At 37.4% G+C, this 72,089-nt stretch overlaps 2 protein-coding genes across 3 annotated transcripts; one reads left to right on the top strand and one right to left on the bottom strand.

The window, feature by feature from the left end:
• Nucleotides 1-19,093: 19,093 nt before the first annotated feature.
• On the bottom strand, nucleotides 19,094-40,864 carry C12H18orf54 (chromosome 12 C18orf54 homolog). Its single transcript, XM_046024640.1, has 8 exons — nucleotides 40,767-40,864; nucleotides 38,855-39,177; nucleotides 36,844-37,635; nucleotides 36,361-36,511; nucleotides 32,947-33,049; nucleotides 27,497-27,628; nucleotides 25,538-25,608; nucleotides 19,094-19,542 (listed from the first exon to the last, which is right to left on the bottom strand). Exons 2-8 carry the CDS (start codon nucleotides 39,132-39,134, stop codon nucleotides 19,470-19,472), a joined length of 1,602 nt encoding a protein of 533 aa, XP_045880596.1. The 5' UTR covers nucleotides 39,135-39,177; nucleotides 40,767-40,864; the 3' UTR covers nucleotides 19,094-19,469.
• Nucleotides 40,865-41,625: 761 nt separating this feature from the next.
• STARD6 (StAR related lipid transfer domain containing 6) lies at nucleotides 41,626-66,504 on the top strand. 2 transcript variants are annotated; one of them, XM_046024641.1, is made up of 9 exons: nucleotides 41,626-41,716; nucleotides 42,518-42,577; nucleotides 43,167-43,250; nucleotides 45,275-45,380; nucleotides 45,555-45,604; nucleotides 51,843-51,969; nucleotides 55,119-55,236; nucleotides 58,114-58,207; nucleotides 62,517-66,504. In XM_046024641.1, exons 4-9 carry the CDS (start codon nucleotides 45,279-45,281, stop codon nucleotides 62,713-62,715), a joined length of 690 nt encoding a protein of 229 aa, XP_045880597.1. In that variant the 5' UTR covers nucleotides 41,626-41,716; nucleotides 42,518-42,577; nucleotides 43,167-43,250; nucleotides 45,275-45,278; the 3' UTR covers nucleotides 62,716-66,504. The 2 variants fall into 2 exon arrangements, with proteins under 2 accessions (XP_045880597.1, XP_045880598.1); XM_046024642.1 differs by lacking the exon at nucleotides 41,626-41,716 and having other exon boundaries at nucleotides 41,723-42,577; nucleotides 45,275-45,368; nucleotides 62,517-66,503.
• Nucleotides 66,505-72,089: the final 5,585 nt, after the last annotated feature.

Below are 72,089 nucleotides of genomic sequence, written 5' to 3'. Positions count from 1 at the left end.
CTGGGATCATGACCTGAGCCAAAGGCAGAGGTTTTAGGACCCTGGGATCATACCTGAGCCAAAGGCAGAGGTTTTTACCCACTGAGCCACCCAGGCGCCCCCAATTGTGTCTTTCTTACTGTTAGGGTAGATGGGTGTTAAAAAACAAAATTCAGGGCACTTGGGTGGCTGAGTGGATTGGGCCTCTGCCTGACTCTCTGCCTACTTGTGATCTCTGTCTGTTAAGTAAATAATAAAATCTTAAAAAAAAAAAAATTCAACAGAGTGTGAATTTTGAAGATCTATTTGGCTTTATTAAATGATTCATGAATAGGCAGTGCCCTATTTGGAAAATAGCTCCACTGTGCTAAACAAAAGAAAGGTTTTCAAAGGCAGAGAGAGGGCATAAAAAAGGAATTTATTAGCATGGAATACATTGTTCAGGCAAGGTTGCCCTCTTAAGGGGAGCTTAAGGGGTCTATCAATAAATTTTCCTTGTATTGTCCAGAAAATTCCATGCTGATAGGGTCAAGGTTAAATTCTTGGGCAGGGGGTGTGGCTGAACCTATAGTTAGGTTAGGTATTAAGTCTTAGTTTACTGACTTGGGGCTTTTACACAAGTGATACTGTTTGGGGGCTGTGGTTTTCTTTTTAACACAGCCCACAAACTTTAATCTTATGATCCTTTTTTTTTTTTTTAACCTTTTAATTCACAAGGCTTTGGTAGAAAAAGTATAAATTATTTCTTTAAAAACAATAAGACTTCAATAGCTACAATTTCATCTCCTGTCTATGTGGGCCCTTAATATCTCTAAATACAGCAAGTACGTTCTGAATGTGGTTCATTGTTCTTTACCATTCGCCACCAAGTGCCATTTCCTAGCTCCCTTCTATCTAATCTAACACCCCAGAACTAGTAAGTCCTCCTATAATACATTACATATGCTTCATTTGAAGTTCTCATTCCAGCTAATGGTGAAATTATTTGTTACATGAATGCCTCCACCACCAGATTATAAACCACATGGAACAGAGACTCATCACCAAAGCCTAGCATAATACCTGGACATTTAGTAGGCATACATGAATAAATGACTCATTCTCACATGCTCTCTTACATTCCATACAATCATGTCTCATCCCCCAAACCATTACCTACTAACGACCAATGCGCCCACCCTTCATCAGCTCCCCATCTTAGCCTTCTAGAATACTGTTAAATAGGAGAACACCTAAGTGGTCAATGAAATCATATACAGAACTGTTTTTATAAAAACAAAACATAACAAAATGGGTATGGTATAGCAATACAATTAGCTAAATAAGAAACATCTGTGTAAATTCATGTTACATTCCGAGCTCTGTCACTACTAAAAACAGTCCAACAACATCTGTAGTTGTTGTACTTTTGCCCTCCATCCATTCTTCCGCGAGAGCCAGGAGGAGGAGAAGGCGGCGACGGCGGGGGCGGCGCCGCTGCTCCCCCCCTCCATCCATTCTTGCGTTCTTCCCAGTGTCCAGACCTTGGTCTCTAATAACAGTCTCTGCTATTAGGAACAAGTCCTGATTCCTTGAAAGGAGGTTATGACTATGTCTCATGGCAGGGAAAAAAAAAAAAAAAAACAAGGATCTGGAACATCCTTTGTTTCCAGAAAGCAATGATGTTTTCAATAATGTCAACACAAAGGAGGCTTTCAAGGGCTTTCACAAGCCAGACTGTGATCATTTGAGCTTCAATTAAGTTCCATTGTGGTTAACGGGAACATATTGTACCTGTAAAATGTTCAATGATACTCTAAGTTCACAATGATACTCAAAGGATAAAAAGCAATATAAAGGGTGGATAGAATAGTTGTAATATAAAAGGATAATTAGAATATTCTGTATTTTAATAAGTAGGAAAAGTACTAATATATAGGGATCCTTTTCTTCTATTAGTAATATATCTGTTTATAAATTATGGATATATGCATATTTCTATGTAGACACCAGGGGAAGGGAACAGTGAGTGAACTTAGTAATCCTAGGAAAAGCAGATGCTATACCCAAACCAGGAAGGACTGAGTGCACACATGTAAAACTAGAAGAGGGGCCCAACACCTAATCAGCACCTATGCTTACGTATAATTATCAAGCAACAGAAGGGTTCACCTGTGTGTTCCAAAAGGATAAATTACCTAAATTTCTAAGCAGAAGGCATAATTTTACAGCTAATTGCCATCTCCCAGGAGAAAAGAACTTCTAGATGGTCCTACTAATTATAACAAAACTCTTTAAGGAATGCGTAGAGGCTGCTTTTAGGCACATGGGCTTGAGCAACGGAGTGCAGAAAAGGCCCACAGTGACCACCTGGCTCTATACAGACAGGGCCATCAGGAGACCCATCTCAGAATATCCATATGCCTTACCTGATCAGTGAGCTACTTACAACCAGGAACAGTTACCAGAAAAGGCAGAATTCCATATGTCTCCATACCCATCTTCCTCCTTTAAAGACAGCCCCATCCACTGCCTGGTAGTCTCTCCGCTGTCCTGCCTGCTGTTCCCTTGCAGCATAGTCAGTAAACTTCCATCTCCTTTGTTCTGCCTCAGGTGAATCCTTTCTGTGCCCACACCACTGGCCTCCACTCAAATCCTCACAGCACATTTGGAGGCCCCCATCTGATCAGACAGACATCACCTTTTAGACACCAGAGAACTCATACATTTTGAAAAATGCCAACACAGCAGGTCAATAAAGTATAACAGAACAATGGCTCAGGCATTCTAGGCCTTAGGCTGCAACTGAGTCCTGACAGAGCTATAGGTATTCAATATACACTTAGAGGATTACTCCTCAATGCTATATTCCAGAAACACTCCTAACTCTTCCTGTAATGGGATAGATACTAAATATTTCAGTCTTCATGGTCCAAGAAGTAAATCAAAGATATTATGTAAGTATATACCAAGAAAGAAAATAAATTTCAAACTTTTTAAAAAAATAAAATTCAAAATATAATAAAGAGTATAATTTTTTAAATAATCAAGTCTATTAATTGTTGGGAGCCATGAGGCCTGGTCAAGGGCATTGCCCCACTAGATTAAGGTATGAACTGATGCAGGCCTAATCCTGCCCAGGGCGGATGGCCCCGCAGGTAAGCATGGTCTGATAGTCTCTTGCCTTTTTCTCTGATCCCCATATCTTTCTCAAATAAAGAGCCCCTTGCTAATCTGCTGCAAACATCTCGCAGGCTTGTGGGCCGGAGCAACTTCAAGGAGATAAATAATCTGTACCTAGGACACTGGAGAACTTTAGATGTGTACCGTGATAGACTTTTTCCTCCCTAGGCTGATGTTTGTCCATTGCTTTCACAGGCTAGCCATTGAAATACACCCTGCCTCCCGCAAAGGTAATATCTTCCCGTTCCTACTTCTCTCCTATAGACTTAGTTCCTCCATATAGCTTCTCGTTTTCCATTAACCTATATCCTGTTTTCCTGCAGACCCCAGAATAAGTTACCAAAAAGCACATATTTGTGCTACCTCCCATGGCTTTCTGAGGGACATGATTACTCAAGAAGCAAGACCCTGTCCCCATCCCTGGTGCCAATCTGTACCTATTATAGCTTAATAGAATAACTTGTGCTGAACAAAGAGAAATTATCTGATGAGTGCTTGAGTCCTTTGATGTCCTTTGCACGAATGTAACCCCCTGCCCCAAGTAAAGTGCCTATCCAAAAAGCTCTAAAATCAGAATAAAGTAGAGATGCCTGACTACTGACCAGAACTCACTGTGTAGCTGGCTCTCTCATTCCCCTCACTGACACTGTCCATCCTTTGGGGACACCTGGACCTGCTGAGGCTGGACCCCAGCAATTAGTGAAGCAAACTGAATTCTTTGGAGGGAGATAACATTTTGCTTAATTGGGATTCAAAGTTAATGCTTCTTATCATCAAAACTAATTACACATGTTCATCTATTAATGCTGACCCATATGAGATTTTATATATCTCATCCTTGAAAACCTCTTTTCACATAGAAAGTGACTGACAGACACTGATACCAGTCCACAAGCATGAAAGGTCCCCCAATAATGGGTCCGTGATTAAAGGAGTGAGACTGATACAAAATGAAGGTCAAGCAAAGCTTTATTTCGCTCCAGGCATCAAGAATCAAACTGGAGGGTATGTGTTATGATGAGTGCTGTGAAGTGTGTAAACCTGGTGATTCACAGACCTGTACCCCTGGGGATAAAAATACATTATATGTTTATAAAAATTTTAAAAATTAAAAAAAAAAAAAGAATCAAACTGAACGTTCGGGGCCGCGCCTCTTACAGAGAGTGCGACCTCTCTCCGTTTCACAGACTAGCTTTTAAGGGCAAAGGCCATGTGGTTGGGCCTGGCCACGCACAGGTGGCCAATGAAATTGTAACACACAGAGAAAGGTACACTGTCATGTTAGGTCACACATAAGTGACCAACTGAATTACAATTTACCCTAGTAGATATTTGAATTAGCCTATCACCTGGGTCAGAATTGTCACCCAAAAGGTGGGGCCCATACTCCTTGGTAGCTAGGGAGACAGTATGAGGCCCCCCCAATTGGATGTCTCCACCTGGCCCTACCCACCCTTGTATTTGGGCTTTGTTACCTGGGACCGGTTTCCAGGACTTGTTTTTAAGTAAGTCCCCTGGGGGGAAGGTGGGCAGGGACAGATTAAATTTTACTGCATAAACAACAAAATGACTGTTTAATCCAAGATGGAATCGTTCTGGTTAAATAGGCCCTTACAAAGCATATTATTTTAGTTGAGCACATTTACCATTTGGGATGCATTTACAGAATTCGATTAGATTCTTCACTGGATATTTGCCCTTTTTCGCTTGTCATTAATCACCTCCAATTGAAAGTAAGGTGAAAGTTCTTCAACTGCACATGAATGGATTTTTTTTAAATATGTAAATCTTCTTTGTATTTGCTGGGAGGTCCAAAATATGTTGCCAAAACTAGTTTGAGATTCACAAATACATCCCCTGAAAATGTGTGTGGGAGTGGAAATCTTGCTGCTTATTTTAATATTTGGAAGTACGGAAGTGTTTGACATTACTTAAGATTCAAACGTGAATTGTTACCAAAATGATTTGACCATGGTATAAGATTTGCATATAATTGATGTTTCATCCTGCAGATTTCGGTTGAATTCATTAAGAAACATTCTGAAGTCTGCCTCAGAACTAACTTCCAAAGTCATTTGGTGTTCCATTACGTTTGAGGTTGGTTCTTCTCATTAAAAAATAGATCAATTTTGGCCCCAAGATCAAAAAAGTCATGAGAAAACTTTACCACTGTGGAGCTATCAAACTCACATGTGGCAAAGCAAGAGAGATTTAGCTTCAATTTCTGACAAAAATTCACAGAACTGATGGGTAAGCCCACAAGAGTAAAGAAGTGCACCATAACATGGCTGGTTCAGTAACACACGGTAGACCTGCATACTCCCTGCGGAGCACCTGCTTATGCATAATAACCAAAAATAAGCTTCAGACATTTTACACTTTCACAAGATGTGTAGATTTGTACTATTAAACTTTTCCTTCCCGCTTCAAGCATCTTTTTAAATTTAAGTTGTAATACATCTTAGCAGATTCCACTTCATGTTTAACTGTCATGATTAATTATTCTCAGTTTCTTTGAAATATTCCTCCTTTATTTACAAAACATGAAGACTATTCGTGGAGACTAGTTCTTTTGTCACTTCAAACTCAGCACTGACTTCTGGAATAAAAAACAACTTAGTATCGATTTCATCTTTTGGATTCCTCAAGAACCAAAAAAAAACCCATTAAAATCATTTGCCCTTATTTTTTGTTTTTTTGAGAGGTGGCAGGGGGGCAAAGAAAGAGAGAAGTGGGGGAAGGGCGAGGGCAAGGGAGACTCTTAACCCACCCCAGAGCTGACATGGGGCTCCATGTCACGACCTTGAAATCATGACCTGAACAGAATTCAAGAGTTGGGTGCTAATGGACCCAGGTGCTCATCATTTACCCTGATTTTTAATTTATTATTGATATTGCTCTTAAAGTTGTCAACTCTTTGGTCAACTATTCCCCACAAAAGGCAACAGTCTTACACAAGTTTATTTTCTCTGGACACGTCCCTTCAGTTGCTGTAATCAATCATAATTTAACTAACCCACTATCAATAAATAAGTTTCCCTTATTTGGCTAACAAGCCACTTAAAACACCATGGCTTCAACCTCGTTTTCATTTTATTTTTATGAAGAAATTTGCTGTAGTTACTACAATTTTTTTTCTAATTTGACAGTTGCTTTTCTGTGAAATAGAGATATTACAATGAGTACTTAGTCTATAATGTTGACATAGATTGCATTCTTTTACTTGTCATAAAATACTCATCTTTTAAATTTTATGCAACCATTTAAAAATGTGAAAAACATTCTTAGCTTGTGGACTGTACAAAGGCCAGCAGCAAGCTAAAATTTGACCTGTGAATCATAGTTTGCTCACCCCTGCTCTAGAACACATTTCTCTCCATCATCTAGAAAGGTATATGAGAATCAGTTAATCACCAGTCTGGGTGGCTCAGTCAGTTAAGTGTCCAATTCTTGATCATGATCTCAGAGCTCAATCATGATCTCAGAGATCCAGCTCTACAATGGGCTCTGTGCTGGCATGGAGCCCGCTTAAGCTTCTCCCTCCCTCTCTCTCTGCCCCTCCCCCAACACTCTCTCTCCCTCTCTAAAAAAAAAAAAAAGAAAAGAAAGAATCTCTTGTAAGGGCCTACTTAGCCAGAGAGATTCCATCTTGGTTAAACAGTGATTTTGTTGTTTATGAAGTAAAACTTAAACTGACCCCGCCCCCGCCCCAGGGGAACTTACTTAAAAGCAAGTCCGGGAAACCAGTAAAATATAGTCAACCAGTCCCTGATAACAGAGCCCAGAATACAAGGATGATTCAGGCCAGGTGGAGACATCCAATCAGTAAAGTGCACATACTATCTCCCTAACTACCAAAGAATGTGGGCCCCGCCTTTTGGGGGCCAATTCTGACCAAGGTGATAGGCTAGTTCAAATATCTACTATAGGGTGAATTGTAATTCAATTGGCCACCTGGGAGTGACCTAGCATGACTATGCAACTTTCTTTGTGTGTTACAATCTCATTGGCCATCTGTGTGTGGCCAGGCTCAACCACATGGCCTTTGCTCTATAAAAGTTAGTCTGTGAGGCTGGGAGGGGTGGCCCGCTCTGTGAGAGCCGGCCCCCACCAGTCGGGTTTGATTCTCGGTGCTGGCGTGAAATAAAGCTTTGCTTGACCTTCGCTTTGTATCAGGCTCGCTCCTTTGATCACGGACCCTAACACTCTCTCTCCCTCTCTAAAAAATCACCATTTATTGGTTTCTCCTCCAGGAGGGGTAGATCCTGTTTCATTAAAAGGATGATTATTTCTACTAGATTGTTTATACTCTAGTTCCTGCAGAAGCAGTGGTTATTCCCTTTTGAGTCAGTAGCTTTCAAGAAACTCCTTAGTCGTTTCTGACTTTATCCGGTATTCAATTGTTGATATTAAAAGCATTCCTACCTTGCCCCTTTTCAGTTCAGGTCAGAATGTATGGTCCTTGGATGAGATACTGTTCCAGTTGCTGAACTAAAGCCCTGGTTTGGGTCATTCTTGACAAGTGAGGCCTTCCAACAGCCCGAGAAGCCCCGGCTATGCAGTTAATGCTAAATTCGGATTTTTTCATTTGAATCTGACACTATGGGTTACAGAGAATGCTATGAAAAACATATGCTATGAAATCTAGACATTTCTAGAACCTAAAACTGGGCTAGAAGGACTCCAGCTCCTAAGAGGATTTTACATTTCAGGACCATACAAAGATGACTCAAAGGGGAAACCCCCTCCCATTCCCACTGGGCATTAGAGAAATCCCTAGCATTCCCATCATCCTGGCAGGTCCTCCAGTCTCCTCCTTGTCCCTTATCTCTACACCTGACTCACCCTTTCATGTTTAGGGGCTCCCTCTTGCTGCCATCGCTAAGTGGAGGCCCCTCACACTGACATCCCACTGTATACAGATGGACCCAAGGAAATAGGGAGGAAACGGTAAGTCCCACACAGGCTAGGATGCATATGTTATATCATCCTCTGCAAAGTTACTTTGTAGACACAGACACCAGGGAGCAATCTAATCCATGAAAAGATTAACCTAAGCAGTATCTGTTAGTTCAAAATAGCGATGTTACCAAACTTTGTATTTCACTTTTTGTTGCCCCTTTCCACCTTCTTGCTCTTTCCACACTTCACCCCTCCTCTTCTCTCCCTGACTTGAAATGAAGAGGTGTTGGGCAAGTTGGTCACCGGTTTAGTCAACTAATTGAATGTTCTATAACCATATGCAGAGGGAAGAGGCTTCAAGGATGATAATAATGAGGGTACCTCCCCTGAACCTCCACTCCCAGTTCACGATGTCAAGCCTATGTCTTGCTGAAGACCCAAAGCCAATTTTCTTTCCCAGGCCACCCCTGTACAATGGCAGAAGTATGTGCCAAGGCTCAAACACTCCTCCATTATGCAATTCCCGGGAGGGTGACAAGGAAGAGACCTGGTATGATGCATGTTCATTAGTGGTAACAGGAATCCTGGGGCTAACCTATACTGAAGAGAAGAGATTCAGGGTCGGAATCATAATTTCTTACGTCTAAAGAATATATCCAGTTTACAGAATGCAGAAAGATGCTTCTCCCTCCTCAAAAAAAAAAAAAAAAAAAAAAAAAAAAGAAAAAAGAAAAAAAGTAAGACAAAAACTATACCTTAAAGTGGGAAGGAAGGGGAAGATAAGATCATTTCTTAATGTACTCCCACACAGTCTGTAAGAGTTTTAACTGGAGAATGAATGCCAGGGGTTGAGCCCAAAGCCAGATTAGGGACAGTAAACCTATCAGGCAGTTTCTTAATCTTGTCTTCAAAGGACACAGTGCCTTCTAGTGGGGAAAAATATTTTTTTTTAAAGATTTTATTTTATTTATTTGACGGAGAGAGAGATCACAAGTAGGCAGAGAGGCAGGCAGAGAGGCAGGCAGAGAGAGAGGAGGAAACAGGCTCTCTGCTCTGCAGGGTAGAGCCGATGCGGATGCGGGGCTCGATCCCAGGACCCTGAGATCATGACCTGAGCCGAAGGCGCCCCTAGTGGGGAAAAATATTAAGCAGCCCTTATTACTAACACTGAGCCTTATCTATTTCTACAAAATATCCACACAGGCAGCTACATGGCAATAATTTGTGATCCGCGGAAATTCTGAAATAATTGTATTTACCAATACTATCTGACACGAGACACTGACTACGTGTGAGTCACTGTGCTAAGCAAGCATTTTACAAGTATTTCCTCATTAAATACTTTGTGAGGCAGGTACCCATTAACTCTGCTTTATAAATTGAACTTAAAACTACAACTTTCCCAAGGCACCGCAGCCAGTAAGGGCAAGGGGGTGGGGGCGAGGAACAAAATGACTTTTAAATTTTAAACTGTCTTAAGAAAACTACATGCTCACAAAGAAAAGCCAAGAACTACAGCAGAAATTTGGAAAATATTTGCTACAACTTGCTCATTTTTAATAGCATATTGCATTTAACTTGCAATAATGGGGTAAGTAAGCCTGTACATGAATAAAATTTTTCATTTTCCCCCTAAGTCTCTCGTAAAGTATCAAAGATTTTAAATGATTTGAAGGGGTGCTAATGTCAGGGACATCATCCTGTTCCTTCTAGTCCTGAGTGAGACAAGTTATGCACAATATTCTGCTCTATCATCAGAGTTTTGGGTCCTCTTCCAAAAGACTGATTTATGCTTATTTCTCTTGTCTTATCTCTTGTCCAAAAACCCAACTAAATTATTCAGTAAATTAAATGGCACCTACTGCCATAGCCTAAGATAAATCAACAGGTCTCTAAACATTATAAAAAATGAAACTTATATTCTGACAACTTTACATTAAATCATAGGAGCCACGGTAAGTCACTCTATACTCTGAACAAAAGCTAAATAAAGCCCACATTCAATTTTACTACCTAAAGAATTGCTAACATAATGCACTTATGCCATGGTATCAGATTTGAAGGACTAATTATTGGAAAAAAGGAAAATAGTTGGTTTTAGTATTTGGGAAAAAGTTCAATTTGATTGCAACCATAAATTAATGTAGGGACTAACACAAAATATTAGCATTCATTTTAGGCTGCATCAAGAATATTGGTTCCCTTCCTTTTGCCTGCAGGATAAAATCCAAAATTCTTAGCAGAGCATTCCAAGGTCTTAAATGGGTCCCCAGGCCTCTTTCTCGGCCTCATTTATCCAGAGAAGCAAATATTTATATATCATTTTAAATTAATGCTGAACATAATTCTAGTTGTTGGGAGGAAAACGGTGAATAAAAAAACAAAGTCTCTGTCCTCAAATTTAAGGAAAATGAAGTAGGAGTAGAGAGGCAAAAAAAATGGCATAAGGGAGTGTGGGGGTTAGGGTAGACCTTTTTTGATAAAATGACATTTGAGCAGACATCTGAAGGAGTCATAGGGTATTTCAGGAAAGACAACCAAATGAAGACTATGGTGCAACAGCCTGGGGACAAAGGATATTTGTCGTTATTTGAGAACAGCAAGACCAGTGTGGCTTAATCAGAGAGCAAATCCAGTGGTAGGAAATGTTCTGGTTTTGGGAGTGAAGGGAGAGGCATTGGTACACTACATAGGACTTTTTAGGTTATTGTAGAAAACTTCACACTTACTGAGAAGCCACTGGAAATTTTGAGAAGAGGTACATCTCTGACATGTTTTTAAAGACTAAGCCTTGCAACAGTATGGAGAATAGAATAGGGAGGCACGAGGGTAGCAGTCTTACATCTTATTCTTAGTGCCTCTTCCCAGCTAGAGGTATCATCACATAAGCAGCTAGTATTTACTGTGTCGTATGTGCTAGGCATAACTTATACCATTTAATCCTTAAAACTACAAAGTAGCTGTTACAAATGGGAGAGAAAACAAAAAAGACCCGGGCAAAGTCAAGTTGCTTGTTCACAATGAAGAGCTACTAAATGGTGGAATCATAAACTTGGTACTATCGTGAAGTTTTCTTCGACTGTTTTTCCACAACATACGCTTCTAAGTGCATGAATTCTGAATCAGACTATTTTACCGCTCAGGTACATTTGCACAATACCCTCTGCCTAGAATACCCTTCCACCCAATTTCTTTGATGACAAACTTGTTCATTTTTCTAGATCAACACAATTTCCCTCCTGAGTGAAATCATTCCTGATCTTTTCCAGGCCACTTAGCTGCTGCATCTTCTGTGCCTTTACAGAAGTTTCTCCATCTTCATTTCTCTGAAACAATACTTAGTGGTTGTAGTATAATTGTGTCCATTTATATCTTCCCACCACTGAGCTCCTCATGATAGACTTCTGCCTTCTTATTCATCACCTCCCCCATCCCATTCCTACCCTCCTCCATCCACCTCCACACACATCTAGTACAGTGCCAGAAGCCAAATAAACGCTCGCTGGAATAATAAACTATTAAAGGATTAAATATAGGGGCACCTGGGTGGCTCAGTGGGTTGAGCCTCTGCCTTCGGCTCGGGTCATGATCTCAGGGTCCTGGGATCAAGCCCCACATTGGGCTCTCGGCTCAGCAGGGATCCTGCTTCCCCCTCTCTCTCTGCCTGCTGCTCTGCCTACTTGTGATCTCTCTCTCTCTCTCTGTCAAATGAATAAATAAAATATTTAAAAAAAAATAAAGGATTAAATATAGAGTGCCCATTCTACTCTTTGCATCTTGCATATTGGTGCCACAATAAAAAAATTTCACCCAAAAGGGGAAAAATAAATAAATATGAGATGGTGAACTCTTCATAATGTGTATGTATATCAAATCATCAAAATGCACATTTTAAGTATCTTACAATTTTGTCAATTATACATCAACAAATTAGCCAGAGGAGGCAAGAAGAAAAAATAAAGTGAAAACAAGAGGGACAGAAACCAAGAAACAGACTCTTAACTGTAGAGAAAAAACTCATTGTTACCAGAGGGGAGGTGGATGGGGGGATGGGTGAAGTAGGTGACGGGATCAAGGGGTACACTTGTCCTGATGAGCACTGAGTGATGGAATTGTTGGATCACTATATTGTACACCAGAAACTAACATAACACTGTATGTTAACTAGACTGGACTTAAAATTCCAAAAAATTGAAAAAAAAAGTGGATGGATGTTAGACTTATTGTGAAATACATAAATATCAAATCATTATGTTGTACACATGAAACTGTTATTACTCAATTTTTTAAAAATAAAAAAATAAAGCATATAATCTAGTTTTGCTATTAAGGGCGGCTCTGGATCATCTGCAAAATATGGGCTTTTAAAAACAAAATATTGAAAGCTAGAGAACATCCAAAAAGTGAACAATAAGAAACAAAACTTTGTCCAAAAAAATACTTTAGAAATTAGAAACAGCCTGAAACATGGATAGAGCACACCACTCTTGTTGATTTCAACACTTGGAAGACTAAAATATCCATTGAGATCGTCTTGAGTGGCAAAATTAAAAGCAATATGGAGAAGACACAGCAAAGCAAAAAATAATTTAATTGAAGCAAAAATAAGACTATAAAATAAAGCATTCCAATTACAGGAAACTCCCCATTTCCAGAAAAGTCCATGTAAAAGCTATGTGGCTACCTTGATGAAAAATAATGGAAGGAATGTACTAATTCCAATCTCTGACATTTAAGAGTATAATTCGTGTAATTTCAGAATACTTATAATAGCCCCAGATCTCCAGTTCAGAACTGTTTTACAGTTATCAAATTCATTAGATGCTTAGGGGCGCCTGGGTCATGCAGTCAGTTAAATGTCAAGCTTGGTTTATGTTCAGGTCATGATCTCAAGGTTGTGAGACTGAGCCCCATACCAGGCTCAATGCTCAGCATGGATACTGATTAGGATTCTCTCTCCCTTGGGGTGCCTGGGTGACTCAGTGGGTTAAGCCTCTGCCTTCAGCTCAGGTCATGATCTAGGGGTCCTGGGATTAAGCCCCACATTGGGTTCTCTGTTCGGTGGGGAGCCTGCTTTCCCACCTCCCTCTGCCTGACTCTCTGCTTACTTGTGATCTGTCAAATGAATAAAAAATCTTAAAAAAGGAAAAAAATTCTCTCTCCCTTTCCCTCTGCCCCACCTCCCCCCCATACTATCTCTAAAATAGATAAATCTTTTTAAAAAGAGAGAGATGTTTAAAACCTGGGCCCAAGTTTTCTCATTTTGCCTGTTTTCTAAACAACCTGACATTTTTGCTACCTTACCTTTATGCCTCCTTCTTGGTTTGAACATGCTATGTAAGACATTGCAAAACAGGGAAAGCATATTTTCTGTATGATGCTCTCTCCTACCAAAACCTTTCTAGAATCTACCAATTTACAATCTCTCGGCTCCAAATTCACCCTGAAGGGGCTCTCCCACTGCTTTCTGGCAGCTGCACCATCAGTAAACTAGGTGGGTATGAAGACATCTGGCGATGCTCTTCCCCAGTCACAATCCCAGAATATATGTTTCTCCTTGACACTCACAGACCTGGGCCAGGCTCGTGATCACCTTCTTTCAACCCTTCCAACACAAACACCTCATGTTCCTGCCAACACTGAGACCCCTCCCTGTCTCTGTGTGCTCACACACCCAGTAAAATACAGCTTCCCTGAACATTGGAAGATAGCTTCCTACTTGCCTAGTGACCAACTCTGGCCTAGGCAAACCAGTAAACTGTCATCCTATGGGCTGCAGCTACCCCTTCTTCAGGGAAACCTGAATCCAAATCTTAGGCACCCTGCTTCCAAAAGGTACTCAAGTATCTCTTCATTTGGTACTCTTCCTCAGCTCTGGGTTACCATATAGAATTGTCATATCTTTTTTCTTTTGCCACAATTTAAAACTTTTTTTACATTAAACTTCCCTTGTTATAATCACTGCATGGTTTCTGTTTAGATTGTACCCAGACTGATAGTCTCCTATCAAGCCAGGCTCAAAGAAGCAACACAATGAAAACCATCAAGCCAGGATCAAAGAAGCAACATAATGAAAACCAGCCACTGAAACTTTTCCTACACATAGTCCTACTCCTGTAAAATAACTTGTATATCTGATGAAATGCAAAATACATAAAATATTGCAAAATATATTATATATAAAACAATGCAATATATATACACTAAAATATCTTAGTTTTGAGGGCTCAAAAGGTTAGGTTTATGTCATATGTATATGTCATCCAAAATACTTACACATACGTTGATACTATTTGATAAACAGTGAAACATCTGTTTATAGGTAAATTAAACCTATCAAAAAAATAGGTTTAATTTACCTCATTTTAAGGATTTGCAGAACATCACATAAATAAAAAAATAAGTTTCTCCTTTCTTGAGCCTATAATCTTATAGAGCTAGGCTTAAAATCATCAGTCATTTTAAGTTTACATGCTCCTGGTTATACAATGTAAGAGGTGCTATCATTTTTTAAAAAAGATTTATTTGACAGAGATCACAAGTAGGCAGAGAGGCAGGCAGAGAGAGGGGGAAGCAGGCTCCCTGCAGAGCAGAGAGCCCACGGGGCTTGATGTGGGGCTCAATCCCAGGACTCTGAGATCATAACCCGAGCCAAAGGCAGGGGCTTAACCGTCTGAGCCACCACGGCACCCCAAGGTGCTATCATTAAAGGAGATAAAAATCAATCCTCTACTAAAATTAACAAGTCAGGAAATGACAGATCCTGGCGAGGATGCAGAGAAAGGGGAACTCTCCTACACTGTTGGTGGAAATGCAAGCTGGTGCAACCACTCTGGAAAACAGCATGGAGGTTCCTCAAAAAGTTGAAAATAGAGCTACCTTACAACCCAGCAATTGCACTACTGGGTATTTACCCTAAAGATACAAACATAGTGATCTGAAGGGGCACATGCACCCAAATGTTCACAGCAACAATGTCCACAATAGCCAAACTATGGAACGAACCTAGATGTCCATCAACAGATGAATGGATAAAGATGTGGTGTGTGGATATATATATATACACACACACACATACATACAATGGAATACTATCAGCCATCAAAAGAAATGAAATCTTGCCATTTGCAATGATGTGGATGGAACTACAGGGTATTACGCTTAGCGAAATAAGTCAATCAGAGAAAGACAACTATCATATGATCTCCCTGATATGAAGTGGAGATGCAACGGGGCGGGGGGGGGGGGGGTAGGAAAAGAATAAATGAAACAAGATGGGATCGGGAGGGAGACAAATAATAAGAGACTCTTAATGTCACAAAACAAACTGAGGGGGGTTGGGGGGAGGGGGGTAGGGTGAGGGTGGTGGGGTTATGGACATTGGGGAAGGTATATGCTATTATGGTGAGTGCTGTGAAGTGTGTAAACCTTGCAATTCAGACTTGTACCCCTGGGGCTAATAATACATTATATGTTTATAAATAAAAATTAAAAATAGAAGTATCATGCAATCAAAAAAAAAATCAATCCTCTAACTTTTGAGACATTTTCTCCCTTGGAGATACAGTGTAGTAAAGAGACACAATTTAATACAAGAATAAAAAATATAATAGCTAAATGAGTGATGGGTATGGAAAAAGGAAAGCTAACCTATCAAGCCTGGAAAAAATGCTAGAATATGTAGAAAAGAAAGTACAACATTCGGTCAGAACATTAAAGAAATGGTAGAGTAAGATTTACATAACCAGAATGAAAGAAAACTGTTTCAAGTATAGGAAATAATATGCAAAGGTGAGAATACAGCCAGAAAGTCTGGGAGAATATGAGTAAAGCAATTTAGCTATAGGAAATTCCTGAAATAAATTAGTAATGTTATAGCAGTGGTGTTACAACAGTGTCTTGAAAGACCAGCCAGCCTGTCTCCAATGCAAGGGCTGAAAGTGAGAAGAAAGAACGTTTCAGGTTGAAAGAGGTATTAGGAGGCAAGAGGCACCTCTTAGTTAAGGTAATGAAGGGTCAATAGAAGTTGTTATATATGTTACGTATGTTACGTTGTTAGAAAAGTTGCTACATTGTGAGAAAAGCTGTTATACAAGTCTGGTCTAAAGTAAGGACAATACAGAACAAACTGGGAGGGTAAAAAGATATTTTTGTTCAAAATAGGAAAATGATCTTAGTCACAGGTGAAAATAAAGAAGAAAACCCCAGATAAATAGGAAAAGAGTAATTTCAAATGTCATGGGGGAAATGTAACAATATAACCTGAATATATGTTCAGGTTTAGGCCTAAGTTTGCACCAATCATTATATGATAGGCACAACAACCCAATAGGACACATAACCCTGTATAGAACACCCAATGGATACGTAGAATAGAATGATACAGTCTTTCACTTTTGAAGAAATTTCAGTTGCTCAGAAATTACCAATTTTATTAGCCTTTTACTTTTTTTTTTTCTTTTTCTTTTTTCTTTTTCTTGCCTTTTGCGTCTTTTGTCTCTTATCACAATACTTGCCTTTTGGCAAGTTCACTTCTCCATAGTACATCTCCATACATCCATACATCTCCATAATACATCCACCAAATGGGTTTTGAGACACAGTTAACATTGGAACAGGAAAGATGCAACAAAAATTCAAATCCATGAGTGATTCCATGCATTCAAAACATGGCGGGGGGGATCATGTCATGATTTATTTATCTTTAAAAAATATTTTGGTAGGACTCCATATAATTTAGTAAGATGTTATCCTAAACATTAAATATAACACCAAAAAACCCCACATTTATAAATTTCAACAAGAAATAACAAAACTAGACAGACATATAACCCAAACAAACTGAAAACTGTGCTCTTCGATTTTGTCAGAACTCTCTATGAAGCTGAAATGTGCTAACACACAAATACTGAAAGTAAAGTTCCTACTGATAATAAAGAACACACAACTGAGTTTTGAGTCTTCATATACTCATCACACCTTTATCCTCTGATCTCAAAGGAATTTTGGAATTAGGTTTATCAAATTTTTTTCATACTCAACTAAAAATTCCTTTTCTACCTAACACTTTGAAATATATCTAAAAGGGATTGATAAAAAAAACTTGTATTCTCACTGCAATTTTTAAAACCTGTAATTGTTCCCATGGTCTGCTTTTAATTTTCAGCTCAGCAGTCTAAATACTCTTGTCACCCTTTTACTCCTGGGAACATCAAAATAAAGAATGCTAAAATAGGGCGCCTGGGTGGCTCAGTGGTTTAGGCCACTGCCTTCGGCTCAGGTCATGATCTCAGGGTCCTGGGATCGAGTCCCGCATTGGGCTCTCTGCTCGGCAGGGAGCCTGCTTCCCTCTCACTCTCTCTGCTTGCCTCTCTGCCTACTTGTGATCTCTCTCTGTCAAATAAATAAATAAAATCTTAAAAAAAAAAAAAAGAATGCTAAAATATTTCGCATGTAATTAAATCAGTTCTTTGGAGAATTTCATGAACACTTATCATTTAGATTTTTCTCAGTTGACTCTCCTATACATTTCTTTTTTTAAAAAGTTGGAATTAATCATTTTAAATTCCCTTTTTAGGTAAATGACTAAGCTTCCATATTTAACACAAAAGGAAAAATACTCCTTTAGTAACTATAATCAAGTTTCTTAAAATATTAAGTATAATATAAAAACTTAGAAGGCTTATCTTATTTAGCACTGGAGATATTTTCTGCAAATGACAGTACTAACCAAATCAGGGCTGTTCAGTCATTATAGCATAATCCCTTTGCAAATGCTTTTTAAGCATACTAATCAACACATATGTAATTAGAAGTTTATTATGATGTATTCATCTTCTCTGCTTTCTACAGAATTTGTGTGACAGTGGATTTGTCTAAGCCTGGAACATGATCAACCCAGACCCACCTAGTGTTCACTTACTTAAAATCTGCATTTTTCACAGCCAGCCATACTTTCATCGTCAAAGTAATACCTTATTTGATTACATGCTAACTGTATGTTTTGAAGCAGAAGACAATAATCAGAAAATAGAATGTTGGTAGCAGAAATACCTCCAGAGTAAACAAAACAAACTTAACAGCCAGTGAGTCTCAAACTGAGCAAAAACAATTGCATGGTGGTGACTCTGACTCATTGGTCAAATCAATCAATAAATAAATAAATAACAAGGTTTATTCTGTAGTTTTTGACATGTAAGTTCTACAGCAAAGGTATTATATAGTGCTTTAAACTACAGGGGAAAAAAGTCTTCAACACAATGTACTCTTAGAAATTCCTACTTGACAGTAAAGGTATCTAACAAAGATGCTACAATTTGGGCAGTGTTAATCTGTACTGTTTGTATACAGACACTCATATTCTTTCATCAGGCTTTTAAAATATGCTTTATGATTTAATTCCTAGTTTTGTTAGTAAAGGTGTTTTCTTGCTTATTAGTTTAGTTGGTTAGAAAATGCGAAAATATAGAGCTCTGTTGAGTTCCAGCTAAAGACAAATTTTATAGATTACTTTAAACCATGTTTAGCTCTTACAAAATAGCTTTATGATACAGAGCTGCTTCTGGATTTCCCACATTCATTTTAAGTTTACTTAACAAATTGCATAAAGCAATTGGTCACTGATCTTATAATTTTTACTAGTTTGAGCTAACCCCAAAACTAAAATCTGAGAAATAATATCAAAATATTAAATTTTCAAATATACTCCCCCAAAATATTGTGTAAACTCTTAAGCAATATCAAGATTATCTTACACAGAATCGAAATCAAAGCATTAGTTAAATGAGTTTTTCTTTTGGATTTCACAACATAAAACATTCCTTTTAGCACTGTATCATCCCATTATTAAACTGTTATTTGCATATACCATATACCTTAAAATATTTATAAAAATTAAAACTAACATATATGGAGAAGTTACACCATAACAATTTTGATATTCCTTTAGCCAACTTAAAAGTAGATGCTACTTGTATCAAAAAGTCTACTTAAGAGATTTTGGATAGAAACCAGGAAGAGAAAAAAAAAAAAAAAAAAAAAAGAAACCAGGAAGAGTTTCCTAATAACCCAAAACCAGAAGATAAAATGATGAGGATGCTCCAGAAAATTAAGTCCACATAAGCTTCAATAACAGACATCATCCATCTTTGAATACTGGACATTTGCTGGCCTGAAGACCAAAGTCAGACTGTAGGACATAGTGTGGGTCCTCTCAGTTCACATTCTGGTATTTTGGCATAAAATGAGGATAGGTCACAAAACCTACGCACATTTTCAAGTTTGTTTTTTAAAGAATATATAATACTCAAACCAATCACAGAATAATGCATGGCTTATAATTTCTTTGTCAGTTTAAGCAACAGGAAATAAAATACATCTTTGTTCTGTGATGACTATTTATTTGTTGGACCGTTTTATTTTCCTCTTCACATTTTCGGTGACTGTTTCCCACTGGTATCATCAACCAGGTCTCTCAGGCGAGATAAATGGTGCAAAGCCCTTCATTAAAAAGTATAAAACACATTATAAACCAATATTAAGGACTGAAGAGACAATGCAGACAGCAACAAATGGTGATTACATTGTTTATTAACTTCAAAATTAGTATGAAAAATGAATTTATAGAATAAGTATCAAACATTTAGAACTTTTCTTTATAAAACCTTGAGATCTGAATAACTGAGGGCTAAAATAATTCATTTAAATTTTATAAACATTTACTTTAAAAAATATGTTTTTGACATTCAAGGGGTTTTTTTTTTTTTTGAAAGTTTGCCAAAAAGTTTAATAATAATAGGTTTTATTTGCATCACACTTAACATTTTGTTCATGTCATTTTTACAACAGCTTTGTGAAATTATACCTTTTCTTTTGGAATACTGTTTATATCATTTAAGAAAGAAAGCACATTCATTAAGATGTATATTCAGGATAGCTAAAATTTAAAAAATAGCACTGAACGATCAATTACAGTTGAGGAAAACTCATTTTTAATGAGCATAAGGGGAAACAAATGAAAATTTCACAGTATAATACATGGTTTTTTTCCTCTAAAATAAAGCTAAGGGGGTGCATGGGTGGCTCAGTAGTTAAGCATCTGCCTTCCGCTCGGGTCATGATCCCAGGGTCCTGGGATCGAGCACCATATCAGGTTCCCTGCTCAGTGGGTAGTTTGCTTCTCCCTTCCAGCTCCCCCTGCTTGTGTTCCCTCTCTCATTGTATCTTTCTCTGTCAAATAAATAAATTCTTAAAAAATAAAAATAAAATAAAATAAAGCTAAGATTATAGGTCAAGTCTCAGTAGAGAAAACTTAATAATCCATCAAATAAAACCAAGAAAAGAGGGGCCCTTAACTTTCCAGTCTTGCTCTAAATATATTCTTCCTTTTTTTCTCTCCCCTATTATTCATTCAGATCCCTAAAGACCATCCAGAAAATGTCAGTTAACCATTTTTCAGGTCTCTGACAAATAAGAGACCAACAAAAACAAGTAATGTAACAACTGCTAGTAATTTCTAAATTGAGTTAAAAGGAGATGACTACAATACCCTATTTTTATGGCCTCTAACACAGGTTTGGTAAATGTATATTAAATAAAATACATCTTCCACTTGACCCAGGATATGGAGATGGAAGAAACTAGTACTGCTAATTACTGCATTATATCTATTTCCCTGCACTCTACTACTTGGACACTTTTACTCAAATGTAATAAGAATCTGGATTTGGGGGCACCTATGTGGCTGAGTGGGTTAAGCCTCTGCCTTTGGTTCAGGTCCTGATCTCAGGGTCCTGGGATCGAGCCCCACATCGGGCTCTCTGCTCAGCGGGGAGCCTGCTTCCCCCTCTTTCTCTGCTTGCCTCTCTGCCTACTTGTGATCTGTCAAATAAATAAATAAAATGTTTTTTAAAAATCTGAATTTTGCCACCCTTTTGGCAACTTCAGCTAAGATTTGAGATTCTCATCTTCATTAACTAAATTACAACAGATTACCCAAAGTTATCATGTAGTAAGAGGTAAAATTAATTAGACTCTATCATTTCTACAGCCTACAGTAATATCTCTTTATCAAAAATTATTTTCTTCCTAGAGACACACATTTATCAGAAAGAAGATAATGCATGAATATACTTTGGACTTAAATCTACCTTCTTCTTTTCGGGCATATCATTTAGCAACCTGATTCAAAAGAAGGAGGGGCACCAAGTTGGCTCAGTCAGTGGAGTGTGAGACTCTTGATCTCAGGGCTATGAGTTCAAGACCCATACTGGGTGTAGAGATTACTTCAAAATAAAATCATAAAAAAAAAAGGAAGGAAGAAAGGGTGAGAGGGAGGGAGGGGTAAGCAGCTAGAGTCTTATCTTACTGTTTACAACTCTGAGGGTCACAGACCCCTTGGATTTAGAGGGTTTATGAAATTGGATGGGGGGGGGATCTTCATCTTTATTTCACTAAATGCTATCTGTAAATTAGCATTTCCTTCCATTATGAATGTAAGCAATAGACCAAAATCTGTGACCTCATCTGCCACAGAAATCAGAGGTATTTTTTATCACATTATAGTCACTGCAGGTATCTCAAAATACCTTTTATATTTACCACTACTTAAAAATTACAATACTCATATATAATAGTTATAAAACTACATTGATTATTAACCCCATTGCTAAAACATATATATTCCAAGTCTTTCTCCCTACAGTCCTAAAGTTTTTATGACAAACTGGCCAACTATTAGACAACTCTGAGCCTTGTTATTCATCCACTGAAGAGTGAAGTCTTCCTAGTGGCCGTGAGATTGATGCTTTCCAATATTCCCTTACTCTGTTTGCTGACCAACATGTGAAAGGTAAATAAAAGACCACAGCATGGTTTAACACTTTTATTCAAGTGATGTAAAAGGCCTTCATACTAATAGGTTTTTATAAAATGAATTTTAACTTACCTATATTTTAAATATCTTATTTGAATGCATTATTTATGTCTTTAAAAAACAATGTTAGGGAGAAAGAAGAACAATGGGAAGGAAAGGGAAGAGTGTAGTATGATGGGAATTAAAAAAAAAAAAAAAGCTATGTAGAAATGTGAAACCTATACAATCAGTTAGCAATTCCTTTGATTTAACCTCTATCTGCCCTGCTAAGAATAAGGCAATCAATCTACTTAGACAACAGGCTATCAGAAGTGATTTGCTATTATGTGTAGAGACAAGCGCAGAATAAAATTATAGAAGTAAATTATTCTTGAGTTTCTTCTCTAAAAAAGTGAAAAAGCAAGTTAATGGGGAAAATACCAATTTAAGAGTCATGTTACATACAACACTGAATAGTCATTCATCTTAAAAATTGAAATAAAAAGGAGCGCCCACTGGGTGGCCCAGTGGGTTAAGCCTCTGCCTTCGGCTCAGGTCATGGTCCCAGGGTCCTGGGATGGAGCCCTGCATCGGGCTCCCTGCTCAGCAGGGAGCCTGCTTCCTCCTCTCTCTCTCTCTGCCTGCATCTCTGCCTACTTGTGATCTCTCCCTGTGTGTCAGGTAAATAAAAAAAATCTTTAAAAAAAAAAATTGAAATAAAAAAACTCATGTCTTATTGTGAGAAAGTATATATCAACGAGCATTAGAATAAACAGAAATCAACCCACAGAAATTCAGTAATGGACTGATTATATGAAAGCAATTTAACTGTATTTCAACTTACTCACTGATATCTTGCATATGGTTTCCTGTTAGTACTGCTATATTGGTTGTTCTTAAATACCGTTTACTGGCCTATATTCAGCCTAGTGTCCAGCAGCAACTGAACAAACTGCTGACCACTGCCTAGATTTTAGTAGAGTACACTAGAATAAGAGAAAAATCTTTAGGATAATGTTTAGCAAATCTGAGAGTTAATTTTGTCTATTTCTAGCATATAATGAAGACTAGAAAATTGAGCAAGAGAAGAGAACTGAGAAACAGGACAACTTTCTAGCTATCATTAAGTCTTCAGAGCATGGCCTTTAGTACTGAGAACTATAAAACGTTACACATTCTTTTCCAAATTATACATAACACAATATATTCCAAAGCCAATACAAATTATTTTTGGATGATTGATGGTTTTACAATCCTTTATAGCATATGAGCAATATACTATTGCTCATTCTTCACAGCTAGCCTGGGTAGAGCAGTTGGTGGCTTACATGACATACAAGATTCTAGAAAAGGCCCCTACTCAAAAACCACAAGTTTTTCATTTGCTAAGATGACAAGTTTCTCTTATTGAGGTTTAAGTTAATAAGTTTTATTTAATAAGTAATAGTTAATAAGATTTTAGTTAATAATATGAGTTCCAGGAGCCCCCAAAGTTACTACTATTAAAAAATAAATTCTGGAGGAGGGGGAGGTGCCTGAGTGGCTCAGAGGGTTAAGCCTCTGCCTTTAGCTCAGGTCCTGATCTCAGGGTCCTGAGATCGAGCTCCACGTTGGGCTCTCTGCTCAGCGGAGAGACTGTTTCCCCCTCTTTCTCTGCCTACTTGTGATCTCTCTCTGTCAAATAAATAAATAAAATCTTAAAAAAAAAATTCTGGGGTGCCTGTGTGGCTCAGTCATTAAGCCTCTGTCTTCAGCTCAGGTCAAGATCCCAGGGTCCTGGGATGGAGCCCCGCATCGGGCTCCCTGCTCAACAGGAAACCTGCTTCTCCCTCTCTTCTCCCCCTGCTTGTGTTCTCTATCTCTCTGTGTCTCCCTCTGTCAAACAAATAAATAAAATCTTTAAAAAAAATTATTTTAGCTAATAGTGAAAGTATCTACAATTAATAATCAATTTTTGTGGTCATTTAATTACTTATGGCCCAGTGTTCATCTTCACCAAGAAAAACATCTTCCAGGCTATGTACTTTAAATCAGAAAACACATTTAAGTCTGTGACACAAATTCAATATAAATGCTTTTAAGAGGGGCACCTGGGTGGCTCAGTCAGTTAAGCGGTTAAGGTTAAGTGGCTGCCTTTGGCTCAGGTTATGACCCCAAGATCCTGGGATGGAGGCTCCCTGCTCAGTGGGGAGTCTGCTTCTCCCTCTCCCTCTGTCCCTCCCCGCTGCTTGTGCTCTCTTATGTTTTCTCTGCTCTCTCTCTCTCAAATAAATAAATAAAATCCTTTTTAAAAGTGTTTAAATAAATAAATGTTTTTAAGAGACATGGAAAGCCTGAGGTCATCCACTAAGTTTAAATTTTAAAGCACAATGAGGCCTTTATCCTAAATAATCAGTTGAGACCCTGCACTAGCCTAAATGGATAATGTACCACTATCATTAATAAGAGGAGTGTTAGGAACACATGCTATAGAATCAGACTATTTGGTTTGAAACCCACTGCTACCTCTTACTAGCTATGTGACCTTGGACAGTTACTTTATTACTTGATCTTTATTACCTGATCTGAATTATGAAAATAATGATAGTACTTAACCTCATAGGGTTGTAAAGATCACAGGAATTACATTCAAAAGCACTGACACTGACACTTGGCAAGTGTTCAATAAATGTTAGTACCATTATTCACTGATTCTTACTAGCTAGGAACACTATAATGGCAAGCTATAAAGAAAGAGGCATTATTTCTACCCAGAAGACTGTAAGTAGAGGGGGAAAAAATCATACATACATGTGTTTTTAAACTATAGAAACAAAAAAATATGTGTGTGCATGTGGCAATTAAGAGTCCTAAGTTTACATGTCTAGTGTTTCACTTTTCCACCACATTTCCTTAGAAACCAAATCCTCAGCAAATTCTGAAAGGACAAAAGGTAGATAATATTTGTTTAGCCCCATTTATGGCCAAGTGAAAGATATTACTAAAGTAAAAAATTTCAATCTCAGAATGTCCTAAAGTTCAGTATTCCATCTTCTGAGGGTATTTCATACTCACACAACCAAACCCATGAATAAAGACCATTCCCTCTGCAAATAAATACCATGACCAAGGGAAACATATTCATCTCCACATTTTACTTAAGATAATGTAACTAAGAAAGTAGTAGATTAACACCTTTCCAGCATTTAGACCTACTTTTATATCCAGGACATTATTATGTTCACTTTAAGTCTCTGTGGAGATATGTCAAATAATGATACATTTATGATGATTATATTTATCCTAGAGGGGATATATTAAAACACATTTCATGAACAAATTGTTCTTCCATGATATTCATACTAATACTATCTCAAATTGTTGCTGTTAGTCCGAAATGAAAAGAGAATCTCTCTAAACCACTCACATCCTTATGCTTAGGTGTCTAAAGTTATGTCATTAGGTCCTAAGAACATTTTAATAGAAAATAGTCCAAGTTTAAGAGAAAAGTTTAGGACTAACAATGTTCCATGAAGCTTAAGTATACCAAGTGTATCTATTCCTAAGACTATTTAATGCCTCCTATCATCTTCTGATTGCAAAGAAATGGATAAAATCGATATGTATCCATAATATATTCAGAAAGTGGTAGAGAATACTTACTTTTGAAGTGACCTAGTAATAGGAAGCATACTTTCTTTCATCTGTAATTTAGAGAAATTATCTTCCGAAGCCTATAGAAACACCAAATATAAGATATTGAAAATACTATGTAACGATAAACTTAAGTACCATTTAATATGTGAATAAAAAGAACAATAAAAAATATTGTCTGTATTTCCAAGGAAATAATTCTAGCAAGTAATTTTCAATGAAGCATTACCTATTTTCTCTTTATTCTAGGGGTGCCTGGGTGGCTCAGTTGGTTAAGCATTCACCTTTGGTTCAGGTCATGATGCCAGGGTCCTGAGATCAAGCCCCATGTTGGGTTCCCTGCTCAGTGAGGAGCTTGCTTCTCCCTCTCCCCACTCTCCCCCTTCCCTGCTTGTGGTCTTTCTAATAAATAAATAAAACCTTTTATTTATTTTTAAAGATTTTATTTGACAGAGAGAGAGACAGTGAGAGAGGGAACACAAGCAAGGGGAGTGAGAGGGAGAAGCAGGCTTCCCGCTGAGCAGGGAGCCCAATGTGGGGCTCATCCCAGGACCCTGGGATTATGACCTGAGCCGAAGGCAGATGCTTAATGATTGAGCCACCCAGGCACCCCTAAATTAAAAAAAAAATTTTTTGAGATTTTATTTATTTATTTGACAGAGAGAGACATAGAGAGGAACAGAAGCAGGAGGAGTGGGAGAGGGAAAGCAGGTTTCCCGCCGAGCAGGGAGCCCAATGTGGGGCTCGATCCTAGGACCCTGGGATCATGACCCGAGCCGAAGGCAGATGCCTAACGACTGAGCCACCCAGGCGCCCCCCTAAATAAAATGTTTTAAAAAATAAATATTTTCTCTTGATTCTAAAACTGTAACTACTATTTAAGATTCATCTTTCAAGTATGCTTCTAAATGTATGTCCAATAAAAATGAAACCTTGACTTGAAATTATAACTGTAAGAACAAGGTTACATCTCAATGATGTCTAAAAAAAGGATGGAATACACTCAATTTGCTAATCATTTAAAAGTACAGACAAAAATTAAGTTACTACAATTCAGGGTGTGACAGTTTCCAAGAGCTGATCCATTCGTTTGTAATTAAAACTGAATTTCATAAAGCTCTAATGAATAAGAATTACAAAACAGTGACAATAAAAATATTTATTAAGCATATACCAGCTATTTTTTTAATCAGGTGCCAAGTACTAGATAATAAGTACTTCACATAGTTTATCTCAATTTATCTTCTCAACCTCATTTTACAGAAGAGGAAGCAGAAACTAAAAAGGTTAAGTGATTTGTACAAATATTGCACTTGCTAGTTAAGTGGTAGAATTAGAATTCACAATCAGATTTGGGAGAACATAAACCCTCTGTAAACACTGTACTACTGTGAAGAAAATTCAATCCCTACAGAACAGCAGTCCAAAGCACAAAGAATTTCCAAGTTCCTAGAAAATACACAAAAACCCAATGGTTTTAAATGATAAAATTTTACATCAACTGTAAGAAGAGCCAACCTCATGGTAACAAAACAAAACTTCAGAAAACAAAAGTTATGTGGAGAAGTCTAAAGTTGAAAAGGTTTTCTAAGCCTCCCCAAATATAAATACAGAAAGTTGGATTATACAGATAATTTTGTAGAACGTTAAAAAACAACTATAATTCTCCCATACTACAGTTGTAACATTGTTAGATCTAAATAAGATGCTGTATTTATAACCAATCATGAACTAAACAGAACAATCCATTTAGGGGTACACACAACTACAGAAATCTATTAGTATTAATTTGAGTAAGTTAATTTCTGAAAAAAATAATAGCACAACTCTACAACATGTGTTATGTGGCATATTTATTAACATAAAACTATAGTGGTCAAGCTGAAAAAGATCTAGAACGAAATCATATCTTCATAGATCTCAATTCACATTCACAGATCTCAATTCATAAATCAAGTTTGTACTTACTTGCTTAATCTCCTCTTCCAGTTCTGCTGTTTTATTCTGATTAAAACTTTCTTGTACTGCCTGAAGATTAAATAACATTTGTTTCAGGGCTTCAACAGGACCATGATGTTTCCCTCCAGAAAGGGTACAGCTCTGAGATTAAAATAGATGAATGAAAAAAAAAAAAAAAGATGAATGATGAACCAAGCAATTCAGGGAGGAAAAGTCATAATTTGTATTATTTTCCCCCAATATAAAATTAGTGCAAAAAAATCAAACAATAAAAGTCAATATCATATTTTGAAAAAATCAAAATTATAACTCAACACCTCCCTTTACCCAGTCCCCAGATGAAGTTACTTACAGACAATCATTATTAAAGTTTGGCAATATTCTTTCTAGTCTCTGCTCTTTTCAAAGAAACAGTACACCTTCACATTTGCAATGCATTCATTCATACATTTAAAATCATAGATTTTTAGAAATGAAAGATCTTCAGAGCTCAGGTAGGTCAACATGCTTTTGGGTATGTAAATGAAGCTGGTTATCAGAGGAATGAGGACTAGAATTTCAAATACAGCATTCTATAAACAATTTTAAGTATGTTTTCACACAAAGAATGCTAGTTTATCACCTATTCATTGACCACACATTACTTGCTACCTAAAAAACACTCATACCTCAATTATCACTGATCTTATCTGTGTCCAAGGAGGGCAACAGCACTACAGGTCAGGATTCTTTTAAGAGAATCTATAAGGGATATTTTTAAACTTCTTTTTTAAAGTCTTCTTACCAAACAATTATTTTTACAAATCTTCCATAGTACATATATCTTCAATATTATGCTATACATATTTCACCAAAATTTTTAAAATAAAGGAAAATAAATGGGGCTTAAAGCCTTGGGGCACCTTGGTCGCTCAGTTGGTTGAGCATCAAACTCTCGGTTTTGGCTCAGGTCATGATCTCTGGGTCATGGGATTGAGCCCTGTGTCAGGAAGTCTGCTTGGGATTCTCATCCTTTCTTCTCCCTCTGACCTTCCCTACCTCTCTCTCTTTCCTCCTCAAATAAAAATAAATCTTTAAAAAACAACAACAAAGAAGGATCCAATTAGACTTATACTCCTGATTCTGACTCTTGTGGACACCACCTGAAGCATCATCTGCAAATTACCTCCATCTAGCACTGACTTAGAAGAATTTCTGGCTGCCTGATGCCTGCCGTAAGGGTTACAAAAGCTTGCCTCTGGAATGAATTTTTCATGCAAACTAGTGATCAGAGTTCCAAAAAAGAAAACAATGAAACAGATTATAGAACTGTACCATTCACTAATGAATATTTAATAAATGTTGCTATATCTGATAGAATTTGTCCTGAGGGGCGCCTGGGTGGCTCAGTGGGTTAAAGCCTCTGCCTTCGGTTCAGGTCATGATCCCAGAGTCCTGGGATCCAGCCCTGCATTGGGCTCTCTGCTTGTCCCGCTCTCTCTGCCTGCCTCTCTGCCTACTTGTGATCTCTGTCTGTCAAATAAATAAATTAAAAAAAAAAAAAAAAAAAAGAATTTGTCCTGAGAATCATCATTAAAACCTGGTAGTGGAATGTCTTAGATAGCTTTTTGTATAGCTTTTTGTATAGCTCTCTCAGAACTACAGTAATGTTTCACATATTCTAATAACCAAATAATTTAAACCAAATACAATGTGGTTTAAACTCAATATCTACAATAAAAGTGAACCACCTAACAGTACTACAATTGAACAACATGACCACAATGAAATGGGTTGGGAAGAAAATAATTCACCAAGGTAACTTTGGAAAGCAATACTTTGACTGGATATAGTAAGGCTAAGATAAAAAGAACTATACATAAATAATGTGATCTAGTTAGTAAATTGTTTCTTACAAGTATATGGATTAACAATTGTCAAAGCAGGCGTATGCTAAGAATACATGAATAGTTAGGATTCCGGATAATAGATGGGATTCTTACCGGTGGAAAGACTTACAAATAAGGAATAGGAAAGGCTAAAACAAACCCTGTAGAACTGGACTGAAGTCAGAGGTATCAGTATGAACGCATGATTTTATACATACATATAAAATATACAGATATAGAAATACAGATGTGCATGTCTTGATTAGTAAACATACATGATTCAGATCTGCCTGCTGAGAAAGTCTAGAATGAATAACATCCCAGTAGCAATAAGCACAACTAGTGCCCAGATCTTAGTTTCTAACTGCCATTTTCCAATTAAAAAAAAAACAACAACAAACCACCATGGCCCCACAGAGAAGTGCTCAAGAAAAAGGATAAGAACATGTCAAAACGACACAGGGGCCAACCTGAAGGAACTCCTTATGGCCAAAACTGAAACAATTTGAGCAACAAAATAACAATATTGTATTAAAAACTTAGAATAATTATCTATTTATGAGTCCCTACCAATACAAATAATTTAATTAATATATGGGGAAGAAAAGGAACAGGTCTTCATTCTACAAGAATTTCAAATTAAAAGAAAAGATCCACCAATGGATGCTAAAATTAGTGAGTGAAGTTTTGAGACTCTTTGCACAGTGTCAAAGTATCTCCCCATATTTATTAATTAGAAGGAGAAACTATAATTTTACTAGAGAGAGGGCCAATAAACACCAAGTGTTCAAGGTTAAAATCACAAGTATTAACATAATTTCATATATTATTACATTAACACATTGCTGTGGACTGAATGTGTGTCCCCCTAAAATTCTTATGTTGAAACCTAATCCCAATGAGATGGTATTTGGAAAAAGGAATTTTGTGAGGTAATTAGGTCGCAAGGGTGGAGTCCTCATGAATGGGCTTAGTGCCCTCATAAGAAGAAACACAAGAGAGCCTGCTTCCTCCCTGTTCTCTGCCTGTGGGAGAGCATATGGAGAAGATGGCCATCTGCAAACTAGGAAGCAGGACCTCACCAGACACCTTGATGCTGAACTTCTCAGCCTCCAGAGCTGTGAGAAATAAATGTTGTTTCAGCCACCAGGTCTATGGCATATTTATTACAGTAGCCCAAGACACATATCAGTATATCAATGATATCAATGTATCATGAACCCTCTGGTATGATGCACTGAGAAGGGCATAGCATAATTCCTGTTGCATTCTTGCCAAAACCATAACCTCATTCTAATCATGAAAAAACTTCAGACAAATCCAAATTGAGGAACTATCTACAAAATAACCAACCAGTCAGTACTCTTAAAAACTGTCAAGGTTATGACAGACAAGGACAGACTGAGGAATTGTCACAGACTGAAGTAGATTAAAGAGACATGACAACTAAACACAAATGTTGGACCTTGGAACAGGACATTGGTAGAAAAACTAGTGAAATCAGAGTGAGGCCTGTAGTTTAATTAATAGAATTGTACCTATCTTAATTCCTTGTTTGTGATCATTATAGTATGGTATGTGAGATAACATTAGGGAAGCTGAAAGAAGGGTGAAAGAAAGAACTTTCTATACATCTAAAATTATTAAAAATGAAATAAAAACAACCTGGCAGTGAGATTATGTGTGTAGTGTCAGGGGAAAAGGGACCAGTTGGTTAGTATTTAACACTCACCCATCTCAAACTTAAAAAAACTGCGAATTTGTTCCTCTACCAGTGCTCTTTACCTAAGTAAATGCCATCACTCAATCTTTTAGCTGCTTGACTCAAACACCTTGGATTCATTCTTTGAATTCTATCCCTATCTACTAGGTCTACCTTCAAAATACATGCCAAGTCTGCCCATTTCTGATTACCTTCAATGCACCCACCCTAAGCCAATTCTATCCAGAAAGACTACAAGTTTCCTAACTGGGTTCCCTGCTCCTTTACCAGCTCCTTCTCTGTACTCCATACAGCTGCCATTTTATATTTTAAAATGTAGATCTGATCATTTCATTCCTCCACTCAAAACCCTCCAGTGACTTCTCATCTCACCTAAATAAAACATAAAATCTTCATCACTTATAAGATCCTATATAATCTGGTTCCTGATTACCTCTCCACCTTACCTCTTACCATCCCTTCCCTTGTTCATTCTGATTGAGCTACCCTATTGGACTCTAACATTCCTTGAACATACCAAATACAATTCTGCCTTGGGGTTTCTGCACTTACTATTACCTCTACATGTAAAGATATTTTCCCCATGTGTATTTGGCTTATACACTCATTTTAGATTTTTGCTCAAGTACCACCTCATTAGAGGTTATCCCTGACAACCCTAGCTAAAATTATACCCTCCTTTTCCTATCCGAACTAATTTTTCTTCACAACACTTACAGTACTCCCATATATATATATATATATACATATATATATATATATACTCCCAGCATATATATATATATATATACTCCCTTATATAATATACCCTTATATTATTGTTTAGTTTTTCTGGTTGGAATAAAAAATCTAAGACACAAGGATTTCCTCTTATTCACTACTAGGGATACAGCTCCTAAAAATGTGCTTAGTACTCAAATATCTGCCAAGTAAATACTTGATAATTAAGCTTAACTTACCCAATATCTGCTATAATATCTTACACCAAGTTCTAAGGGTCAAACATTATGACAGCTCTACTTTCTCTAGTAAATTCCACAGAAGGAGTTCATTTTATTACATTTTTTGGCTAACTTTTGAGTACTTAACCTCTCAAATCTCCCATATCTTAAGACTCCAAAAGTATGATTTCAATATTTAACAGCCATGGCTATATTTCTATGTCAAATGATATATAATTTCTTATGTACACATATACACATCTATATTTTAGGGTTACTTACAAGATGCACATATGCTGATTTTGCAAAACTGAATAATAATTTTCCTATTTTAATTTTATCATGATAGATTTATCATATTTTCTTAGAAATCGAACACTCAATAATTAACAATTGTATGGGAAAATATAACTTACTGTATAATGATACGCTTTATATATTGCACCCCCCCCCAAAAAAACCATAATAATTTAAACTCTCCATGATAGTTTAAGCTCCCTGTAGAGTTCAGTCCCAGGTCCCGCTACTTTAGAATATTAAAATAAAATTATCAATAATTCTAGGAGCGATGTGTTTATGCATTTGTGTTAAAAAAGAGGGAATTTGGGTGCCTGGGTGGCTCAGATCATTAAGCGTCTGCCTTTGGCTCAGGTCATGATCTCCAAGTCCTGGGATGGAGCCTTACATCAGGCTCCCAGCTTAGCAGGGAGTCTGCTTCTCCCTCTCCCTCTGCCTCTCCCCCAGCTTATACTCCCTCTCTCTCTCTCTCAAATAAATAAATAAATCTTAAAAAAAGAAAAAAAAGAAAAAGGAAATTTGAATCATTTTTTGTAACACCTTAGAAATTAAAATTTGTATATTAGTCATAAATCCTTTTAATAAGTTAAAAAAACTTTTAGTAAGTTAAAAAGATTTAACTTCACCCACCTGATTATCATTATTTAAAAAATCATCAAGGAACCCTTTAGTACACTTTGCCCTTGAAGTTTGTTGAGGACTATCATCAGAGTTAACAGGAACAGGAGATTTGCTAAATAGGATTTAAGGATATAAGATAGTAATTTAAGTACCCAATTTATAAAAATTCATGTATAACTGAATGATTATCATTTAAACAGAAATAGTCACCAAGAAACAACCATTATAGATACGATTCATATTGATTTTGCTTGGTAATTCCCTCATCTTCTCTCTGAACTCATACCAGAATCTAACCCTTCCTATCTCCTTGTTTCTCCTTTAAAGCTTTAAGTTAAAACTATGAAGAAAGTAAAAACATTAGTCTTTAAATAAATAAACCTTCAACTATAGGCTATACTCTAAAAGCTGGTTTGTTCAAAATAAGCAGTACACTTTCCTAAATAAACAGTTACCCGATGATAGAAAAAACCCCCACAAATATGAGTTTCTACTGGAATGGCAGTTACATGTCCTTCCATGTCAAAGCAATAGGACTTACCCTCCAGAACTAGCATTTACAAAGAGGACAAATTACTGTGGGAAAAATATTAATTTTGAAATTAAAATTCCAGAGTTGAAATTGCAATCCCACTATGTGATTACATATAATTTATTTATCTAAATTTCAGTTTTATATTTATAGTCCACTTATCTTACAGAAGTATTGCATAAATTAACTCTATGTATCTGCAACATGTAATAAATGCTCAATAAATATGTTTATTTCTTGATGTTTCAAGGGATAGTAGAGCAAAGGGTAACCTCAGCAAAAGTCAGAATTTTCCCAAAACAAATTCTATTAGTCACACAGAATAAATAAACTCATTCTCTCTCTTATTCATATATCAATCTAAACTATGTTTCTAGGAATGCCTGGGTGGCTCAGTCAGTTAAACGTCTGCCTTTGGCTTAGGTCATGATCCCAAGGTCCTGGGATGGAGTCCCACATCGGGCTCCTTGCACATCAGGGAGCCTGCTTCTCTCTGCTCACCGCTCCCCTGCTCCCCCTGCTCATGTGTGCGGGATTGTATGCACTCTCTGACAAAATAAATAAATAATCTTTTAAAAAAGAAAAAAAAAGTGTTTCTAACTCAAGTGCTCAGATACCTAAGAATCCTTCTCTAACATTTAAATGTCACAATTCCATTTTTTTCTTAATAATTAACAGTACTTCATTATTGGTTCATTTGATTTGTAACTTACTATGAGCTTTTCTTGCTCCTAAGTAATCTTTTTGCCCATCCTTTACAAAAGGAGTTTGCACATCCATCCACTACCATCAAAAAGCATTTACCAGATGACTGAAGAGGAGTGTGGAGTACATAGGGATTCACTATACTATTCTTCTACTTTTGTATTTTTTTGAAATTTTTCATTACAAAAACGTTAAATAAACAAAAAATATTTATCTGATTGCGGTTATGTTCTACCTTCTGGTATACTACCTTCAATACTTCCTAGACAATTTTTGTTTTGATGATAGATTGACAGTAAGTTGTCAACATCACACTTGGCTGAGGTCAGGTCTATTACTTCTCCTCACAGTCCATCATTCATTTTATGTACAAACATATCCATCACAATATGAATTCAATCTTCCAAAAGTAAGTATCTACACATAAGGTATTGGACCAAACCAATGATTGTAATAATAATCATACAAGCATAAATTATATTATCTAATTACATAGTACACTACACACATTCCAAAATTTTTTTTTTTTAAGATTTTATTTATTTATTTGACAGAGAGAGATCACAATAGGCAGAGAGGCAGACAGAGAGAGTGAGAGGAAAGCAGGCTCCCCGCCAAGCAGAGAGCCCGATGCGGGACTCGATCCCAGGACCCCGAGATCATGACCTGAGCCGAAGGCAGCGGCTTAAACCACTGAGCCACCCAGGCGCCCCCAAAATTTTACTCTTAAATACCTCTGATACTATTTGCTCACCCATTTTGAGTGCAAGTGAAAGCAAAGTATTACAGTTATAGTACTTTACAAAGGTGACCTCACAAGAAAGTAAGAAATTAGAAAATAAGTTTAAGAATTAAGTGAGCTAGTTTTAACCCAAGTTTTAAAAAATAAAGATACTATTGAACCAACATTGAGAAATGAAGCTAAATATGGAAAAAAAATATTCTGGATAATCATCACCATTTGAACAACTACAAGAAAGCTTATCATAAGTCAGAAATTGTCTTAAGTAGAGTGCCTGGGTGGCTCAGTTGTTAGACATCTGTCTTGGGCTCAGGTCATGATCCCAGGGTCTTGGGTTCGAGCCCCATATCAGGCCCCCTGCTCAGCGGGAAGCCTGCTTCTCCCTCTCCCACTCCCCCAGCTTGTGTTCCCTCCCTCACTGTGTCTCTGTCAAATAAATAAAATCTTTTAAGAAAAATTGTCTTACGTACCTTATATATATTTTCTAATCAAATGAATTCTCATAGCAACCCCAAATAGAAAAATAATTTATATAAGGTCTTATACAAGGTAGAAGTAACTTGTACAAAGCAGAATTTGTACAAAGCAGTAGTAATTTGTAAAAAGCAGAAGTATAACTTATACAAGGTGTTAGCAAAGAAGTCACAGAGCTGGAATTCCAAACCAGATTTATACTCAGTGTCCACATTCAAAAAAAATAAGACGTTCCTAAGAAGTGATAAAGAATGGATACAGGAATTAACAGACTCTGTCTATAACAGACTATAAAAGAATGAAAGTTTAGACAATAGAAGATGATAAATTTTCAGAGCCTAAGGCAGGATACAGGGTTACCAAGAATGTGTTTCTGATGAGTTCAGATGTAAAAACATTACTAGGGAAAAAACTCTCCTACCTAAGCTCAATTCTTACTCCACACTCACACTCATAGGTATCTAGGTAAACACTGCTTAAATTCTTCTGAGAAGCTATGTCACAGGAAGGTTAAGCATACAAATGAAAATAATGTTAGAAACTACAAAAATTTATACCACAGACCATACAAAAATTGCACCACTGTTTAAGGAAAATAACAGCAAAAGTAAAAGATAAATGAAAAGAAGTGGATAGCTGCATAACTCCACATACGGAGAGAATATAGAAGGAGAAAGAACTTATTGGCTATGATTCTTCATATTAAATATAAATCACTATTTTATAGTGCAACACAAGAAACATGTAACAAAGACAAGTTATATAATGTGCCTAAGGTTATGAAACATTACACCATCTTGTGGTAACAACTGAAAAATGCAGTTTAAAGAAAACACAAAGCAATGTTCTATACAATTAACATTCATTATTATTGTTAATTATCATTCATTTATTTAAAAAATAAATAAGCTGTTCACATGACATTTTTCATTTGGAAAACTAACAAGTTTTTTCATCGTAACTTACGTACAAAGTAACAGGAATATTTTCCCATGATCTTTCTGCTTCAAGTTTATCTAATGAACAAGGACTATCATCCTTTTTTGTAGACTTCGGTAACTCTTTAGTACAATGCTCTAGATTTCTCTTGGCCTTCAGGATAAGCAATTCAATTTTGTCACCTAATTTAAAAGATTAAATTAATTTAAAAGAAAAAAACCAAATAGAAACCACAGCAAAATCTCAAAGGCAACAAATAAGAATTCAGATTAATTTGGAATATACACATAACTGTAACAATAAACTTTTTTAATATGACATTTCAAAGAAGAAAAGGGAAGAAAAGACATTTCCTAGGCACAAAATGCTACACAAAAGAAGACCATAGTGTTCAAAAGATTTATCATCTCATCATTACATCAAGAATATAGCATAAAAGCTCCTAGACATTAGGTCAAATTTACAGCACTTCCTTTGGTTCTTAAAAACAAAGCAAACAAAACAAAACAATTACCACTGAATGGCTTTTTGGTTTGTCCTGGGAGAAGTGGATTCTCACACTGACACTGGCTATGTTCAGAATCACATTTATATTCATTAACTAATCCTTTATCATCACTCAAGGAGTCTGAAATGTTTGAGGGTTCAAAGGAATATTCAAAACTATCTAATTTGTTCATAAGTTGAGAAGTTCTTTGTGCCTGGCAACTATGTGTAGGGGAACACTGATCTTCTTTAAATATTTTAGAAATCCTTTTTTGACTATTTGTATCAGGTAGCAAGTCTTGATGGTGGAGCCAGACTGGATACGTGAAATCAGGTAGACTAGTTATTCCTGAAACATTAAGGTCAGATTTCTGGCTAGTGAGCCATCTTGGGTAATTCTTTTCAAGTTTGTGTTCTGAACTGTCTTTGAAAGACAACTTCTTGGAAAATGATAAAGATGGATCAGAAACATACTTATTAGTCTTATTCACAAGTTTTGGGTTTTTTAGCCTACCACGTTGCTTTCCATTTTTATTTATGTATACAACAGGAGTAACTAAGTTATCTTTGCACATGGGAGTAGAAGGTTCTTGAAAATTTTGATTCTTTTCAGTATCAGATGAGCTCAGTCTTCGAATGCATTTCTTGTTTTTCTTGCTATTTCGGTGACTTGATCCAATGCAAGTTAAAGAAAATGACCCATCTGCTGGAAGTTTTAATAGATCATCAGTTGTTAGGCTAATGCAGTCTATGTCATTAACAGTCATTCTTCTACATGATAAGGACGAGAAGCTTTTTTTGGGATCAAGATTTTCAAAAGCTGAAAAACAAAGCACAGTTCTATTTATTTTCCTACATTATATATAACGATACTTCATAATACTCAAGAGTAAATAGAATTAAGAATTTAAGAATCATTTTTGCTGCTTCCCTTTAGCTTCACTAAAGCTTTGATTCAAAGTATAAAAGATATAGGTTGATGAAATACAATGTGCTTTTTCTTTATATCTCTCTAATTTACTTTAACTAAGTTCTACACTTTTCTCTCCAACTCCTAAATTTTCCCTTGTTCTTTAACTTACTGTTTCTTCAACTTTTCTCATCATACCGGATGCACTAATACACTCACATTAATATTGGTCACTTAAAGGGCGCCTGGGTGGCTCAGTGGGTTGAGCCTCTGCCTTCGGCTCGGGTCATGATCCCAGGGTCCTGGGATCAAGACCCGCATTTGGCTCTCTGCTCAGCAGGGAGCCTGCTTCTCTCTCTCTCTCTGACTCCCTCTCTGCCTACTTGTGATCTCTGTCAAATAAATAAATAAAATCTTTAAAAAAAAAAATATTGGTCACTTAACTGGCTGCAACCTTGAAGAAAAATATGCACTAAACTAGGTGGAAAACTAGTTTGCTTTCTGCCTATTAAACCTGCAACAGCATTAACACAAAGAGAACAGCTGTTCTAATACTCTTCTAAGAGTTGAATGCAAATTTTTTCCATACAAGGGCCATTCCATAAGTGCTTAAGTGTTACCTGGGTTATCAACAGATGTATTTTCCAAACTTGTCTTTTGGAAGGCTTATCAAGGTAAAACTCTAACATCTTATATATTATCCCACAGAATACAGATCAGGAAGACTAATAGAGTCTTATTAATTGTGATTAATCAAGAATGAATTCAGAAAGACAGGTTTATTTAAAGTCATTAACCTAGTTAATGAAACCTAGAACCACCATGTCAATGCTGTTTCCATTATGCTGTAATAAAATAGCTTAAGGGTTTAGGATCAACCACTTGCTGTTATTAGTTATATTCATCACGTTCCCTCCAAGGTCACAAGATTTTAGCTGAAAATTCATGAGACTCAGAGAATTACAGAACCATTTAAGAAAAATATCCAGACCTCAATATTATAAAAGTCATTTTTACCCCAAAGGAAGAAAACAAAGTGTCTAGCTTTTCAAGATTACAACACATCTCTCAAATACTTCAAATCAGTGGACAAAAATAAAATAAAATAAAATAAAGAATAAAAGCATACCATTGTTTGGTTTACAAATATAGTTGGAGAATTCTGGCATATTAGAACATCTATCAATGTTAATCTTTCCAGTGCTTGCACCAGGATACATTTGGCTTAAATCAAAATCATCAATATAGGCTTGTAGAGCCTGAGAGGCAGAACTATACAGTTTATCCTTATACTGAAAAGAGCCATCAGATTTAGGGGAATTACTACCGCTCAGGCTGCAGCTTGCTAACAGAGAAGATACTGAAGATTGCCGAGAACAAACTCTGTGTTTTGTAATTGACTTTGCCATGGCTTCCTCAAAATGGGTTATTTCTATTCATTTCTCTCAAAAACTGTAATACAAAAACAATAGGTTAAGGTTCCATTAAAAGGATTAACAGCCGTACAGAGACAAATTACTAAATATGTAAACTTTTCACAATCTTCTTTAAAGAATAAAATCCATTTCTATCATCCTTTTAAGGCAATGAACATTACAGATTCTCTATTACTGTCATTATTGTGAGTTCCTTCATCATTGATTTAGAAACATTTATTAAGTACCTACTATGTTCCTGGAATTTTGTATACTTAATTATCTGAGAATAGTACCAAGGGAAGAGTACTCACAATTTTTAAGCCCTAAAAACTTCTCAGGTACAGTATTTTCTTATGGGGATAGATTCTATGACATCACAATATCTAACATTCCCCTATCTAGAATATTTTTCATTTCATAAGCCTACTATCATGCATTACAGATAGTAGGTGCTCAATAAATTTTTAAAGACATCGAATGAGGTATTAGAAACAAGAAGAAACAATAGAGAAGAATATTCACTTTCAATGCTGTAAATGTCAATATGTAACCTTATCCAAATTTTTTCCCCAGCAAAACTCAAGAACAAAATAATTTATAATATTTAGTATAAAGAAATAAACTACCAAGTTTATTGAGTTAGCGAAATGCTCTTTTCCTAAGACATTATCATTGTCTCACCATTTATGGCAATACTCTTACCATTTCCACTTATGTTAAACACTTTCACCCTCTCTTTCAAAACAGACTTAGATAATTTGGAAATTGACAACACATTCTTCTCACTGTTTTTCCATTACTAAAATTGAGAGAATTTGAAAAAGTAAAAGAATAACAAGGCTGCAGTACATGATGTGGCATTCTTTTAAAAAATTAGACCAGTGGAAATGGATCTTCTGTATTAAAAGTGAAAAATTATTGTCTAGGACTTAATACACCCTATAATGTTCTAAAGTTACTATGTTTAACTTTCGGCTATAATTTTGGGAATGTTTAAGTTATAACAACTTTTAATGGAGTCTTAATAACTATCAAATTTGACTTTAAAATATTGAAAGCTTTCCATTCAAAGACAGAGTAAAACATCTTCCTGCCTCAGCAAGAAAGTTGACAGCAGTCAGGGGCAGCAGCAGCAGAACACAACAGTTATTTAGCCTCTTTGATCTCCTTGAATGCTGTGATGTTGGTATATCTCTAAAGAATAGCTAGACTAAATCAGCTTTGTTCTTTCTTTACCCCTTTCACTAATGATGTCTAAATTTTCTCAAGTAAATATCGCTTTACCAAACATTTTCCCCTTATTCCAACACAGTACATGTCACCAATTTAGTTTTGAAAACAAAAACAAACCTCTAAGAGGTTTGTTTTAAGCTGTTGGCTTACAGTTCTCAGTAAGTGGGTAATAACATTTATTTTAATTCACAGGAGGCAGAAAGAAAATCCAGTCAATTTTTATTGTGGAAAGCTTCCAAAAGTATACAAAACTAGAACGAAGAGTTAAATAAAACCTCATGCACCCAATCACCGTTCTTCAAAGAGTTACTAACACACCCCAACTTCTATCCAGCCACTTCAACCCACTTCCGCCACAGTTTGATTTGGAAGCAAATCCATGTATCTTACCATTTCTTCCGCAAACACTTCCGTTCTCATCTCCAAACGGAAATCCATCATTCCGAAGAATAAAATGCTAAACGTATGGCAAAAAAATTTCAACTACCTCTGATTCAAAAACAGAATGTTCAGTGTTAAACAATGGGTACAGCTCACGGGAAACGAGCACCTTCCTAGAAACAACAGCTCAGTGATTTCTGTTTTGAAACCGAACATTTGTTTATTCTACTAATAAACGACGAGCCTTCTTGAGCCCGGAAAGCGAGAATCGCTGGCGCCCCCGCACGAGAGCCTGTCCCACCCGACGCGTTGGGGTACAACCCTTCCGCCCTTTCCTAGAAAACACCCCCCTTCGGGATTCCAGCACCCCCGGCAGTCAGAGACACAGGCTTCAGTTAGGTACTTCCACTCAGAACCATTTATTAGGCAGCAAACCTGAGCTCCCCCGTGGGCGGACGGAGTTTTACCGAGGTGACCCCGCGTAAAGTCCAATTCCCCTCTCGCCCCGCCCTCGTCAATAGACGCCTGGAGTCTCAAGAGGCCCCGCGTCAAGTCCCCTCCGTCTCGTTCCGGGACCTTGCCCCGCTCGGGAGCTTCCTAAGAAAGGTGTTTTCTTCCCACCCGGAACGTCCATCGCGCTCTCCCTCAGGAGACGTCTTCCTCTCCCCTCCGCGCCACCCTGCTTCTGGCCTTTCCCACGGGCTGTGGGATGGGCACCTCCTGAAAAGACACCCCCTTTGGGGGCCAAACTCACCGACCAAAAGAGATAAAAACGCACACGTCCACAATTCTCCACCAAAAGTCCGCGCCTGTTACCGGACGGAAGACGCGACAAAGCATCCCCGAGCCGGACACCGCCCCGCCTCAGGCTCCGCTTGCCCGAAGCCTACTCCGCCGTCACAGCGGAGCAGGACGCCCGCGCTCGCTTTCAAACTGATCCAACATGGCGCTGGCTTGCGGTGCGCATGCGTGGCGCTCGGCGCCTGGGGCAGCTGGGCCAGGGGAGGAGACCGCCAGGAAAAGGGGGAGCTGCGGGGCGTTTGGTAGCACTCCATGCTGGGAAGTGTAGTTTCTCCCTCCTCATCTTTCTGGCTGGGGGTGGGGGTGGGAGTCTCCGGACTGCGTCCCCGTCGCTCCCCAGCACGCGCTCCCCACCTCCGTCACCGCTCTTCAGGGCACTCAGCGCTGACGACAGGCTGTGCTTCCCTCCGCGGGCTTCCCGGGAGTAAGGGGATGAGGTGGGGAAGGAGACTGAGGGGCGCCGGCGGCTGCCATTTGACCTCAGTCTTCCGGCTTTCGGGGCACCCCTTCCCAGGATAAGACGCCGTCTCCAGCTGTGGTTGGAGGGGAAGCTCCTCGGACCACTTCCTTCCCCCCCCCTTCCTCAGTTGCCTCCCACATCCCATTCCTGAGCCCGGCGCTCCCCGGGCTTGCAGCCAGCCCCTCACACTCAGCCTGTGCGGGATTGGAGGAGGGAGTTTGGCCTGGGATGGGATTTAACAAATTCCTGGGGGACCTTGATTCCCAGGGAAGAATGGCAGTGACCCAGCACGGATTTGGGGACCCAGTCAGGCAGCCCAGAAAAAGGGAGATTGTACAAACAGATGTAAAGACCCAGTAACAACATGTGTGAATCTATCTACGAGGCTGGGACAGGATATGAGGTGCGAAGAATCCAGTTTCAACCAAGTGGTGTATCAAAAAAAGATGCCGTCTCAATATTGGTTTATGTTTATTTTCCACTGACCCTATGGGTGAAGATATCCTTGACCATTACTCCACCTGAATATGTTCCAGTTCACCCGACGTTACATCACCAGGTAATGAAACTGCTTTGTTCTCTTCTCACCCTCTCTAGCCCATTAATTTAATCTTTCTTTTTTTTCTTAGCCAATGAAAAAGTCCACAAGCTATAATATTCAGTTAAGGGGTTCAATTAAACACATTTATTGTGCAAGTAAGTGCTAGTGATTTGAAAATGAGTAGAAGCCCCTGCAGGAGTTTATAGTCTAGTGCTCTGTGCCAATAATTGGTGCCTTTTCTATATCACTCAATATCTAGATTGGAAATAAAGAACTGTGTTATATGTGCTGGGAAAAGCACAAGTCAGGGTCTAGTCGGGACTGTTCCTGGCATGAGTTTAAAAAGTTAGACATCTTTATTTACGTTCCACCTGAATGTCTTTTTAACCTGTGCTTCTTTAAGATAATTTCTTAAAGGTTCGTTTCATAAACACTGTTATTAACATTTCTCTTACTATCTTTTTCTTTCATCATGGACATGTATAGCAAATGTTTCCTGATGAGGACATAAAGTAAAAATAAAAGACACTGAGAAAATATAAAGGAAGTGATCAAACATATTGATCTAATTCATGGATCAAAATAATTCTACTTTGTTCCTTCACAGGTTAAGAGATATGGAGATCTCCACAAGGATTTGGAGAAGAGTCCCAATAATTATTAAAATTCTGGACTAGATCTATTAGGAAAGGTAAAGAAACCTAAAGTCTTACTAGGAAAAAGGAGTTGTAATGGTTTACTAAAATAAAGCTTTTCAAATATAGATGTCAAGTAGGTGTTATGTCTTGCTGGAGAACGAGAGAAAGTAGATTTATGATCCAACCTAGAGCTTTAAGTGAGAGTTAATTAAGACACTGTTTTGGTAATTAAACTTTAAGGTTTATTGAGGCAGCTCTTTGGAGAGTTTTTTAATTTTTATTTTATTTATTTATTTTTTAAGATTTTAAGATTTTTTTTTTTTTTTTTATTTATTTATTTGACAGAGAGAGAGATCACAAGTAGGCAGAGAGGCAGGCAGAGAGAGAGGAGGAAGCAGGCTCCCTGCGGAGCAGAGAACCCGATGCGGGGCTCGATCCCAGGACCCTGAGATCATGACCTGAGCCGAAGGCAGTGGCTTAATCCACTGAGCCACCCAGGCTTATTTGACAGAGATCACAAGTAGGCAGAGAGGTGGGGGGACTCAGGCTCCCTGCTGAGCAGAGAGCCCTATGTGGGGCTCGATCCCAGGACCCTGAGATCATGAGCTGAGCTGAAGGCAGAGGCTATAACTCACTGAGCCACCCAGGTGCCTCTGGAGAGTTTTTTAAAAGTTGGATTTAAATGTGTCATTTCAAGAAAAGAAACTAATGTTTCTGGTCATCAAGGAGTCCCACACTGTATCAATCACTTTTTGCATATATATTTTTTAAAGATTTTATTTATTTATTTGACAGATAGAGATCACAAGTAGGGAGAGAGGCAGGCAGAGAGAGAGAGAGGAGGAAGCAGGCTCCCTGCCAAGCAGAGAGCCCGATGCGGGGCTGGATCCCAGGACCCTGGGATCATGACCTGAGCGAAAGGCAGAGGCTTTAGCCCACTGAGCCACCCAGGCGCCCCACACTTTTGCATATATTAACTCACTTAATCCTTATAATGACCCCATGAGGTAGATATTATTATCCCCAATCTATACATGTGAAAATTGAAGTTCAAAGGTTAAGCAATTTATCCAAAATAATATAGTTGGTGGTGAGTGGCCAAGTTAGGATTTGAATCCAACTGTGTGTTGTCACATTCCTTCCACCGTCCAAGCCAGCTTCCCCTAACTGAAAACTAGATAATGAACCAAAGGACCAATGAGACTCCATTTCCCTGAAGTCATTCAGAACAGAAATAGTATCTTACTCGACTGTTTTGCCACAGCTACCTAATCACTAGTAAAGAGTTTTGTAAATATGTTCATATTGAATTGATTTGAACTTGATCTTGTCTGAAGAGGAGACATTTAAACAAAGATACCAATGAAGAGGAATCTGTCATTCATATTTGGGAAGAATGTTACAGGCAGAGGGAACAGCAAGTACAAAGATCCTGAGGTAGGAAGATGCTTGGTTGTGTCTGAGGAACAGCCAGGTCAATATGATTGGAGCTGAGGTGGAAGAGAAGACAGGAGTTGCCTTTGGAGTGGAAGCCAAATGTCAGATCATGTAGTGCCATTGCCCTCACTTTTAAAAGACCAATTCCAAAGAACACATGATTAACAGATTATGATGCTTTACAAGAGAAAAGAAGCATGATGAAGCTGTTGGAAATATTAATGATTTCTTGAATAACTATTATGTGCCAGGTATTGGGATAGGACATTTAAATGTATTATCTCATTTAATCTTCACATTAATTTTACAGTTAGTTATTGTCCCAGAAAATGGAAAAATGGAAATATTAAGTAATGTGGTTCATAATTAGTGGCAGGGACAGGACTTGAGCTTGGTCTTCATGAGTCCAAAACCTACTCTTTGTACTATACCACATTTTCTCATTTGAAAGATTTTGATTAGGGAAGAAGCAATTCATTCATGTAATTAGCAATTATTAAGTAAAAACTAAGTAAAAATAAGTATTGTTCATTACAATGTAACAGATATTATAAAAATAGTACTAAAATGTAATAAAACAGTTTAAAATTGTTTTGTATGGTTATATTCTTACCAGTTGTCTATTTTTACAACTTTGCAGGTAGATGGACTATAAGGCACTTGCCCAAGAAACTGCTCAAGAAGTTTTAGACTACAGTCAAGACACATCAGGCTGGAAAGTGGTTAAGACTTCAGTAAGAAAACAAGTTAGATATGTTTCAAGAGTTTATTTTTTAATGAGAAGTGATTCATAAAGACTTCTAAAAATACTTTCTTTTATGAATCAAAAAAATGTATTTTTACTTTTTGTTTGTTTTTATTTTTCCTTTTTTTCTGTATGTGACAGCTAATTTATTTCTGGATTTTTATTCCCCTTTGAGAAAAAGATAACTGTTTCCAGCAAGGCTTCTAAAAAATTCCATGGAAATCTGTAAGTACAATTTCCCTTTTATAGCCATTTTGAATTTGGTGGCATTGATATATCTAGAACTCAGTGCTACTTCATTAGATATAATGTTGCTTGAAAGTGATCAGGAAATAGAAGTTAATTATAAATCACTGGGTTGAAATATGATATTAGTAAATTAGAGCAATTACATACCAACTAATCATTTTTAAACTTGAAGACAATCAGGAAAAAAAAGTCAAGTGAATAATTCACTAAGGTAGGAAATTTCTAACTCAAGAAATAATTACTATAAAAGCAGATTGGTATTTTCTTGATCATAGAAGTATTTTGTGGCCCTTCAAACATTTCACCTTTCCATTAAATGAATCACTGAAAAATAAAGTTTATCCCAGTTTACTTCTCTGGCTGATCTATGTATTGTTTTCTGAAAGCTGCTTTTAGGGATATTTTTGAGGTTAATGTTATTTCAAATATCATTATACTGAGAGAAATTGTGCTGACATTTTTAATCTTATTCTTTTTTTTTTTTTAAAGATTTTATTTATTTTGTTTGACAGACAGAGATTACAAGTAGGCAGAGAGGCAGGAGAGAGAGAGGAGGAAGCAAGCTCCCTGCTGAGCAGAGAGCCCCATGTGGGGCTCAGTCCCAGGACCCTGGGATCATGACCTGAGCCAAAGGCAGAGGCTTTAACCCACTGAGCCACCCAGGCGCCCCATTATTCTTTTTTTTTTTTTAAGATTTTATTTATTTGACAGAGAGAGAGAGAGAGATCACAAGTAGGCAGAGAGGCAGGCAGAGAGAGAGGGGGAAGCAGGCTCCCTGCTGAGCAGAGAGCCTGATGTGGGGCTCAATCCCAGGACCCTGAAAATAATGACCTGAGCTGAAGGCAAAGGCTTAACCCACTGAGCCACCCACGTGCCCTTTAATCTTATTCTTAAGAGTTGTTCATTCACCGTTCAGGATATCACATTAATGCAAATAGATCATGTGTTATTGGAATCACTTTTTTCCTTGTTTTTATCTTTTACCCTCTAGGAGGGTCAACATAAGCTGTTTACTGATCACAAGTTGTGCTTCAGACCCCCGACCTGATAAAAAATTTTTACCCTTTACAGGTGGATCTGTGTGTGGCTTACAGCCTGCTTTCACAATTCAGCAGTTTTATGATTTTGTCCTGCACTTAGCCAGGGACAGCTAGCTTGAAGTTCTGTAGCTAGTCACTCCTCAGAAGGAACAGTCGTGGGCATATAGATGGTCTTCCAGAACAGCAGCAAAGAGTATGATTTTATTTTAAAGTGGTCAGAATTTTTATGTGTCAGAGATTATATTTCAGTCTCTTAAGCCAGTAAGACTTCAGGTCTTTGTTGATTAATCTATATTCAGCTTGGAAAATGCTTGTAAGTCACCAACCCGTATCTTTCATTGAATGCTTATAAAATAGACAGCCTAGTACATTCACTCCAGTTGTTTCTGAGCAGAGGCAGCCTAGTACATCCAGTATGATTGTTCTGAGTAGGGGCAGCCTAGAACATCTAGTATGATTATTCCTAAATAGGAGCAGTCTGGTACATCCAGTATAATTATTCTGATTGGGCAGTCATTTACATTCACTCTGATTACCCCATAGTCGTGGCAGCCTGGTACATCCAATAAGAATGCTCTGAGTAAGGACATCCCAGTGTATGCACTCTGATTATTCTGCAGAGGAGCAGCCTAGTACATCCAGTCTGATTGCTCAGAGAGGGGCAACCTAGTATAACATCCTTCTGATTTGTTTAATTAGAGACATCCCAGTACATCCTGATTGCTCTGTATGGGGCAGCTTGGGACATCTGATAACTCCTAACCGGGGCATCCTAGTACCTCCATTCTGATTGCTCTGAGTAGGGGCTGCTAAGTACATCCCCTCTTCTTTAGGTAGACACAGCCTGGTACATGCTCTCTGATGCTCTGAGTAGGGGTATCCTACTACATCCGTTCTAATGACTCTAATAGGGGCAGCCTAATGTGTCTGCTCTGATGACTCTGAGTAAAAGCACCCTCATACCTCCATTCTGATATCTTGAATAGGTGCAACAGAAGTCCACTCTGAGTGAGAGCAGTCTGCTGCGTATGCACAGCCCTTCCACACGCCAATCCCCCTGCCAGAGATGAGTGTGATCTTATGTTGTTCCTCTAATTGTATCTCTCCCTGCTTCTGGTCTTCTTGTGCCTTTGCATTAGTTTCACGTAATTCTTCTGATTGTTCACTAACAAAAAAATTTTTTTTCAAAAGTTTCTCCACATTTTATTCCAAATGAAATCCATTTTCTCAGGCACAGCTGAGATGCTGCGGGCTCATTTTGTCTTGCCTTTGCCCCTGAGCAGAACCTGTGCACTATTGCTGGAGCTGAGTGACACCTCCATCCATGAGCAGAAAGGGGATGTGAGGGTGCAATGGGGAGAAATGGTACCATGGCTTCAGCTTGCCCCTCTTGGAGGGGAAGAGGAAATAGGCCCCAGTATTGACTGCCTTGGACAGAGCCCTCACCCTATGAGTAAACTCTGGGTGGGGATAAGGAAGCTCCAGTCTTCTCAGCAGTGCCTTCTGGGCATAGAGTATAATAGCGTGAGCTGAGGGGTGCGAGAATGAGAGATGTCAGTATCCTACCTCTCCTAGGATGAAACCATAGCCCTAGACTGGAGTTAGTGGGGGAGGGAGGTCCTCCTTGGCTTCCAGGGGTGAGGAGGTGTTGGCCAGAAGCCGATTGTGGCTCAAATGCTACAGTCTTTTCCTACCTAGATTTAGTAGATTTTCTTGAATAATTGTTTCTCCATTTCCTGCATGCCCTTAGGTCATTTTCTAGAGAATTTAAATAGTTGTTTCTTTAATTTTCATCAGTTCTTTCACTATGGAGGAGGGTTTACTAAAATCTTTACACAGCTACTCTGAAAATCCCACCTCCAACCCTAATAATAATATAGGATATGACAAAAATATGATCACTAAAAACCCGTGACTGTTTTATCATCTTACAGATGCTTCCCCAAGTTTATAATTCTAGTGTGCCAAAATAGACTCTTTACATTATTTTTCTCCTCCCTCATCCTCCTACTTACTTTCTTGGCATTCATTCACAAAAATCATAAAAGACTATAAAGTGCCTTGGAGACATTAAAATTGATATGTTGATACAAATCCACACATACTAAAAGGTTTCTGCTGCAGCCTGAAAGCTTCGTGAAATGTATGGTCTGTAAAAAGTGTAACTTAATGTATACCAATCTATCAGTTATTCCATGTACCAGCTAAAGTTTTCCGGAAACTGTAAAAGACAAGAGAAAATAGTTAAAATATTTTTAATTTGACCTGAAGTCACTTCACGGTATAATGCGAACAAAGCTTTATTATAGATCATAATAAAATATCTAATGAGCTGTTCATCTTAATGATCAATACATATAAGAATATAGTTCTTAGATTCAAGTATGACAAAATTGATATCTCTGAAGAGCCTTGAACCCAGTAGATACTGAATTGTTCATTGAGTGATAGACTCAAGTACTCCACTTGATCTTAGCCAAAAGGCCAAAAAGCGATTAGACTCAAGTACTCAATACACATAAATGTTTTGTGTTTTCAAATAGGCTTGATATTTACATATTTTTAAAAGCCACAAACTCTAATATACCTCCAATTAGTGAATTAAGAAAAGGTAATTTCTGAGTAGTAGCCTGTCCTCTGCCCAAGACACAACTTTAACTGTGTTTTATAATCTTCCAAAAAACAAAATAATTTCTGCCTTGTAGTCATATAATACCTGTAACTTATATTTTTCTAACCTTTATGAATGACTGGAAAATAAACAAGTCAGCCAATGAGTAGATGGCCTAAACCAGGGGTAGAGAGTAAGTAAATATTTTAGGCTTTGTAGCTGCTCTGGTCTCTGTTGCAACTACTTAGCTCTGCCATTATAGCATAGCAGCACAATGCATAAATGGATAATACATTGTTGTGCCTTACAGCACAAAGGCACTAACATTAGTAGACAAACAATACATTAATGAGTGAGTATAGCTGTGTTTCAGTAAAACTAATTACAAAAACAGAAAGTAGTCTAGACTTGACCCATAGACCATAGGTTGCCAAACCCTGTCCTAAACAGTAGATATGAAAAATCTCAAATCCTCGAATGCTGATAAACTTACATATATGTTAGGGACCCTTCCCTAAATCAAATGAGATAGTCAACACTTTCTTATAATACAGGCTTTGTGTTAGGTTACCACAAGTGAGGCTAAGCTATGATGTTGGTTAGGTGTAGTAAATGTGTTTTTGACTTAAGAAACTTTCAATTTACAATGGTTTAATCTCAGTGTAACCTCATTGTAAATCAAGGAAGATCTGTATATATTAGTTAGAAATATAAAAAGTTAAAAAATACAAAAAGTTTCAAAACTTTTTATCTTCAAAGTTTATAGTATAATTAAAGAGAGAACAGATTAATAAAAAAATCCATGGTAATATATACAAATCCCTTCATAGTTTTATACTTAAATTTTAACTGTATTATATTTGATTTCTTTTTCACAGGACCTGATAATTTTTCAGGTTGTTTTCTCACATCTTACTCAGAGCTTAACAATAAACTCGTAAAAACTTTATAGATCTGAAGAAAGGAAACATTACAAAGTAAGGAAATTTGAGGGGCGCCTGGGTAGCTCAGTGGTTAAGCAGCAGACTTCAGCTCAGGTCATGATCCCACGGTCCTGGGATCAAGTCCCACATCAGGCTCTGTGCTCAGCAGGGAGCCTGCTTCTTTCTCTGCCTGCTGCTCCCTTGCTTGTTGTGCTCTGTCTTTCTCTCTCTCTGACAAATAAATAAATAAAATCTTTAAAAAAAAAAAAAGGAAATTTGAAGCTATCTCATAAAGAATATTAAGGACTGAGATTTAAAGAGAAATTAACATACAAAGAAATAGTCAAATGAATTCCTTATTTGTTTGCCAAATCATAAAAACAAAGTTTCAGTTTCAAAGTTGTAAGTTTCATTTACAAATATGACAATTATTTAGGCTAATAATAGTATTTGGTTTTTATCTCATTTCCCCCAGGACTTTTAACATTTTAGAGGTTTAGAAATTTTGGTTTTACTTAAACGTATCCTCTCAGTTTGAAAATAATCATTAACAGGGAGAAAGGGACAGCCAGTATCATTCAGACTTCATTTTTATTCAACAACCTTCTGCTAAATAGTGAGTTTTAATCCAGTTTTCTCACATTGTCTTAATTCCATTGATGGATAACCATATCTGATTTCAGTGATGGACTTATCCAAGTCCTGACATCTTAAAAATGAATGAAATTCAAAAGTCACTGTCTATGAACAAGGTTCAGTTGTAACACAGACATGCCCATTCACGCTATATTGTCTCTGGCTGCTTCACTGCCACCCTAGCAAAGCCGAATAGTTGCAACACAGATCATGTGGCCAGCGAAGTCTGAATTATTTACCATCTGGCCTGAAAAATTTGCTGATTACTGCTTTAGACACATTACATCCTTAAATTAAGAATTGGGGCTACAAGATAATGTGTAACCACACAAACTTCTCATCAGTTACTTTGGCTTATGATAAATACGGCAGCCAAATATTTATGAAAAAGATTTTAGAAAAATCCTAAAAGAAAGTAGCCCCCTCTAAAAAGACAACTATAAACAGTATAAACAAGATTTGTAGAAAAATATATTTTGAAATAATTTATATTATTACAGTGATTATTTAAATAAACCTGGCTACTTCCAGTTGAATATTACTGTTTTGAATTGCTGATACTACTTTCAGGTGTTCTTTCCTGTTTGCTAAATTAGCCTTCTTTTTTTTTTTTTAAGATTTTGTTTATTTATTTGGCAGAAAGAGATCACAAGCAGGCACAGAGGCAGGCAAGGGGTGGGAGGAAGCAGGCTCCCTGCTGAGCAGAGAGCCCGATGTGGGGCTCGATCCCAGGACCCTGAGATCATGACCTGAGCTGAAGGCAGAGGCTTTAACCCACTGAGCCACCCAGGCGCCCATAATTTTATTTAAAAAAAAAAAAAAAGATTTTATTTATTTATTTGACAGAGATCACAAGCCGGCAGAGAGGCAGACAGAGAGAGAGGAGGAAGCAGGCTCCCTGCTGAAAGCAGAGAAATTAGCCTTCTTTATACTATGATAACATTATATTTTGAGCCTAGGCAAAGCTTGTTTAATTTTGATTTTCTCTATTTTGTTAACTGCAGATATCGTGTCGAAGGAATAATCCCAGAATCAACAGCTAAACTGTCTGATTTCCTCTACAAACCTGAAAACAGAGTTACATGGGATAAATCATTGAAGGTGTACAATATGGTACACAGGATTGATTCGGTAATTTGTTGTCTGATATTGGATTTTTATTATATCAATATATGTTTAGTTCTATTGGTGATTTGAGCATATTAAACCTGTATGATGTAGACACTGATGTCTACATGTATATTTTATAGGCTCGCATCGAAAGCTTTATATAAGTCTTAAAACTTCCCTCTTTATTAGTCAAAAGTTTAATTTTAATTAGCTTGATTCTGTTGTAAAGGCTTAGCATGTCCTGAATCTAGCTGGCTTTTGCAGATGTGTGTCTTTGCTCTTGAGGGGGTTTTTGTGTGTGTGTGTTTTTTTTAAAGATTTATTTATTTATTTGACAGAGATCCCAAGTAGTCAGAGAGGCAAGCAGAGAGAGAGGAGGAAGCAGGCTCCCCGCTGAGCAGAGAGCCTGATGTGGGACTCGATCCCAGGACCCTGAGATCATGAACTGAGCCGAAGGCAGAGGCTTTAACCCATTGAGCCACCCAGGCGCCCCTAGTCTTGAACTTTATGTATTCATCTCCTCCATTAGATGGAAAAACATTGTTGATTTTCCTATCCTTGTTGATGGGAAGTCAGTAGATTTATCTTAATTATAATACATTAGATAACAGGAATAATGCAGACACATACTGTAGGGACTTAAGAGCAAACAGCACATAACTTTTCTCAAGAGTAAGGATACAGTATAGAATAAAATAATATGATTGTAGTTTCAGCAATGCTTTATCTCAAATACTTTATCTCAATTAAATAGTTGAAGAGGAAGAATAAAAACAAAGAAAAGAAAAATATAGGTAATTAGAGTAGAAAGTTTAAGTCATAGAGGTGAGAGAAAAGAAGACTGAATTTGAGAGAATTAGGGTAGCACACTATAGACCTCTTATTTATTAAGACTGCTATACTTTGTGGTATGTACATTATACCTCAATAAGCTGATTGTATTTATAAATTTTTAAATATATATAATTTATATATAAATATAAATATAAAAATATATAATATAATTATATAAATATAAATTTATAAATATTTATATATAATAAAAAGATTGTATTTATTTATTTGAGACAGAGGGAGGGAGCACAAGTGGTGGGAAAGGGTAAAGGGAGAGGGAGAAGCAGACTCCCCGCCAAGCAAGGAGTCCAGTGTGGGGCTTAATCCCAGGAACCTGAGATCATCACCTGAGCCAAAGGCAGATGCTTAACCAATTGAGCCACACAGGTGCCCCTCAATAAGCTGTTTTGAAAAATTGAGTCATAAAGCAGACTATTAGGATTTTCACAAACAATTGCATTTGTAAAATGCCAGGTCTTTGGTCCTTCGTGTCTCCAAGCCACGTTCCACACATCAAAACAAATGTCTCATATATCTGCCATCACCTTATCATTTACTTAGATTCTGTAGGTGAGGTCATCTGGGTGGCTCAGATGGTTAAGCATCTGTCTTCGGCTCAGGTCATGATCTTCAGGTCCTGGGATGGAGCCCTATGTCGGGTTCCCTGCTCAGCAGGAAGTCTGCTTCTCCCTCTGCTTCTCCCCACTGCTCCTGCTCTCTCTCTGTATCTCTCTGTCTCAAATGAATAAATAAAATCTTTAAAAAAAAAATTCTGGGAATGGCTGGGTGGCTTAGTTGGTTGGGCGGCTGCCTTCAGCTCGGGTCATGATCTCAGGGTCCTGGGATCGAGTCCCACATCGGGCTCTCTGCTCGGCAGGGAGCCTGCTTCCCTCTCACTCTGCCTGCCTCTCTGCCTACTTGTATCTCTCTCTGTCAAATAAATAAAATCTTAAAAAAAAAAAATTTGTTTTAAAGCTTGGGAGTGGGGAGAGGTTGTAGAAAAGCCAAGGAAAGTAAATGTTTCGTTTTGTAGGAGGATCCTGAAGTTCTTATCCACAAAAAATACACCTTTCCACTACCCTCTTGGGATTTAAACATTCAGTTTGAGAAACATAGTCCATCAGAAATTAAAATTCAAACGTTGGACTGTTTCTTTCATGACTGATTGTACAGTTCAATTCATACTTCATATATTTCTGCTATTGCTGCAAGTCAGCTTTAATAATGGAAAGAATACTAGATTTGGCATCAGAAACCTGGCAACAGATCAGAGAAATTATGTGATTTGCCCAAGGTCACCACAGCCAGTACGTAGTAGAATCATGGCTTAACACTTGATCTCCAGATTCCAAATTCTGTGTCGTTTCCAATATACTGCGTATCTCTAAGTAGCATTACACTGTAAGAAATACTTTACCTTCCTATGAATATAATAGTATGAGTCTCCAGGCATGTGTTTTAACTAATTCATTCACCCCCATTAGTGAGGGAAGGATTCCTGCTCTAGGGCTATGGGGGTGATCAAACACATGTCATCCAACACTAGACAATCTGGTCAAAAGCAATGCATTAATCCTTAGTCACAGCCTGGGAGAGGAGGACTGTTCCCACTTTGTTAAATTGGCATTTGTTAAATGGAGCAAAGGGTCCCAGATGGTGAACCACGTTTCAACAAAAGACCACAAGAGAAATCGAAATGAGAAGTTTATTACTCACAAGTCCATGGCACACCTCTAGGAGCCACGTGGGGAGGTCAAGACAGGGTGCAGGCAGAGCAGTAGGATCTGAGGCACCACGGTGCTAAACCAATGTATTTTTCAGAATATATTGTGTAGCCAGTGTGGACTGGTAGAAATAGTACTGTCCTGGGAATCAGGAACAGGGTTCCAGTTCTGTACTTACCTCTAGTTTTGCATGATTTAATCTCTTAGTCTTCAATTTCTTCATCTAAAAATTTAGAGTGGATGACAAGATTACATTCTAAATTTTCTGTACTTAATTCCTGACTAGATACATGATTTGCAAATCATATTTCTCCCACTCTGTACATTGCCTTTTCATTTTATTTATGGTTTCCTTTGCTATGCAGAGCTTTTTAGTTTGATGTAGTCCTACTTGTTTATTTCTGCTTTTTTTTTACCTTGCACTTATAATTATAGATCTGATGTTCCTCAAACACAGAAAATGCAAGCTGATTTGATGATAAGTTCTTACAGCTTCAAAGCCCTGCTTTTTCTGAATAGTAGCTAACCGTATACAGTGAAATTCTTTGGGAAGCGATACAAAGAATAGATATCAAATAACTGTTGGAATCTTTATGGTTTAATTTGTTCCAGGACACTTTCATATGTCATACCATTACACAGAGTTTTGCCATGGGCTCAATTTCCCCCCGAGACTTTATCGACTTAGTGTACTTCAAGCGCTACGAAGGGAATATGGATATTATCAGTTGTAAGTTGAAACATTTTGCCCACATTTGGAATTAGTATGAGACATTAATAAATGTGTTTTCCTTTAACCCACAGTTTGGAAAATACTGTGTTTTCAGTTTTTACCTTTTTATTTTCTTAGTGAGACCAATAAACATATGTATAATACAGGCCAAGAATCCTGACATTTTACCCAATGCTGGAGGTGCCATTTCCATCAGTCAATAATTATGGCATCTCTTGCTTGGTATTTTTGTAGCTTGTACCATGCTACACTGCGTATAGAGAGATACTTGCAGGTAAAAATCTCACAGCATATGTTTAAAAACTACTAAGACACAAAGTTAATCTTTGGATATATTATGTTGTATTTGAATTGTATAGAATGGGCATATCCAGTAAGTGATAAAATTCCTTAAGAAATTTTCATTAGACAATCCTTTACATAAATGTGCTTATGTTTCTTTTAGAAATTAGAGATTTTGATATATCCTTTGCCCTCCCAAAAATGTATCACTAGGTAAAATGCAAATGTGTAATCATTTCCTAACTTTCTTTATTCACTTAAAACGTACCAGTTCATACCACAATGTTCTTTGGACTCAGATAAATGCGGTAACTCCTGGTGAAGGGACTTGGTAGGACAGTAGCCTAGAGCCCTGTTTTTCTCCAGATTTCAGTTAAATGTCACCATTCCTATCTGAATAGCCTTCTCTAGTGTAAATTTCTTGGGGATAGGACAGTTAAGTGCTGTTAATTATTATTTTCCAACAAGGTTTCAGTTGCTCTGCTCTGTCTCTGAGACTCTAAGTTTCAGAGTCCAGACTGCGTCATCATTCTGCTAACAGCGCTCACTCAAACACAGTTCTGTGGCAGCATGCCAGTAAGGCCTGAGATTCAGCGCTTCTCTGTAGGTGTGTCTTGTAGTTTCACACAGTTGTCATTGAGCTGTCCCCTTCTTACCTGAGAACACATAAATTTTATTCACTGTCTACAGCACAAAATACTGTGTCTGAATTGTAGATCTGTTATTTTCCGTATTTTGAAGTAGACCATTTCAATCTCATTTTTAGTGTCAAAGGGAAGGTAAAAAAGAATTACGGAAATTAAAATAAACAAATAGTGGTAGTACTCAATGACTCAGTGATCAGTACCAAATCTGCTTTGAGCAATTTTCTTTAAACGAATTTTTGATGAATACTGAGTTTTCTTCTTAATGTTCTCCCATTTGTTGTTTAACTCACAATGCGGCTTGCTTTGAGCTAAATATTTTGTGTGCATTATTTCACCAGTGACAAAACTAAAGTTCACAGAAATTAAGTTCCATAGCTAAAAAGCACCTGAACCAGAATTAAATCTCAAGTCTTCCGACTTTCCAAAATCTGTGCTGTCATACCACATGCCTCACGAAAGACCCATACTTATTTGTGGAATATAACAATAACAACAAAAGTTTTAAAGAAAAACAAGGACAATCTACATATTTTAAACAGACAAAAAAATATGTTAAAATCACCTCTGGCAGCACCCGTATGCCAACACAGAGGGCTCTGTTAAGATGATAAATACATCATGAATGTGAAAAATGCATTCAGCCACATTCGTCTCTAAAGCTGTTCCTAAGCTAGTGTTTAACATTGCATTTCCCAGAGAATTGATTGCTTATATTAAAATCATATAGAAAAATCCATCTTCTCTGACAAAAGCAGGATTCAGTTGCACAGAAAAAACAAATATGTATATATATACATATATATATATTTTAAAAGATTTTATTTGTTTATTCGACAGAGAGAGATGACAAGTAGGCAGAGAGAGAGAGAGAGAGAGAGAAGCAGGCCCCCTGCTGAGCAGCGAGCTTGATGCAGGACTTGATCCTAGGACTCTGGGATCATGACCCGAGCCAAAGGCAGAGGCTTAACCCCCTGAGCCACCCAGGCACCCAAAAAACAAATATATTTTTAAAAAATAGTTTTAGAGTATATGTAATTATCATAAACAATCATAATCAAATCACCTCCCTTTTACATTCACATACAATATAGTTATGCTGCGTAATTCCTAAAACAAGCTGTACTGATTTTTAATTATACTTTGAATTAGCTACAGGGAATTGGCAGAAAAGAACTTTTTTTTTTTAAGATGTATTTATTTATGTTACAGAGAGAGTTCAGGGAGAGGGGAGAGAAAATCCCAAGCAGACTTCATGCTGGATTTGGAACCTGTCCCAGGGCTCGGTCCCAGGACCCTGAGATCATGACCTGAGCTGGATGCTTAACCATCAGGTGCTCCAGCAGAAAAGAGCATTTAAACTATCTTTATTGATAGACAAAATAACCATGTCAAATATTTTATTTAGAAGATGATTAACATGTTGTACATAAATGTTGAATCACATATATTGTACACCTGAAACTAATATTCCACTGTACGTTAACCAACTGCAATTCAAATAAAAACTTAAAATATAAATAAGTAGATTAAGAAGAATGTAATCTTTAAAAAACAATAATAATGATTCACCAAAAAAAGTATCTATAAACCCACTATCCTAATGAAATAGTCTTTTCCTTTGTGATTTCTTCTTTTGTTTCAAATCTCAGAGAGTAACTAAACGATACTTTTCATACTTTTCCTTATATGTAAAAGGTAATGGTATCTTTAGAGATAATAGCATGAGAAAATTTGAGAGGACAGTAGTGCTCATACTGGCATTTTCTCATTTTTGGTCTATATACAAGCATATTACAAACATGTGGGTATATATGTATAAAACTAATATCAGTACTGATAATAACTAAATTAAATTAAATGTATATCATCTATCTTTTAAAATATGCTACTTGAAATAGAATCTTTGTGAAATAGGCTTCATTTTAATTTTTTTTTAATCACGTAGCTAACAGTGTGGATTTTCCAGCATATCCTCCATCTTCAAGTTATGTCCGTGGTTATAACCATGCTTGCGGCTATATATGTTCTCCTCTGCAAGAGTAAGTGTTACTTGCATTTATTTATTTTATTTTAACAAGTTTTTTAGCTCAATTTGTTATTTCTAACTCATTGGTAGAAGTGTGTGCCAGCATATTCTGTTAAGAAAAAAAATTGCCCCTAAATGCAATTAAAAAAATAATTTTTATAAGTATTTTCATCACCAGAATGGATAATTCCCTATAAAGTATGATTTGAGGTCTCTGGGACTAGTCACACTTACACATTCTCTCTATCCCCTCACCCCCAGTGAACCTTAACCTGATGACTTATATTTCTCCATTTGAGTTACTTCTGTGAATTATTAAGGACTTTTTGTAAATTAAAAATGTATTTCCCGGGGCGCCTGAGTGGCTCAGTGGATTAAAGCCTCTGCCTTCGGCTCAGGTCATGATACCAGGATCCTGGGATCGAGCCCCGCATCGGGCTCTCTGCTCCGCAGGGAACCTGCTTCCTCCTCTCTCTCTGCCTGCCTCTCTGCCTGCCTCTCTGCCTACTTGTGATCTCTGTCTATCAAGTAAATAAATAAAATCTTAAAAAAAAAAAATATATATATATATATATTTCCCTAGAATCATAATACACTCACATTTATCAGCCATGAATGCTTTACCTTAAGTGAATTCTTTCCAGTGGACTGCCTACAAATACCTACAATAGGTAAATTTGGAAAGAGCTAGAGAAATCAGAGGAGTCACTGCCTATAGGTGACCAAACTAGGGATAAATGGTAACATAAAGTACACATATTTTGTAAATGTATGTATATTAATTCAATACATTAAGTTTTAGTTTTTGCTAAATGATTTTATACAAATAATAGCTATTGGCACATAAAATCATATGAAATTTTATATTGGCCAGATATGAACCTCTCATTTGGAGGAGAAAAAAAAAATGTAAAGAAAGTAAAAATCAAATTACATTTTAGACTATATTCCTTAATGTTTTCTCTACTGAATAAGAGAACTAAAAGAAATTCACAATTACGTACCATTGATGCAGATGGTGTCATTGGTGGTCTTTCTACCCACCTATCAATTTTGAATCTATGGTCAAGACTTTATTCTCCATAGCAGGAGAAAACAAAACAAGGATTACTGCTTCAGGTCAGTTGGATACATCAGTGGTTGGCAGGGACTGTATTTGGGAAGCTACACATTCTGATGTGTGTTTCACAGGCTAAGTCCCCTTCTTGCATCTTGTCAACTTTCCCTTTCCACTGCAAAAAACAGGGGACAAAAGCTCTGATGTGGATATCCCATCAAGGATGGGAGCTCTGCCTAGCATGCTGTTAGAGGAAAAGACACAGTCTCATCCGTGGTCTCAGAGAAAGGTGCTGACAAAAGTGATTCTCTTACACCTTCTCTTTCCATGCAGCACAATATTTTGGGCAGCCAACATTTGTAAACAAGTTATATAGTAAACTTATAGAACTTATTATCAGTAGTGAAGGTACTGTTTAGTAAATACTAGGAAGGTTTTTTTGAAGTGCGTAAAGCCCTAGCAAACTCAAATAGAGATTTAAGACCTTTTCAACAGCTAGTAAATATACTCAGTCTAGCCACCTGAGGCGCTATAAAAATAGTCTACACTCTCCATAGACAAGAGTATAGGAAAATGGACTCCTGGTTTGCTGGAGGAGTGGTCTTCATATCCCTGCAAAAAAATTTTGTAAAACTGTACTCTGCCTTGCACATTTTTATGTTGATATTAAAATTTTTCATAGGATTAAATTATGAGGGTGCAATTTTCAGCACTCTAAATATTGACACTCTAAAAAAAAGTGTTCTGTCATTCTTGTAAGCATACCCAATAAACTCTAAATACCATAATAACTAGAAACCTACCATAACTATCAATTTCAAAATACATACAAACTGTCAGAAATTTACATCATTGATTTCTCCTTATTCCCACATTCTTTCTTTTTTCCTCATATAATTTAATCCTAATAGAATATATTTTATTATTTGAGTTCTTTTATTCTTTTATTTTTATTTATTTATTTTTAAAGATTTTATTTATTTATTTGACAGAGAGATCACAAATAGACAGAGAGGCAGGCAGAGAGAGAGGGGAAAGCAGGCTCCCTGCCGAGCAGAGAGCCCGATGCGGGACTCGATCCCAGGACCCTGAGATCATGACCTGGGCCGTAGGCAGCGGCTTAACCCACTGAGCCACCCAGGCGCCCCCTTTTATTCTTTTATTAATCACCCTGTCATTTTTCTTTGAAAAGAATATTTAATTTAAAAATCCATTTTATTTCCTGTGACCTTAAGTATCTTAAATGTTACAAAATATATGTGTGTACTTGATTAAATTATTATTACATGACCAAAATAAAAAATATATGACCAAATGTGATGTGACTATTAAGTATAAAAGCAAAGTTATTGAAAACACACCTTTTATTATTAGCAAAACTTAGATAGCATTTACGTTGTACCAGGAACTTTATAAACAATTTACATGTATTGATTCCTTTGGTCCTCCCAATAACCTCATGAAGTAGGTAGTACTACTATCTCCATTTTGCAGGAAAAAAAATGGAAGTCCAAAGAGATTAAGTAATTTTCTCAAGGTTAAACATAGATAATAGCAAAGCTCAGCTTCAGAACAATGCAAACTGGTTCCAGAGTCCATGCTTCTAACAATTACAGTTCATTTAATTGTGTATTAGTAATACTAATAAAATAAGATAGCTTAGGTGTGGTACAAAAACAATGAATCTTGGAACATTGAAAAAATAAAAACAAAAAAACAAAACAAAAAAAAATGAGCTAGCACTTACTATTGTCTATTCCTATGTCACATTTTTATGAATGTAAGCAGTGAGAAAATTTGTTTGCATAAATAAGTGGGATAAAATGAAAAGAGTATAATTCCAGGACTTTCATTAAATGCCTTGAATTCTTTTGTGTTATATACCATAAAGTACATAGTGACCTATAACCAAAAAATATTTTTAATGACCTATCAGCTGACAACCAAGTTAGATCCTTAAATTTTATTGAAAACAAAGAATTGACATGACTTGGTAAGGATTTGTTACCCAATCCTTAGTCCTTCACTTTCTGTCATTCACTTTTTTATATGTCAGAGTAAAACACCATAGTATCATTTGGTACTATTCAGGGAAGATGACAGTTCTGTAAAGCAACAGAAGGATGATATGAACAGGCTAGTGGGAAAGAAGAAGCCTACATCTCCATCAGAGATGGTCTCAGATCAGTTTGGGGAAGAGGTACATACGGAAGTTAGAGATATGAAAATTTATTCCTTTAGACGTTATTCATCCTCTTGCACCCTTTGGAAAGTCTTCACATACTCCAGTTTGAAGATTACTGGGTTAGAATATAAAATACTACAGTCTTCCTAATGTCATTTGGAAAGAATATTTCAAAATGTTAAATGCACAAAACCTTTGACCTAGAAATTCCATGTATTTGATGTTTTATTTCAGCTTTATTTATAGTGGCAAAAAGTGAAGAAAAAACCCAAATGATAATCAATAAAGGACTGGTTACATAGAGAATGAAATACTCTATGCAGTCATAAAAAACAAACAGATACGTATGTATTAACAGAAGGAAATGCATGATATCCTATTAAGAGGGAAAATAAAACTAGTTGGAGAGGGGTGCCTGGGTGGCTCAGTGGGTTAAGCCTCTGCCTTCAGCTCAGGTCATGATCCCAGAGTCGGGGGATCGAGACCTGCATCAGCCTCTCTGCTCATCAGGGAGCCTGCTTCCTCCCTCCCTGCCTCTCTGCCTACTTGTGATCTCCGTCTGTCAAATAAATAAATAAACTCTTAAAAAAAAAAAAAAAAACGAGTTGGAGAAATATATTATCTCATTTTTATAAAAACAAAAATGTATGGGGTAGGTATACATATATATGTATGCTATCTTTGTATATACAGAGACAATAATCTAATAAAACACAGTTAAAAGTATGAGTAGTGATTAGCTCTGGGGAACAGAATAATTATGAAAATTCTGTATTTAAATTTTTATAAGCATACATTAATTTTGTAATTTAAAGAAGTTAACAAAATGACAAAAAGGAAAAGATGGCTGAAGGCTATAACGTATAACCTGACTAAATAGTTTTATGTAAAATGTCTATGGGTGCAAATCACTCTGCCCTTTTTTGTATCCTTCCTTCCTCCCTTCCTTCAGTAACTGTCCTATCATAAGCACTTTGGAGGGAATCCATGGTTGAATGAGATAAGAATCTTGCTTTCTATCAACCTGTAAATTCAGTAAATAAATCTAAAAATCTCTTTTAACTCTTCCTTTGTTTACAGGAACCCAGCACATTCCAAACTAGTGATGTTTATCCAGACAGAAATGAGAGGAAAATTGTCCCCATCAATAATTGAAGCAACCATGCCTTCCAACTTAGTAAGCTTCATCCTCAATGCAAAAGATGGGATAAAGGCGCTCAGATCTCCAGCAGGACGTGGATACCATCATAGCGGTCACTCATCATTCCTAAAGAAGTGAGGCCATAGAAAAGCTTGTGTGTCAGTTACTGCAGTTTACTTCCAAGTCAGTGTGCATAAATCCTGTTCAACTATTCTAAACAGTATCCTTGTACAAATTACAGAAGGTACTTTGTGGAAATAAGAACTCATAGTTGTACAAGAGAATAGCATTAAATATAGTTTTTAATCTCATATAAGAATGATGTTCATAACAAGTGTTCTTTATTTTGTTTAAAGATTTTATTTATTTGACAGAGAGAGAGAGATCACAAGTAGGCAGAGAAGCAGGCAGAGGGAGAGGGGGAAGCAAGCTCCCTCCTGAGCAGAGAGCCTGATTCAGGGCTCTTTCCCAGGACTCTGAGACCATGAACTGAGCTGAAGGTAGGGACTTAACCCACTGTGCCACCTAGATGCCCCCATAACAAGTTTTCTTAATGTCCTTTTATCTATTGCTTTTTTCCCCCTGGAAAATGCTCTGCAAAAAGATCGTAAGAAAACATACACAGAAGTCAGCACTAATTAAAAATTAAAATATATTTTAAATTGGTTTTCTTTGCTTACTGCTTAAATTGACCATTGTAGGAGACATGAACATAACACTTGAAAAGAATTCCAATAGAATGTATGAAGAATGATATCTAAAATTTAAAATTGAATGAGTCATGAATCAATTTCTTGTTCTGGCCAAGATGTAGTAACTCATTCTTCCCAAATCCTTCCTCTTTTTTTTTTTTTTTAAAGATTTTTATTTATTTATTTGACAGAGAGAGACACAGTGAGAGAGGGAACACAAGCAGAGGGAGTAGGAGAGGGAGAACTAGGCTTCCTGTTGAGCAAGGAGCCCAATGCGGGGCTCAATCCCAGGACTCTGGGATCAGGACCTGAGCCAAAGGCAGCCACCTAACGACTGAGCCACTCAGGTGACCCCAAATCCTTCCTCTTAAAACTAAAAGACTCTGCATATAAGCATAGGAAGATTTTAAAGCGTATATAAAAAGAAGAAGGCAAACTGCTAAAGGACTTAGGACTTGAGAAATGACATAGCAGTCATTGTCAGGGTCTCCTTATTGCCTTCCATATATTCCAGACAGCAATCTGGAACCACCACCAGGCGGGAATGACAACAAAAGCTTCGAGAAAAAGCCTGTGCCTCATAGCTGTAGGAATAGCTATGAACAAAAGGGTGGCCCAATGGAACAAAATCTACATACAGCAGCCAAACATCAACCTAAAAACTGCGCGCACTCCCTCTTTGGTTTCATTCGGGCAAAGCAGAGATGATCTTACAGCCAGCTTGTTTCCACCCCACAGAAGCAGCTGGTGGTGCTCTGACAGAGTTGAAAAGTAGCACTATGAGTCCCCTGCCAGGTGGTTTCCGGCTCACCCAGCAGGGAGCTCATTTTCCATCTTCCTCCCAGCCAAAGAAGGTAGTATATCTCTCCTGGGTTAGTGTCAGTTGGGGTCCCATGTCTTCCGCTTGGCAACAGCAAGACTTAGCCAACTAGTACAAAGAAGTGTGGGTCACTCTTCACTTCACTGCCCTTCCCTGATCCCCAGTGTCACCAAGACCCAGGACGCTGCACCTCCATTCCCACCTGGTGTATTCCAGTGGTTTCCCCTCTGCGGTGTGTTGAACGATGGCCTCCAAAAGATCCATTCTTGTCAAATCCCTTCAAATCCCTGGAACCTTGAATGTGACCTTATTTGGAAAAAGGTCTTTGCAGGTACCTAGAATGGAGGACCTAGAATGAGATCATACTGGATTCTTTAAGTGGGTTCAAATCTAGTCATTAAGTGTCCTGTTAAGAGACGCATAAGAGAGAGACAGTGGTGGAGGCAGAAGAGAGTCTGAGATTGGAGCTTTGCAGCCACAAGCCAATAAACACCGAGAGCCACCAGAAGCTGGAAGAGACAAGGAAGATTCTCGCGTAGAGCCTTCAGAGGAGGCTGTTGACACTTTGATTTTAGACTTCTGGTCTCCAGACTATGAGAGAATAAATTTCTGGGTTTTTTTAAGCCACCAAATTGGTGGTAATTTGTTACAGTAGCCAGTTACTTTAGTCAAAATTTAAAATGTATACTCTAGGGAGGACCCTGTGAGGTAAATGAAAAGACAGGCCACAGCCTGGAACAAAATATTTGCAAGGCATTTCTATCAAGGACTTGTATCTAGAATATGTAAAGAACCTTCAAAACTCAAACTCAGCAATACTAAAAAATCCATTAGAGGGGAGCTGGGTGACTTAGTCAGTTAAGGGGTTGACTCTTGATTTCAGCTCAGGTCATGATCTCAGCGTCGTGAGATGGAGCTCCTCCACTGGGCTCTGTGCTCAGCAGGGGGTCTGCTTGAGATTCTCTCTTTCCCCCTCAGCGGCCCCTCCCGCATCTCTAAAATAAATATATCTTTAAAATCTTACTAGAAAATGAACAAAAAACATTTCAGGGAAGAGTACATGTAGATGGCAAATAAGTTCACAAAAAGGTATCCAACATCACTGACCATTATGGTAAATGCAAATAATAACCACATTGAGTTATCAATACACACTTGTCAGAATGGCTAAAATTTAAAAAAAGGGGGGGGGGTTATATCAATGAGGTTCAGAGAAACTGGATCACTAATACATTGCAGGTGGAAATGAAAAATGTATAGCTACACTGAAAAAGAGTACAGCAGTATTTTACAAAATGAAATATTACATTTACTATGCAACCCAACAATTGCATGCTTTATCCTGAGACATGCAAATGCTCATATAAAAACCTGTACACAGGGGCACCTAGTGGCCCAGTTGGTTAAGTGTCTGACTCTTGACTTTGGTTCAGGTCATGGTCTCAGGGCTATGAGACTGGGCCCCGTGTTGGGATCCCTGTTGTGTGTGGAACCTGCTTGAGATTCTCTCTTCCTCTCTCCTTTCCCCTCCCCACCTCAGGTCTCACTCTCTCTCTCTAAAAACAAAACAAAACAGAACCTGTACCCAAATATTCACAGCAGTTTTATTATAAATAGCCCCAAACAGGCCACAACTCACATATCGTTTAAGGGGTAAATAAGCTGTAGTAATATGGATTACTCCTAAGCAATACAAAGAACAATCTATTGATACAATTTAGATGGTCTCAAGGGAATATTGCTGAGTGAAAAAAGCCAGTCTCAAAAGGTTAAGTAGTATATTATTCCATTTATGACGTTCTTGAGCTGACAAAATGATGGATATGGATAACAGAACTAGAGGTTTGCTGGGATCACGGAGGTGAGGGCAGGCAGGGAGGTGGCTGTGGCTTTGAAAGGGTGACAGGAGGGATCCTTGTGATAAACCTGTTCTGTATGTTGACAGTGATGATGGTCGTATGAATCTACATGTGATAAAACTGCACCGAATTGAACACACACATTCATGCATGTACACATAAATGAGAGCACGTAAAACTGGAAATATCTGATTAAAATCAGTGGATTTTACCAATGTGGATTTCCTAATTGTCTTATTATACTACAGTTATGCAAGATATTACCACTGGGGGAGACTGGGTGAAGGAAATATGGCATCTCTCTGCATTATTTTTTTTACAACTACATGCAAGTATACAATTATCTCAAAATTAAAAAATAGAAAAAAATGTAAAAACCTATCCAAACTCCCCCCAAATTGAATGGGTCATAATTATAAACTATAAGGCTATCTCATAGTATCATTTGTTTTTAAAATTTTGATTTTTAATCTATCACAGATCTCATTTTTTACCAATATAAAGCTGGTATGTTTACATTAGAAGTACTTGTTTAACACTCTTTTTTTTTTTAAAGATTTTATTTATTTATTTGACAGAAAGAGAGAGAGATCACAAGTAAGCAGAAAGGCTGGCAGAGAGAAGGGGGAAGCAGGCTCCCCGCTGAGCCCAATGCGGGGCTCAGTCCCAGGAGCCCAAGATCATGACCTGAGCTGAAGGCAGAGGCTTTAACCCACTGAGCCACCCAGGCGCCCCTGTTTAACACTCTTTATAAGCAATTCGTAGTCAAGAGTTTCCAGTCTGGTTGTATGGAATGACTGTTAAGGGGATATTTAGCCCCATGAAAAAGTCTGGTTTTGTTTATAAATATTATATGCCAAATCTCAAATATAGAGAGAGGTACACACCTTTTGGGGAGTTGTGGCTTGAACAGCTTCTGATATTTTACAGAAAATTGTGTCAAAATTCAAGTGTAAGAAGATGCAGAAATACCATTCTCATGAAGAATGATTAAATTTTTCATAGCAAAGTAACTAATTCCTCTAATAATCACCTTCTAGCTTCAGGAGTCCTTCTAGCCTCCCTTGTGTGAGAAAGGATGCACGGAAACCTGACTAGGAGGAGGATGGGAGGGCACAGTGGGAAAGACTCTGGGAAGTATGGAGAAAACCACTGTGATGTTGAAGAGCAGTTTAACTAAAGGAAGTCTCTGACTTCTGTCCCCAGCTCCTTGGATGATGGTCTCCCTAAAACTTGGCAGATTCTGAGTATTTTTCCTTTTCTAACAAAGTTTTCAAAAGATATAAATATGCAATTATACTATGATTTAGAATGTGCCTTATTTTGGCTACTTTTACTGTTTTCCAGTTTAGACTATACTTTCAGAAGAATGTGAGCCTTTTAGCCATAAACACATAAATCACAAAATTAGACATTTTAGTAAAGTATATTTTTCCAAGAAAGACAAATGATTTTTGAAACTGATTCCCCATTACACAAACAGAAAAATAATATATTTTTGAATTTGTACCCTATTTAAGGTAAAATGTAAATAATACCAAAGAAATAATACTAAGTACTATATCTTTGATTCCTTCTCCTTGTCCTGTCATTATCCCCATATATTATGGTGTTTTATCATCTTGATTACCTCTAAATAGGTAGGAATTTTAGAAGGTACCATCTGTAATTAAAAAAATTCCATGTAAAATTTGATAACACCATCATCAAAATAATTGAAAAATAAAAATAGTTTAGCAATTCTGCACTAATAAGTGTTAATGAGGATGTGGAGAAAAGGGAAACCTTGTACACTGTTGGTGGGAATGCCCACTGCTACAGCCACTATGGAAAACAGTATGGAGCATCCTCAAAAAATTAAAAATAAAACTATCATGAAATCTAGTATCTCTATTTCTAGATATTTTCCCCAAAGAAAATGAAAACACTAATTTGAAAAGATATATGTACCCCTTTGTTTGACTGCAGAATTATTTATGATAGACAAGCTATGGAAACAACCTAAATGTCCTTCGAGAGACAAATGGATAAAAAAGATGTGGTACACACACACACACACACACACACACACACTGGACTATGACTCAGCCAAAAAAAAAAAGGCATGAAATCCTTACTTTTGTAACATGGATGGACCTAGAGGGTATGCTAAGTGAAACAAGTCAGACAAAGACAAATGCCATATAATTCCACTTACATGTAGAATCTAAAAAACAAAACAAACGAATGAACAGATACATAGATACAGAGAAGAAATTGATGGTTGCCAGAGCAGAGGGGATGGAGAAATGGACAAAATAGATGAAGGGAATTAAGATGTATAACATCCTAATTATAAAATAAATAAGACATAGAGATGTAATGTACAACAAGAAAATATAGTCAATAATATTGTAACTATTCTGTATGGTGACAGATAGCAACTAGACTTACTGTGGTGACTTATTTCATAATGTATATAAATGTTAAATCACTGTTATATATCTGAAACTAATACAGTATTATATATCAATTATTCAATAATAAAAAATAAATGTTGGCCAGTTCCTATTATCACCATCATAAAATGAACTGGGACATAATGATAATCTAAGGTTTTATCCAAAAATAATTTATTACAATTTTGTTTAAAGAATTTAGAAGCCAACACTTTAAAGTTTGAGAGAGTGCAGGGGAAAATAATTTCTCAGTATTGTCAGCTACTAGATTATACCCGCAGACACTACATATTTAATACTATAAAACACACAAGATCAAGTGGCAGTCTACAATAATCCTTGTAATAAGTTTTATCCTCCATTTAAAGGTTGTTTTGGGATTTAATAGGTCAGAAGAAAACATGTTTTCACTACCACTTTTTTCACTAACACTTTCTTTGTATACTCTGTGCTGAAGAGGATTCATCAAGTATATTATAATAAATTAATAGGACTACCAATTACCACAATAATTATAACAGACAATCACAAAACCTTAGGGGCATATAACCGTTACCTTTATCTGTTAAGTCTGTGGGTAATTTAGGCTGGGATCAACGGGGCTCCTTCACATGTCCAGCAACTGGCTCTTAGTTTTCTGAAAAAGGATGGACAACTGCAGAGCCTGGGCTGTGCTAAACCTTATCCTCCAGCAGCCTAGCCCAGGCATGTTCGAATGATGAAGGCAAAGGGAAGGAAGGGAAAATGTTTCCTGATTGGAGCCCAGTCTCTAATTGCACTCTGGGAGTTGCTCCCCTACTCACTGCTCCCCACAGCTTTTGGCTATACTATCTGAGATGGCCTTCTTTTTCCATCACCCTCCTTTATTCTTTGAAGAAATGATCTTTATTAGCAACTTAGTAACTTTCTCAAGCCACTTCCTGCCAAAGAAAGTCAAGGGCCAAGAGACGTTTTTTAGAGTAATCATCTTTTAGTTTAGCCCAAGCAGTTGTTGTTTTTGCTAGTACGACATTAAGATTTTTGAGCTTTCTTGTCTGGTTATGGTCCATTACACACCCAAAAGCCATACCTGTAATTGCTATCAACATAGCGTCTTTAGATTTTCTTACTGCTCTTTTTGTATCAGGCTTCTGTGGGATGACACCCTTAGGCTTTTGTCCACCTGAGATCTCCTCAGTACCACCTTAACTCAGCAGTCTTATCAAAATATCTGATAGACACAATCTTGATTTGATGTTGGATGTGAGCCCATGTCTTAATTTGAGACTTTGCTGAGTTGGTTGGAAATAAGACAACAGTTTCATTTTCCAGTTTAGTAGCTCTGGCTCTCTGCGTAATATAACCTTTAACTTCTACTTCTGCTTGCAACCTAACCAGCTGCTTCCTCCCTTCCTCCCTTCCTCCCTTCCTAATCAACTTTCTTGTAGTAGTGCTTTAGCCCTTGCAACTAAAAACCACCAGGTGGCACTTTCTTCACCTTGCCTGGAGACATCCTTGCCTAAAGCCAAAAAGTTCATTTGGTTTATTTTCTGTTTTCTAAGAGAGCACAAACAGCTGTCTTATCAAATGCATCGTTACAGCTTCTTTTTTTTTTTTTTAAGATTTATTTATTTGACAGATAGAGATTACAAGTAGGCAGAGAGGCAGGCAGAGGAGGCTCCCAGCTAAGCAGAGAGCCCGATGCGGGGCTCGATCCCAGCACCCCGGGATTACGACCTGAGCTGAAGGCAGAGGCTTTAACCTGCTGAGCCACCCAGGCGCCCCTCGTTATAGCTTCTTAAGAAAGCAGTTTCCTCACCATTATTCCAGCCTCAGCAAACAGTTTTCTCACCTTGCCACTGTCCAAAAGCCAATAGCATAGACTTCAGGTTTTTGTTGTACAGCTCCCTGACTTCAGTACCAATTTGGGCAGCTGTAATCGATTACCCAAATAATGCCACAACACAAATAACCACACATTTCTTTGTTGACTCAAAAAGAATGTATGTTCATCGTAGTTATTAAGTACATGTACTCTCTCAATATCCTTATTAACTCAATCTTTTAAAATATTTATTATTGAAGTACTGTTGACATACGAGGTCATGTTTCAGGTATCAAATAGAGTGATTCAACAATTCTATACATTAGTCAGTGCTCACCATAAGTGTAGTCACTATCTGTCACCATACATTATTACAATATTATTGACTATATTGCCTGTGCTGTACATTTCCTCCCCGTGACTTATAACTGGCAATTTGTAGTCTTAACCACACCCCCTTCACCTATTTCACTCATTCCCCAACTCCCTCCCCTCTGGCAACCACCAGTTTGTTCTCTGTGAGTGTTTTCTTCGTTTGTTTTGCTTTTTTAGGTTCCACTATAAACGAAATCATATGGTACTAGTCTTTCTCTGCTTGACTTATTTCACTTAGCATAATACCTTCTAGGTCTGTCCATGTTTTCACAAATGGCAAGATTTAGTGCTTTTTTATGGCTGAGTAATAATCCTGTATACATACTGTATACCTACACACACAAACACACATACCACATCTTCTAATTATAAACCTCTTTCCCTAGTCAATAACTTGAAAATTGTTCTTTTTTTTTTTTAAGATTTTATTTGACAGAGAGGAAGAGATCACAAGTAGACAGCCAGGGATGTGAGGGCGATCTGGCTGCGACATCTGTCACCCCATTGATCGCCAGGGTTGATTCGGCTGATCTGGCTGGCTAGGCGGGTGTCCCCTTCCTCCCTCACCGCTCCATGTGCGTCCCTCCCGAAGCTGCGCGCTCGGTCGAAAAGGACGACCTTCCCCGATAGAGGAGAGGACCGTTCTTCGGTCAAGGGTATACGAGTAGCTGCGCTCCCCTGCTAGAACCTCCAAACAAGCTCACAAGTAGACAGCCAGGCAGAGAGAGGGGGAAGCAGGGTCCCCACTTGAGCAGAGAGCCCAATGTGGTGCTCAATCCCAGGACCCTGAGACAAGGATCTGAGCCGAAGGCAGAGATGTAACCCACTGAGCCACCCAGGCACCCCTGAAAATTGTTTTCTACATAAAATTGTTTTCAGACTCATCATTTACTGCAACATTTTACTTTGCAATAACAATTACAAATTTATACTCTGATGGAATTACAAGAGGAAGCTCATGAGATTTTATTTGGTTGTATCTGGAAAGCTTACTTATATTTGAAATTGTATACTCAGATGCTAATAATAAATCTAAACATGATGACTTATTTTTATGACTAGAATCATTTGCAATGATTAAATATAATGACAACCTGTATAATCATATGGTAACCTCATGCACAATTGCAGTAAAGCCACAAATGATGCTAAAGTAGTTAATTATTCAACTGCCCAAAAACAAAATAACTGAATTTGGTCAGATACCAAGCCTAAAGCTAAACTCTTGTATCCCTAGTTAAATAATACAGATATTGGGAGTATATGGCTCCCCATTCTTTTTACTGCTAGGGTATTATATCAAAAAAGTTGATGACAGGGGCGTCTGGGTGGCTCAGTGGGTTAAGCCACTGCCTTTGGCTCAGGTCATGATCTCAGGGTCCTGGGATCGAGTCCCGCATCGGGCTCTCTGCTTGGCAAGAAGCCTGCTTCCCCCTCTCTCTGTGCCTGCCTCTCTGCCTACTTGTGATCTCTGTCTGTCAAATAAATAAATAAAATCTTAAAAAAAAAAAAAAGTTGATGACA

Source organism: Meles meles, chromosome 12, assembly GCF_922984935.1.
Source record: "Meles meles chromosome 12, mMelMel3.1 paternal haplotype, whole genome shotgun sequence".
NCBI lineage: Eukaryota > Metazoa > Chordata > Mammalia > Carnivora > Mustelidae > Meles > Meles meles.
Note: the sequence above shows the minus strand (reverse complement) of the source record. Positions and strands in the feature narration are given on the sequence as shown.

Bases quoted from the DNA above. Each gene is read 5' to 3' on its own strand.
- C12H18orf54 (XM_046024640.1), bottom strand. From the start codon at position 39,134: ATGGCAAAGTCAATTACAAAACACAGAGTTTGTTCTCGGCAATCTTCA. The intron at 27,629-32,946 runs GTGGGTGAAGTT...TTTTAATCTCAG, and splicing joins TTTTAAATAATGATAATCAG to AGCTGTACCCTTTCTGGAGG. The intron at 19,543-25,537 runs GTAAGTATTCTC...TTTTTAATGAAG, and splicing joins ATTACTAGGTCACTTCAAAA to GGCTTTGCACCATTTATCTC.
- STARD6 (XM_046024641.1), top strand. From the start codon at position 45,279: ATGGACTATAAGGCACTTGCCCAAGAAACTGCTCAAGAAGTTTTAGAC. The intron at 45,381-45,554 runs GTTAGATATGTT...TTCCCCTTTGAG, and splicing joins AGACTTCAGTAAGAAAACAA to AAAAAGATAACTGTTTCCAG. The intron at 51,970-55,118 runs GTAATTTGTTGT...AATTTGTTCCAG, and splicing joins TGGTACACAGGATTGATTCG to GACACTTTCATATGTCATAC.